General features: G+C 40.4%; 2 protein-coding genes and 1 long non-coding RNA gene across 3 annotated transcripts; 2 read left to right on the top strand and 1 right to left on the bottom strand.

Annotated features, from left to right (window-relative positions):
- Positions 1–286: 286 nt before the first annotated feature.
- On the bottom strand, positions 287–1,616 carry LOC101741305 (synaptobrevin-1). The gene has a single exon (XM_004927805.5). The coding sequence runs from the start codon at positions 1,484–1,486 to the stop codon at positions 1,124–1,126; it is 363 nt and encodes a 120-aa protein (XP_004927862.1). The 5' UTR covers positions 1,487–1,616; the 3' UTR covers positions 287–1,123.
- Positions 1,617–2,441: 825 nt separating this feature from the next.
- On the top strand, positions 2,442–10,417 carry LOC692797 (chaperonin containing t-complex polypeptide 1 beta subunit). Its single transcript, NM_001046644.1, is given in 10 exon segments — positions 2,442–2,538; positions 2,700–2,873; positions 2,958–3,093; positions 3,476–3,695; positions 4,574–4,712; positions 4,844–5,052; positions 5,902–6,076; positions 6,530–6,707; positions 7,377–7,580; positions 9,317–10,417. Coding segments are annotated over 10 exon segments (1,611 nt in total). The 5' UTR covers positions 2,442–2,535; the 3' UTR covers positions 9,490–10,417.
- Positions 10,418–32,640: 22,223 nt separating this feature from the next.
- Positions 32,641–33,773, top strand: LOC134199927 (uncharacterized). The gene is made up of 2 exons (XR_009974599.1): positions 32,641–32,719; positions 33,480–33,773. It is a non-coding gene; the product is annotated as an uncharacterized LOC134199927 (long non-coding RNA).
- The last annotated feature ends 27,175 nt before the right edge of the window (positions 33,774–60,948 follow it).

Raw genomic sequence — 60,948 nt, 5'->3', positions numbered from 1 at the left:
CATTAACCCCGTTAATTGGTCCCAACAAGAGTTACTGTTAGTAGATTACATGGTTATACCAAAGTTTGTGATTGGATAATGTGCAACATAATGAATGTGCAATTTCTTAAAAAGTAGCATAGCAATAATTCAATAAATGTTAAAAGTATACATCTTTATCTTTATCCTTCGAGCACCTGTGTTCTGTGTTATTTAAACCTCTCAGAATTTATTGTGCAACATTGTTCTATGTTAATATTTTTTTGTAAATTTTTATTATAGACAAATGGGACAATTTGCCTATATATTTTATTCCTGAACTTACAAAATGGGACAAAACCTTCTCAACATCAAATATTGATATCATTTATTTTTTGAACAACCACTTTACAGTTATTATAGTTCGTAAGTTTTATTTACCTCCATATTTCTAGGTGAAAATTTTGTATCTCAGTTAATTTGTAAAGAATTTACCATCACAAATTCACAACTTATTGGAACTGACAAGTCTACTAGTGAATTGTTCAGTGTGAAAAGTGCTTTTTATTTTGCTTTGGAGAGAAATATTTAATCGCTTCCGTGCCATATGAATCATGGTAGACACAGTCATATTTATTGCACTGAATATATATAACAAATGTAATTCTGTAAAATGTGATTCTTACATGAACATGTTTACTTAGTATGTTTTGTAAAAATATATCAATCTTTAGTCCAAATATCAAATGGAGTGAATGACAAGTCAGGCAAGGATACTTGGCACGGAATGTGTTAAAGTGAGTTTAAATAATCAATCTGTGTGATACATACACTCTACTCATAATTTATTACTACCTATCACAAGATATTTATAAAAATATTGTTGGCCACTGTTAAATATGAAAGCTAGCTATGAAGAGAAATCACAATTTTTCATAATAATAATCTTAATGTATTAACTTTTATAAAATTGTATAGTATTTTGTTTGGGACTTTTGTAAACAGTATAAATTTTTCAATATTTTTAAGGCTAAATGTAAAACTCATGTAGAAATATAGTGTGCGTCTATTACAAGTTTCCTTTGTCCAGTCGCGCTTGGTCGTTTCTGAACCCCAATCCCAGTCACAATAAATACTTTTTGGAATATATGTTTAAATTGGCTAACTATCGGCCAACATCTTTAGGCGCTTCAGTTACTGGAGGCGCGGCAGGGGATGACGAACCGGACGTTGCCCACACAATAATGATAATAAGCAACACTGCACCAATAGCACCTATAATTAACATCATCTTCAAATTCTGCCACCAATACTTGCGCTTAAGTTTTCCAGCTTGCTGTTCAAACTGTGCAGCCCCATGTTGCAGCGCATCTGCGCGATTATCTAGTTCCGACAATTTTTGGTCTCTTTCCAAAACTTTCTCGACATTGACACGCATAATGCCAACAACTTCATCTACTTTGGCTTGTGTTTGTGCCAAGCGTTTGTCGCTTACTCTTGGTGCGGAACTTCCTCCTTGTTCTTCCATTTTTACTGTATATTATGAACTGTTTTTATTAAATTTCAATGTGAATGTAACTAGATTAATGCAGAATATTATTATTCGGTCACTGGTGACGGGCGTAGAATGTAAATATGGCGTCACCACAGACTAAATAGAAATATTAGGATTAGGGATGGCGGATGGCGCTCTAAGATTGATTGCTTAACCAAAATGAAACGATTTTTAATCGATAAATAGATTTCAAATAGTAAAATTTCGAGATTTTTGTATTTCATTTATAACGTTTCAAAGCTGGTAACTTGATGAAATTTAACGATTTGATGCAGTGGTATTCAACTTTATTTTAAGGCAGTGTATAAGGTATATACGGATGAACTTTAGTACGATTTTGTAACAAAAACCACAGCCATTTATTCAATTTTATTCGCCATCGTTGAAATATGTTTATAACCATCGCTCATGATCATCATCAACAGCACAACCAGGTCAAATAGTATTCAAAAAATGTAATGGAGGAGAGTTTATTCCAAAACTAAATTGTATGTAGCAAGAAATCTTTTTGAAAACGCAGTGGTTTTAGGTTCGGCTATGGCGACAGAAATGTGACGATAAAAAAAAAGAGATCATAAACAACGTTCAGCGATTTTATTGACTTCAATTCTCCCTGTCAAAGCTGCCCTAATTAATAAATTACTATGAACACACGTTTTAATCTGAGGAGACAATTCACTAATAAAATAAATGAATTCGCATAACTTCGGTCAATCAATTTGCATTTCCACCAAAGATTCATTCTTCGATTTCATTTGTAAAATCACTTCCATTTCAATATTCATACGAGGCTTTGATTTTTGTAATACAAGATTTCATTACATGAGTTTCGTTCCCTTTGCTTTTCCAATAGACAAGTTTAGCAAAAAACAGAGAGCAAATACATAGAGCATAGATAATACATGACATAGAGTATACATTATTAGTGATCAAAGTGGTCGTTCGGTCGTTCCCTTTTCTCTTTGTGCATTGTAGCCGATAAAAGCGTAAAGAAAAATAATTAATTAGGTCCTTCATCCAAAATGGTTAGTAAAATCTTTAATTTAATCTAACGTATCTTCATTGTTACTGATACTTATAAGTAAAAACGACGTATTCAGTGAAAACTAAGTGAAAATAGAACCCGATGCCGTATAACCTCACGCACGTGTACATGTAATTCTAAATTAAAATTAATTTAATACAGGTATCATTAAATCCAATTCGTATCCTTAAAAATGAAGCAGAAGAGGAGAAAGCTGAAGTTGCCCGGATGTCCAGTTTCATCGGTGCTATTGCCATAGGAGATTTGGTAAAGAGTACTTTAGGTCCCAAAGGAATGGATAAGATCTTAGTTTCCTGCGGGAGGAACTCTGGTCAGGTAAAATTAACTGTCTTTTTATTAAACATTAATAATGTATGCTGTGTTTTGAAATGTTTTATGCATAAAGAATTTTCGCTTCAGGTCGAAGTAACAAATGATGGTGCTACGATATTGAAATCTATCGGTGTGGATAATCCTGCTGCTAAAATCCTAGTAGATATGTCTAAGGTACAAGATGAAGAAGTCGGAGATGGCACCACATCTGTTACAGTTTTGGGTTAGTTTAAACTTTAGTGACAATAATGTTGTCTTTAATTTAATTTTTTTTTATTGCCCTTGTAAGCAGACGAGCATACGGCCCACCTGATGGTAAGTGGTTACCGTCGCCCATGGACTTCAGCAATGCCAGGGGCAGAGCTAAGCCACTGCCCACTGTTGAGTACTCTCCACAAGCCTCGTTTGAAAAAGAACAAGCAAGCAAGGCGCTAGGGAAACACCTCGGCCAACACATTGACTCTGTACATTGTTATAAATTTAAAAAAACTTACCAAATAGTTGAAATATGTTTGTAAATATACTATTTTTAACATATAATCAGATTTTTTTTTGTAATTCATGTAAACGCATCTCATAATGATAAAAGTTCTATTTAAATTCAGCTGCTGAATTACTTCGAGAGGCTGAAAAATTAATTGAACAAAAACTGCACCCTCAAACAATCATTGCTGGTTGGAGAATTGCTTCTGATGCAGCCAAACAAGCTCTTGCAGAAGCTAGCTTTGATCATCAGAAGAACTTAAATGAGGCTTCATTAAGAGTGGATTTAGAAAACATCGCACGGACCACACTGAGCTCAAAGATCCTTTCAAATCACAAAGAGTGAGTAGTGAAAACCAGTATACTGTGAAATTACATTGTTTTCAATACCAATTGAAAAATATCTTTATTTATTAGCTATATCTGTGACATACTAGTATATTAATTCCAATATTATTAGATATACATATATTTTAATTCATTAGGTCTTTTATTTTCCAAGACTTATTGCTGTATTGCTAATGTTACTATGTGTATTTTTTTTTTGTAGGGCAACTCAATTTTATCTACCAGTGTTTGCAATCAGGGTCTTCATTAGAATGTCTAAGTTCTGATTTTTTTAGAGTTGTGATCACCAAAGATTTAGAGGACAACTTTATATCAATGAGTTGAGCGTAAAAAGAGTATAAGTCATGAGAATCTGCTTTAAAAATAATGTAAATTTACCAGTAATGGCTGAATAATTATAACTTTTGGCTAAGAATCATAATTTCTTTTGTCATTTAGCTGTAGCTTAATAGCAGATATAAAAAAAACTGTAGTTTGTCTATGTGTCAGCTTATCTAGAAAATATTGGCATCAGATTATCTAAGCCCAAAAAGCAGAGGTTAATTAAAGTCATTTCTCATATTTTTTAACACAGAAACTGTACAAATGGGGTGAAATGTTTTATGAGATTTTTATTTATTTATTACACTTCATGTTAAATTTACATTGGCGGAATTAATGCCTAAGGCATTCTCTACCAGTCAACCAAAGGTAGTGCCGAGATTTATATTTTTTATCCAAATTACTAAAGCTTGAGGTATTTTTTTAATTAGCCTCAATAGTGCACTTAGTCTCAAGTGCTATCAGAGCCAATAGGCATTACGATATACATACAACATAGTTGCATAAATATTCAGGCCAAAGACAGTATAAACTGTATAATATTCTTTCAGGCATTTCACAAAATTAGCAGTTGATGCAGTTTTGCGTTTGAAAGGATCTGGTAATTTAAAAGCTATCCAAATTATCAAAATATCTGGAGGTCTTCTTGAAGAGTCATTCTTGGATGAAGGGTTCTTGCTAAACAAAAAAGTAAGTTTTAAAAAAACCTTTGAATGATTGAGTTTTAGTGCTCTTTAGTTTTTCTATTTGATCATTACATTAATAAAGAAAAACAGTACCTATAGATACAAAAATTTTAATGGGCATATTATTTCTTATAGGTTGGTGTACATCAACCAAAGAAAGTAGAAAATGCTAACATCCTTATTGCAAACACACCAATGGACACTGACAAGATTAAAGTGTTTGGTTCCACAATTAAAGTGGATTCAATGGCCAAGATTGCTGAATTGGAAGTAGCTGAGAAAGAGAAAATGAAGGACAAAGTGAACAAGATTTTAGCACACAAATGTAATGTCTTCATTAACAGGTGAGATTGTTTTGCTATAAAGATTTGTATAATTGCTCTATTTTTGGATACTCAGAAAATATTATTATAGATTACTTATTATTATACATTACTTATTCTTATACAAAACTGATTGCTGTTGCAAATATTGGTTCTTAATTATTATTTTTCAGTCAGTGAGTCATAAGTTGTTTTTATTTTGTATTTGCTTAGTTGGTCAAGTTAGCTCCGATCTGATGTTAACCAATTACAAGAGCTTATAGATTTCAAAATGTAAACAGAGGTGCCCAGATTGATATCTTACATCACTGTTTTTATTTTAAATTAGGCTGACCGAACCTAATTTAAGTAATTTATTATTTTTACTCAAGAGTAGAACATAGCATTAAACTTTTTTTTACAAACCTGATTATCTTTCTATTTATGTAGTGTATTAGTGAGGGTAATTGTTCTCCTTTTAATAAAGTAATTGCTAAGTGGGGGTTACATAAAGACACACAATGAATTGATTTGTTACCCAACACATGTGCTAATTCATTATTAAATAACAAATCATAATAATTTATTTCTTTCAAAAAAGATCTCGTGACCCAGAGTATATATTCCAACGTATTTAAATGTTTATTGACTAAACTATAACATGACTTTGCTTGTTTCTTCAATAGGTGAAGTCAAACTAACGACCCCAGCGCTTCGTTGATACATAATGTTAATGCAGATATGATTAAAACAATATTTAAGTAAAATAAAACAAATTAACTGCATAGCATCTGAAATAAGCATAAATATGCTTATATTAAATTAATCTCTTGAAATTTTTGTGTTTGGAAGCCTAAGAGGGTATCTTATTATGGTAATTTTAATTTTCAGACAACTTATATACAACTACCCAGAGCAGTTGTTTGCTGATGCTGGAGTAATGGCAATTGAGCATGCTGATTTCGAAGGTATCGAAAGGCTTGGCTTGGTCACTGGAGGGGAAATTGTGTCAACATTTGACTCACCAGACAAAGTGAAACTTGGTCACTGCAAATTGATCGAAGAGGTAAAATGACATATTTTAAATCATAAGAAAACCTCTTCTCAATAAGAGATTTGCTGTCAATGCAGAAAATTTGTCTTTTGATCTGTTGCTATACCGATGTTCCTCAAGCATGGTTTTTTAACTTTTTTATCAATCTTCTGGTGCATAACTTGCTTATCAATATCAATTGAAGCACATACTCAAAGTAGACATTTTAAATATCTACTAAAAAGTGCATTTGTGGTTTCACTGTTCTGTTTGAGTTTTTTTACAACCTATTCAAGTACATATCCCAATCTTTTAAGGATAAAGTTTTTTTGTTTGGTTCAATTGAGTTTTTGCTGTAGTAACTACTTAATTGGCAATGTTTGTGGTGTGATGTTGTTTTCTGTCACCCAAATATATCAAAAATAAATCATAATATTAGGTAGCTATTTATAAAGTAACATATTTATAATCGGTGACCACTCACAGGTTCTGATTGGTGATGAGAGCTTGATCCGCTTCTCTGGTGTAGCGTTGGGCTCGGCTTGCACGATCGTAATCCGTGGTGCCACGCAACAAGTTATCGACGAAGCTGAGCGTTCACTCCATGATGCGCTTTGCGTGCTTGCTGCTACTGTAAAAGAACCGAAGGTCATATGTGGAGGAGGTATGAATTACTTAATAAAAGACTAAAATAAAACTATGTTTAATATATTTTACTTTTGCATTTTACATGACATTTACACAAAATATATCGCACTTTTAGAATTATACAGACCCATTTTGAAATTTTTTATTTCGACTTTAATTAAAAAATTGACCTAGAACGACCCATCATCAGCTGCTCTTTTTAATCAAATGACCGAAAGTAGCTTATAAAGGGACAAACTTATCCATAGGTCTCTTTCACATCATCCTCCTCTTATGTCTATTCCGTTTGAAAACTTTATTCAACGTTTTACAAAAAACACATTTTTTGGGTTAGGTCTCTATAATTCTAAAGGTGCGATGTGTGATTAATTAAAACACAATAATGTGTACCTAGTGTGATGGTGGGATATGGTGAGGCGCATCAAATTTGCATCCTCCATTGCTATATGTCAAGAGTGTAACGACTAAGAAGACAGTATATAACTGTAATATTTGTTATAGCAAAATGATGCGTTAATCTCTTTTAGTTGGGATAAAGGGTGTCATAAATTTACAAATATATTTTTTTACAAAGACTCGCAGATGGACTGTCGCAGTCACTGATCAACTTCGACTGTCTGGACTGAACACCCTATTATCTATACTGGAAATAAAATCCATATGTCAAAGCATTTTTTGCATGTAGGGGCTGGTGAAATGCTAATGGCAGAAGCAGCTTCCCGCGCCGGCGCTCGCACAGCCGGGAAGGAAGCCGCAGCAGCCGAAGCCTTTGCAGTCGCGCTCCGGAGACTGCCGTCCGCTGTCGCCGACAATGCTGGCTACGACAGTGCTGATCTCATTGCTCGACTCAGAGCTCATCATTCTCGAGGAGAAAACACTATGGGATTAGGTACTCTAATTTCATATTGTACTAGCTGTACCCGTCCGCTTCACTGAGCACTTAAAATTATTATTATTATTATATATTTTTTAATGGCAATCTGCCGATACTTTCAGCAATTTCTGCCAGTGTCGTGTTATGGCTACACATGGAACATTGTCGAGCTATTTAAACACACTTTTTATTATGAAAAGTATCCAATTTTGGCAATAATAATGGTGCCTGGGACTAACACAAAATTAATGTTACTATAAACTTACATATTATAATAAAGATTATGTACAGAGAGTAATGCACTACATATCATTATAATTTTATAGAGTTAGTAGTTAAAAACTTAATAAAAGCACTTATAATACGGGGATCTGGGAACAGTGAGAGGTTGTGGCGGACATTTACCGGCCGTTGAATTTTCAGTTCGCTAATAACTTGGTCTCATATGAATGAGTTGTTCAAGCGACAATTGAGGAAAATGTGATCTATACTGCTGTCGTCCAAACCACATTCACACAACGAATTGTCACGTATTCTAATTTTATATAGAAATACCATTTAAAATTAACAGTATTATTTCTCACCCCCACAAAGATTCTCATCATTAACGCCCCCGCAACTGGTGTAGGGAGTCCAACACTCATATAAATATTAGCCTATCCATTAAGTACATGTATTTTCTACATGGATACCAAGTTTCAAGTCAATCGGATCCATGGTTCAGTAGTTATAACAGAACATCAGTAAAAACCACTACTATTAGTATAGATATTGATTCTAAAGCGATTATTAAAAAAAAAACAATAATTTTTATTCTTCAAAGGTTTTAAAGGTAATTCTACATATAGTATTGATGATCTAATTGTATTATCATACATTTTCATGTGCAGCAGGCTTTTGTGGGTCACAGCTATAGTTAAAACATCAATTATAACAAAAATACATATATTTTTAATATGGTCATCACAAGGAAAAGCTTACAAAACCAAGAGTTGTTCATTTCATTCCATATTATGTTATATCACATTCTGTGTTATATGGAATATTCTATATAACACCACCACTTCATCCTCTAATTGTAGTTCTAACACTCATCACTAACAATCACATGAGAATGGTATGTATGTGGTGCTTTATTCAGTTCTTAGTTAATGAGGAGATTTGTTGCGTTATACTTGTCGTGCAGAGCAGATAATCTACTTGAGACTAATGCCATAGTTTTAAGCATATGGCTATGTCAATACAGGGCAGGGTCAAGTGGAGACAACTTCTGAGGACCCTATGTACCAGCAGGGTACCCTAGAAATACAACAACAACAAGATGTCAGGGAGGGAATCTTTTTAGTTTAATTCAGATTCAGTTCAGAATATTCTTTAGATTTAGATTTTGAAGTCACTTGCAGATCCCCACAAGTGGCGTCCATTAGTCCAGGCGCTTGTATGTAGTGCATAGTTAAATTATAGTTATTGTGACTAAAATGGGGTGGTAAAAAATACATAGAATGCGCGATTTGGATTAAACATTATATAGAAATATACCACAGATAGAAAAGTATCAGATAAAAATGATATAAAAATATAATATTGTGTGATTTTTTTCCTTTAAAAATTACAATATATGTATGTATGTTTGGTCCAGTTTATCTGGATCAGGGTTTTAATTTTCCATTAAAATTAATTATCAAACTGAAAAACATCCCCCGCATTTAAAAATTGTAAGCACAATTTGAATTGTTTTTTTTTGTTCATAGATATGCAAAACGGCACTGTTGGTGATATGAAGAAGTTGGGTGTGACCGAGTCGTATGTCGTAAAGAGACAGGTCCTGTTGTCTGCGGCTGAAGCGGCCGAGATGATTCTTCGTGTCGATAACATTCTGAAGGCAGCACCCAGACGCCGCGGACCCGACCGTCGCCCATGTTAAGCTTTTCTTCACTGAAAACCATCATCCCAAATAAAACAGTAACATTAGGGTAAACCATACAACCGCGGGCACTCCAACATTCTTATACAATTGGCGCCGAAGAATAATATTAGCATTATATATGGGCATTAAAGTACTCTATAGTTTCCTGGTATATTCAGCCTAAAACTTGCTTGCCGAATTCTATAAACATAAAAAAAAAACTCATGTAAAACATTCCACAGAGTGACGTAAATCAATTGGCACTCAATTTTCTTGATGTGCCAATCCGTGAATGAGGAGTACAAAAAATAATATGGTTTACCCTATAACACCAGAGTAATTTCAATCATCTCTAAACTAAACTATGGTTTAAATATTAAGGCCTACAAATTGTGATTACAAATTTAATAGATCCTAAATTTAAACTTTCGGGTTAACATTGAAATAATGTCTTGGGATGTACTCTGGCTGACTAAGAAAAAATATTGAAAACTAATGCTGTTTTAATTAATGAGAAATGGAGTTATATTTTTGTATATTGATGCATTATATAAATTTAAAATCTTATGATGATGGTTATTGATATTCTTGTATTTCAATACTAATATACACTTGATCCATTAATACGTTTACATTGTTTTCAAATTCGAACTCTGATAAAAATGATTCATCACTCAAATGTTTTTGAAATGAAAATGGTTCACAAATTTTATTTTAGTTCATTATGCTTTTGAAAGGGACAAACAAGCTTTATTTAGTAATGTGTTTTATTGAAATGTTCATCTTTTTTTTCTGTTAGTGTTGCTAGCAATTACACGTAATTAATGAGAGTTTCATTTTAGCTTTTAGTTTATTGGTCTATAATGCTAATGCCTTTAGTAATTTTAGCGATGTATTAACGATATTTAATAAAGTATCTAACTGAATAAATTATTCTTCTTTATGTACCTAATTATTTATTTGAATACGATACCAAGGGTGCCTGTCCACTGGATCGGAGCGAGGCAGCAGAGCGGAGAAACTGAGAAATATTAATAAGATTTTGACAAAATCAAAGTTATAAGATTGAGAAATGATTTTGTGCATTTTTATTGGTTATCACTTCGATAAAGCGGCACGACACGAGAACCCTCTCATCGTGGCCGCCGGTAACTACATTCCCGATCCTGCGGACAGAATGGAAAGCAGTCGACCTCGCCCCAAACACGTCATTTCGGATCCTCCCGATCCACTAACGGTGCTTTTAGGTAGCTCAAGCACCAGTCACCGTAAATTAACCCTCAGACACAGCCCACTGAGTTTCTCGCCAGATCTCAGTGGGTCGCGTTTTCGATCCGGTGGTAGATTCTGCGAAGCACGGCTCTTGCTAGGGTTCGTGTTAGCAACTTCGTCAGGTTTGAGCCCTGTGAGCTCACCTACTAGTTAAGGTTCCGCTGGAATAGCCTCTCGAGGACCAGCTTAGGTAGGAAAAAAAAAGGTTAATATTTCTCCGCTCCTGTGGACAGGCAGCCTAACTCAACCCATCGGTGTGTGTATATTGGCGGACTTCATGATTAAGACCTTTCAGCAGACTACCAAGCCTGCAGAAAGGGCACTGCTGGGCTTGCATAAATATCTGAATCCCGTGTTTTTATGGTGTTGATAGTCGCAAAAGAGTATCGTAGACCAACAGAAATATTTTGACAATGTGTCACATCTGAAACTATTAGCTTTGGAACTAGTTTCATTTTGTTCTGGGGATTTATAAGCTTAAAAGTACAGAACTGGTTAATGCAGACAGTGGAACTGTGACTGCTGAGTCATATCACTAACATTCTTGAAGAGAATGTAGTGCTATAATCAGGATAATTCGATCAAGAATTTAACTTAATAGACGATAATGCACGCCCCCACAGTCCGATGTACTCTGGCGATTACTTGCAAGAAGTGGGGATACAGGTTCTCGATTGGCTATCACGAATTCCAGACCATAATCCCATAGACCATTTATGTGACAAGCTCAACGTCTAGTAAGACAGCGGGAATCCGGAGAACATGTAACAGCTGAAAACGGCTTTATTGAAGGAATATGAAAACATACCCCAATCTACCATTAAAAATTTAAAAATAGTCCATGAAGAAAACGATAGTTTGTTAGCGGTAGGCAGCGGCTTGGCTCTGCCCCTGGCATTGCTGAAGTCCATGGGCGACGGTAACCACTCAACATCAGGTGGGCCGTGTGCTCGTCTGCCTACAAGGGCAATAAAGTTTGTGTTATGAAAGCCAGAGGAGGCAATATCTCTTACTAAAGAAAGATTGACATTAGCAAAACTAATTTTAAAATTTTTTTAATCAGAGTGATGTAGTATGGTTTTCTTATTACTTTATTTTACTTGTGTATTGCCAAAAACAAAATTGGTCAATTTAAAAATTCATTATTTCATTTAGGAATGAACATAATGAATAAATAATCAATAATTTTTTTATTGCTTTGATGTGTGAACGAGCTCACAGCCCACCTGGTGTTAAATGGTTACTGGAGCCCATAGACATCTACCATAGATGATACTACATAGATATAAGTTCTACGGTCTCAAGTATAGTTACAACGGCTGCTCCACCCTTCAAATCGAAACGCATTACTGCTTCACGGCAGAAATAGGCAGGGTGGTGGTACCTACCCGTGCGGATTCACAAGACGTCCTGCCACCAGTAATTACGCAAATTATAATTTTGTGGGTTTGATTTTTATTACACGATGTTATTCCTTCACCATGAAAGTCAATCGTAAAAAATTTTTGAGTACGCATTTCATTACAAAAATTGGTACCCGCCTGGGATTCGAACATTGCTGCATCGCTCAACACGAATGCACCTATCCTTTAGGCCACGACGACTTCTAAATATATTATAAAGAGTTAGTTATGAAACAGTCACGACAACCGACTTGGTAGGCGCCCCAATTTTATTGTGCACCAGTATATTTAGTAGTCAATACAATAAAATAAGCGGAAGGAAAAATGGCGTCATCCACTTTGAGGCGTGAGGTCGCAGTCTCAATTGTATTGTCTAACAACCGTTCCTTCCACGCATCACGCCGGCACACCACTGATTCGGAGCAGAAAGCGCTTGGATGATGGTACCACCTCACGCGCGCTGACAACAAGCCTTGCCAATAGTCAAGACAGAAATTGGAGGGAGATCTCTACTGAACTATGTTAAGATAAGAGAATTCTCAGATTTATCTCAGAATTTCCAGATACGCTATTACTACATTACTAGAGGTCCCGCAGTAGTCGAAATTCGACTATAATTAATTGGAATTGTAAGTTTGTACACTATTATGATTGTATTTTATACTTCTATAATCACAATTTTGCCAAGACTACACTATAAAAAATATTAACAAAGACAAACAATATTTAATGTATTCTCAATTTGACAAATACATGGTATGTAGTGTGTGTAATGTTTTCTTTATTTATGTAATGCATCTTTTATGCATTATTTAAAAAAAAATAGTAGCATTGTGCACTTTTTCTCTATATTCTCTATAAGTGTGGAAAATTTCATACTCCTCCGTCCGCGCAATTTTCGTAAAAAGGGATACAAAGTTTTTGCTTCACGTATTAATATATAGATTACATTATTATTATTGTTTTACAAAAAACTATGTGTATTCTTAGAGTTTTAATTGTTATCTTATCCTTCAAATAAACCCTTGGGACCCGGCTCGTTTCTAAAATAAACATCTTTCTAACGCAATATTGCTTTATGGCTTACGATAGCGATTTCAGAAAATGACAAGGTGCGTCGGTGGCAAGGGTTTCGTTCGCCTCTGTCATCTTTAACTGACTTATGAAATCTTCGAAGAATTTCAAACTTTGCAGATTGTAAAAAATCAGGATTTATTCTTTGAATGTTTTCTGGAAGACAATAGAAAAAATAAAAAGACAAATCTTATTTTCGGAGAATTCTTTCACGCGAAAATCGTCAACTACCTTTGAACCGAGAAAAAAGGTAATATAATTTTCCCTTATTATTCGATTTACAAGGATTCGTCCCTTCAATTTTACTGTCGCATAAACGTGTTACTCACTAATAAATGTACGTGTGAGATATCTATTATATGTATTAGTTCTATAACTTAAGAAATCAGTTAATAACGCCTAACAACAGTATTTTGGAACTTAAGTAGGTACGAGTATAAATGTTAAGATTAAGGCTTGGTGTAATTTTATGATAAAGCTCGGTATGTTACCAAAATAAAGTTGAATAGACACCCAAATAATCATTTTGCCGCATACAAATAGTTCCTCAACATGCGATTGTTGTTTATGGAAAAGGCAATTCAAATATTGCTATAATTATGGGCCATTTCGTTTTCACTGAGGCTAATAAAGCTAAAGTTGCAGAGTTTTCAAGAAAACATTAATTTTCCGTCATAGTCATTAACTTGTAAAACATAATTTGATATGGTTGAATGTCAATATTATTTATTTGGAAAACAAATCGGTGTCGTTAAAAATCTGCAAGCGTGGGTACCAATCCTAATTATTTTAGCTGCAAAACATTCGTGCACTCTGGTCTTAACTGTAAATTAGTCGTATTGCAATACTAATGGAAGTTCCACTTCAAGTATAAAAGTCAACCGCACACTTTATGAGTTTAGGGACCTTGGTAACCACTTAATACCAACCAGGCGAGATCTGAGCTGTCCATATCAAAAAGAAAAAAGTATACCTAAACAAAAAACGTAATTAACATGGATGATGAACTTTAAAACTCCTTTTTAAAAATAAATTCTGTGTTTCGATCGGAAGACTCGTAACTAACAGCGCGTTTATTTTAACTCGCTTTCCTATTTTCACATTGTAGGCGACAATTTGGATAAATGGTACATCCTTCGTCGACCGACTAAATTATTCAGTCCCAACTCTTGGTCCCACTTCTTCGCGTGACAAGGAGAGGATTGCACAATAAAGTGGAATATTTAGAGAGTAATCACGTACGCAACTGAGGGACTTTGAGTGGCTTAGTGTGCCTACCCGGCGCCTGTTTTCTACAATGGCATTTCTACTACCGTCATAAGAAGTCCGTAAAACAAGAGCATTCCCTCCGTTTGAATAAAAATGGCAAGTGTACATGAAAAATTAATACAGAACGTTCTCTTTTATCCCCATAGGCATCGGTTTTATATTTGCCGTAAAACCTTTTCCATATTACAATTCTTTTGAATTGCAATAGACGATAACGAACCCGAATAATAAAACACTCGCTTAAATAATTTTCAAAGAATGATCCAACGATAAAATTTCTTCCCATATTATTAGGGATAAAGCCGATTAAACAAGAATGACTACTAATTTTGCGTACCTACCTTTTCCGTATTCTTCAAATAGATCGGTAGTTATAGCATATATAATACCATAATATATAATAGTATACAAACGTGTACTGTACTTCTAATGAATAGCTAATAAATTTCTAAAGTGGCGTTAGTGAATGCAATAAAGCATAAATGTCATTGGAGTAATGGCGAATTCTTTAAGTCGTTTAAGTACTCAGTCGCATTCGTAACTTCCATTCAAATTGTTATGCAGAAAATAAACTGCATCGTAATTATTGTGTATAACGTTTGTAATAAGTTTGTTTTGTTTTACGTTAACGTAGGTACGCTTCTAAACTACCTAAATACAAAAATATTTTGTTGTAAGATATCAGAGGTTCATCAAATAGCATGCGTAATTTCGTATATCATGATATAAATAAATATGAATGAACATCAAATTTTTTTTTGTGATTGAATCATGAATTATAACTTCATGTTCTCATTATTAGATAGATACGAAGTTAAATGCAAGTACCACAGGCATAGTTAAGATACGCTATCCAATTGATATATGAGTCGACTATTATCAAAGCCGGCAATGTGACTTTTGGACAATTGTTGGTAATTCAGAAAAACGAATTATTGACTTTGTATTCCATTGGCAGTCACAAAACTCTTCTGAACAACATCTTAGATAAATAACAGGTTAAGTATTAACCTTTATTTAATGCAGGTTTTGAACCGTATTCTTTGAAGGAGACGATTATATTCAAATCAATCTGTATTGACATATCAATAATTTTTTTTTGTCCAAATGCACAGATTGCCGCCTTTGATAATAGACGACTCATATATGATTATATATTATCCTTATGTTAGGCTAAGCTAGAGGGGTCAGCTCCACCCGAGCCGCGCGCATTCCCTCCGGCCCCCGCTGCCCTTACGGTCAGTTGGGCGACCGTTGCGCGTAGAGGAGCACGGCCGAGAAGGGAAAAGGAGCCAGCACCGACGACCAACGCGGAAGGCCAACGAGACAGAAACCCTGCCCCGCTCAAGCCTAAGAAGAAAGGTAGAAAGAAGAGACTTCGAGCTCCGCGCTCGCAGGCCGTTATTCTGAGGCTGCACCCGGAGGCCATCGAAAAGGGGCTCTCCTACCGGGAGGTGCTCGCCGAGGCGAGGGCCAGCATCGACGCCGGAGCCTTAGGGATCCCCATTGAGAAGGTCCGGTCAGCAATAACCGGAGCCAAAATACTCATAGTGAGCGGCGAGGACCAGATCGCGAAGGCCGACTTGCTGGCCGAGAAGCTTAAGGAGGTTCTCTCTTCTAAGAGAGTAACGGTGACAAGACCGATAGTGACCGCTGCAATCCGCATAAGCGGACTTGACGATTCGCTGACGGAGGAGGAGATATGCACCGAGCTTGCGCGCATCGGCGAATGCTCCGTCGATGCAGTCAAGGCTGGCTCTATCAAGCCCGGATCCGGAGGAATGGGCCAGGTTCTCGTTCGTTGCCCGATAGCAGCGGCGAAGAAAATTGTTACAGTGACGAAGCTGCGCATCGGGTGGAGCGTTGTTCGCGTCCACCTGCTGGAGGCCCGGAGGCTACAATGCTTCCGCTGCCACGCGTTGGGCCATGTGGGTGCGCGGTGCCCGTCGTCGGTCGACCGCAGCCACGACTGCTACCGGTGCGGACAGACCGGCCACGTGGCATCCGGATGCACACTGGCACCGCGATGCGCCGTCTGCGCCTCCGCCGGGAAACCAGCGGACCACACTTCGGGGGGCAAGGCCTGTGCAAGGCCCCCGAGAAAACCAAGGAGAGAGGACGTCGCTGCACCCGCGGCCGCACCCGTTGCTGCAGACCGAAGTCAACTCGGCGAGACGACGACTCCGATGGACGTCCAGCCTCCGTCGGGCACAAGGAAGACCGGGGCTTTATGAAGAACCGGGCATGCCGATGAACCGAGGAGGAAGTCGTGAGGAGGAGGTCGTGGACCTCGGTTCGTAGGCAGTGAAGGCGGAGCGGGTGGTGCGGGCAGAAAGCCCCCACCCGGCTCCTGCAGGGGCCGTCGATTGCTGGGTGCGGGGGCGCCCGGTGCTCGGCACTAAGGTCCTGTGGGGTGGTGGTGCGCTGTGGCTCTGGTGCGCCCCTCACGAGTCGTGGAGATGAGAGGGGGAAGAAGTCCCCGGTGGCAGATCCCGCCCAACGTAACATTGGGGTGGGAGCCGGCGAAGGCGGGCCTATGGCGCGCACATGGCGGTACCTGGGTCCCCGCCCAGCCGGAGTGGAGGAGCTCGTTGGGGTTTAGTCGGTAGTCGTTAAGCTGGGCGGGTTTGGCGAGAGCTGAACTTAGCCCAGCGCGCCTTTCTAAAGGCGTAGTCTCCGTGGACCAATTGGTTGAGGGCGCGGACCTCGGTTCGCGACTTCTTCTTCTTTCTTCCACCGGAGGCGCGGAGTCCGACATAACCCGGTCCGACCCCCGTCGGCAGGGTATCCGTAAAGACTAGGATTCCCCATCGATACCAAAAAAAAAAAAAAAAAGGCTAAGCTAGAGGGTCGTACGTTATTATGATGTAATACGAACAGAATGTTCACGCAGAATGATGAATGATATTGGTCTTCGATAACTTCTCAGGATATTCGTGTGTCCAAGATACGGCGAGCTACTACTGAAACACATAGTTATCTACGAAAATAACATTATCCATCCAATACTTGTTCACGTCGGAAGTTGGGCTTTTATTTTAATTGCTTATCCGGGTGAATAACATTAGATGGCTTACGTCGGCACGGTTAGGTTTTAGCCTGCCTATTTATGATTTGAGACAATAATCGGGTCCCAGTTAACGGTTAAAACAACCGTTATTTTGAACCAATTGAAAATTTTTACATGACGTGCAAGGTAAACAAGGACCACCTTTTCGTTACCCTGAATATATGGACTCTGGTAAACTTTCTTAACAAAGAGGCAATATTGAAAAGTTGTTAATTACTGACAAAGTGGAAGGAAAAAGATCGCGGGGCCTCCGCTCAATTTGTCCAGATTAATTCCAGCGTCTATGATGCTGTCCGAGTAGCTGAAGACAAATCCTCGATATCTTCTACTCTAATGCGGCATTTTAAATTTTGTGTTTCTTTGTTAATATCGTATCTATATGAGACGGTACTATTCACTTATAAGATAAGTATTGCCCCGTAAGTTGGTGGTTGGTGTTTGTGACTACTGTACCACAGAGTTCTCATCCTATTCCCGGTATGGGTATATTTATAAATATTTTTCGTATTCGTAGCCGTATTTCCTTATCTGGTATGTTTCCGTCATTTATAATAAAGAAGAAAATCCTAGTTTGATAAATGTGAAACATATGTGTATTTATACTTTTTTTTTTTTTTTTTTCCACAGGAGAAAATCGCCGGATCCCCACCCGCGCGGCAGGTGGGGTATGTGGGAGTTGAACCTCACTAAAAACTCCTGCCGCTCACAACCGGCGCCCTACCTCGGACCGGGCCGGAGCCCAGTCGGGGCTATTGAAACGGCGGGACAGGGTTGACGCAGAGCACATTACATCCATCCCACCGTCCCACGGACGCCGGACCGGTGGCCGCCAGCGAAACGACCACCGGTTCCCTCGTTCAGCGGGCCGAGAGCCCGCTTTGATGGCGCCGCGTTACACCTTCCCCCAGAGCGGTCGGGGGAACGCGGTCTGCCATCACCCGGCTTCCTATTGCGGGTGAGCGTGCAAGCACGCCACCCTACGTCTGGGTCTCTCCCCGCACAAAACGGGTGGGACCCCTAGCTCTTAGGGGGCCAGGTCACGGATACGACCCCGGTCCCGACCCCCTGCTCGGCGGCGGCGGGTTTCTGCGTAGTGAGGAGAGCTTTCCCTCACTCGCCCCGCCGCCTCCTTCTGCGAGATGGTGCACTCGCAGAAGTCGAGCATAGCCTTCCATGACTCATCGCTGCCAAGCATCGACGCCACGACGCCAGGCAGCGACAAGTCAGGTCCTATCTTTGCGACCAGGACACGGCGCTGCACCTCCCAAGCGGGGCAGACAGCGAGCGTATGCTCCGCCGTGTCCAGGTCGTGTCCACAATGGTGACACCTCGTCGTCGGCTCAGCCCCTATCCGGCGCAGGTACTTCCCGAAGCATCCGTGCCCGGTCAGCACCTGCACCAGACGAAAGGTGAGACGTCCTTCGCCACGATTCACCCAGTCATCAAAGACCGGGTAAACCGCCTCGACGGTCCGTAGCCCCCACGTGGGGTTGGCCAATCGCCTCGACCACGACTCGAGCACGGACCGCCGAGAATGGGCCTTCCGCGCCCTCAGCTCACTCTCGGGGACACGCGCCACGCCCCGAGCACGGAGCTCGCTGCGCCACCGATAGTCGGCAGCGAGCGACTCCGCCTCCAGCTCCCATGGCGGCGTCCCCGCCAAAACACACGCCGCCTCGAAGGAGACGGTGCGATACCCGCGGATGACCCTGATGGCAACGGTGCGCTGCGGCCGGCGCAGAAACCGAGCCATAGTGGCCCGGTTGCGCGGCTCAGCCCACACAGGTGCACCGTACAGGACCATCGATCGCACCACCCCCGCGTAGAGGCGGCGCACAACCTGATCCGGTCCCCCAATATTCGGGAGCAGCCGGCTCAAAGAACCGGCCGTCCCCATCAATCGGGGGACCAGCTCCGCAAAGTGAGCACGAAAAGCCCACCGGCTGTCCAACACGAGGCCGAGGTACTTCAACTGCACCCCGACCCCTATCCGGACGCCTCCAACCACGATGTGGGTGTCAACTGGTGGCGCCCTCCGCGGCCCGTGAAACCACAGAGCCTCGGATTTACTGAGCGCCACGTCGAGACCCAGACTCCTTATCCTTCCGACGACGAGGGCCACTCCCGCTGTGGCGAGACGGGCAGACTCCCTAAAATCATCCCCCCGGGCCACGACCAACGTGTCGTCCGCGTAACAAATAACGCGGAGGCCCGGGAGGAGGGCGCCCCTCAGCACCCAGTCGTACCCGATATTCCACAAGAGGGGGCCGAGAACCGACCCCTGCGGAACACCACGCACGACCGGAAAACGATGAAGGGTCCCACCGTACCCGGTACATACGACCGACCTGGCCCCCAAATAGGACCCAACCAGCCGGCGGAGGTAGAGGGGCACTCCATGCCTCTCCAGTGCCCCCCCTATCACGGTCCAGGGCAGAGTGTTAAATGCGTTGGCGATGTCAAGAGACACCGCCAGCGCCACCCCACCCCGAGAAACGGCCTCGTCCGAGAGGGACCGCATGCGAAGAATTGCATCCACGGTCGAACGGCCCTCCCGGAAGCCGTACTGCTCCGCCGACAGGTCAGGCCCCACCCCGACCAGGTGCCGAACGATGCGGGCAGCCAGAATACGTTCCAGCAATTTTCCCGCCTCGTCCAGCAGCACGATAGGACGATACCCGGCGGCTGTATCCACCGGGCGCCCCTCCTTCCTCAACAACACAAGTCTACCCGTCCGCCAGAGCGACGGAAACCGTCCCGACTCCAAGCAGCCATTATATAGCTCAAGGAGCCGGTCCCCCAGGGCACCGAGGGCCAAGGCCAATACCCGGCCGTGGACTCCGTCCGGGCCGGGGGCCGTGTCTTTCGCAGTCATCTTGACAACGGCCACCCGGAGCTCTGCCTCGGTAATACGGGGCACCTCAGCAGGAGCTTGGCCGTCGACGGTGTCAGACGGCCCGCCCATAGCGGGAGGGACAAAACCCTCCCGCTCCTGCGGGAACAACGCCGAAACGATGTCCCGCAGCTGCTGGGGCTGGAGACGCTCAGTCATAGAGGGGGCCCACGGGCGCAACTTGCCGCGTACCAATTTATATGGGCTCCCCCACGGATCCGCTTCGAGCGCCTCCAAGAGTCTCTCCATGTTCTGCTCCTTGGCCCGCCTGATGGCCAGCCGCAGGGCGTCCTTCGCAGCGCGATATTCGCGGTGCAGCCGAGCTTCCTCCTCCGCGAACGCGACGGGCTCGTCGCGCCGCAGGCGGCGGCGACGGCGGTGTCTAGTGCACCGGCGGCTCGCCCGAATGGAGACCGCACGCAGTCTTGCAATTTCGGGCGACCACCAGGGCGACTGTCGCCGTCCAGAGTGCCGAGAGCCGACCCGGGGCATCGAGGCATCACATATGCGGTGCATCGCGCCCCGGAACCATTCGGCCTCGGTTTCCACATCGACAGGTTGTGGGCGCTTGGGCGCCCACGCCGCCACCATAGAGGCCTCCACCAGGAGCTCCCTGTTCAGGAGCTTCAGTGCCCACCTAGGGAATGACCGGGATGCACTCTGCGGGGGGTCAACCCCGCGGGCACCTGCAGCCAGCGTCGGCGCAGGGGCAGAAAGATCGTACCGGATATACCGGTGATCGGACAACGATTCCGCCCCCACCACCACTCTCCAGCCGAGGATGCGCCGCGCGACGGGCGAGCTCGCGAACGTCAAGTCCACGATAGACTCGCCCGTCCACCGCACGCAAGTCGCGATCGAGCCCCTATTAACGATACAGAGACCGACCGCGACCGCCCACTCCTCCAGCAGCCTACCACGAGCGTCCGTGAATGGGGAACCCCAAGCGACAGACTTCGCATTGAAGTCCCCCGCCAGTATCACTGAACGGGGAGCGAGGTGACGAGCGATCACCTCTAGCCCGTCCAGGAACCGCTCGAACTCGACGGTAGGCCGATTCGGAGAAAAGTACACCCCGATCACGACGATATTTTCTAACTGTACCGCGACGATCCCGGGGCCCCTGGTCACCATCGCCAGGGGGGGGACCATCGCGGTTCTTCTGATATGTATGGCCGCCAAGCCATCAACGTCCCCAAACCAACAGTCATCCGCTGGGGGAACGAAGTATGGCTCGGCGACCACAGCCACGTCAATTGACCACTCCGCCATGGTCTGGAGCAACATGTCCTGAGCCCCAGCGGAGTGGTTCAAGTTTCCCTGCAGGAAGCGATAGGTGTGATCCATTAAGACTGAACCACATCCATCGCTCCCTCCCCTACTCCATTGCCCCCGCTATCGGGCGCGAACGCCTCAGCGGGGGACAAAGTGCCGGCCGGTGCTCCCCCGGCCAACCGCTTCTTTTGACGCCGCTTAGCTTGGCGGCGCCGATTTCGTTCAGCATTCTTGCTGGCCGGAGGGCAGGCCTTGCCCCCGGCCCGGTGGTCAGCCTTGCGCCCGGCCGCCGCACATAATAAGCAGTGCGGCGCAGCCGAGCACACGGCCGCCTTGTGTCCCGGCTGACCACAGCGAAAGCACAATCCGCTGCGGTCAACGGCACTCGCGCATTTAGCAAGGCAGTGCCCAGTGCTGAAGCATCTGAGGCACCGCCAGGCGCGTGGTTCGAGAAGGCGCACGCGGGCCGCTATCCAGCCCACGCGCAACCTGCCCGGTTCCCCCGACGGTCTCCCGGGCGGAGGAGCAGCCAAGGAGGTGGCCGCCTCTACCGGGCAACGCACCCAAACAGAGCCAGCCCCGGTATAACCGAGGCGCAGCTCGCCTACGGTTATATTCTCCAGGGCGCAGTTGCCCCGGGCGGCAATAGCCGCCGCCACCTCATCCTTAGTGGTGCAGTCGTCCAGGCCGGTCACTCTCAATTCAGCCATTTTGACCGGCCTGTGCACTCGAACCTCCTCCTCAGGCAGAACCGTACGGAGCTTCGCCGCCAGACGCTCCGCGATGCCGGAACTATCGGCACCGGGACACTCTAGTAGCTTGGCCCCATTGGCCGTCAGCCTACAGCGGAGGCCCTCCCCCGCCCCGATCTCGTCCAGATCAATAGCCGCGCACGCCCGGGAGACTACATCTCCGTATGACACGCCCTTGGCCTCGGCGGCCGGCAGCAGCGTTAAGACCACTGCCGCCGACCGCGGCGCGCGCGTCGACTTCTTCTTCGTCTTCTTTTTCTTGGCGGCCACAGGCGCTCGACCCTGTTGGGGAGCAGCCTGAGACGCCGCAGTGGCCGGTGCTCCACCCACTTGGGGAGCTGTCGGTACGGCCCTCTTGGCACCCCGCCGGGCCACCACATTCCACCCCTCGTCCATGTTAGACGGGGGCGGGGGCAGCGGACGGGGTTGAGGCGCTTGCGATGTGCACTTCGCGTTAGCGCCGCCCCCCCGCTTGGCTCTGTCTCGCCCCGGGCCCGCCCTAGTAGCTGGAGCCTGTACGGGGGTGGAGCGGGTCACTGCAGCACCCGACACCGCGGCATGTGTAGACGCAGGCCGTTCAGCGTCACCAGCGACAATACGTTTCGCTTCGAGAGCCGCCAGCCCGCCACCCAGCCTTTCCATTACAGCCTGGACGGTGCGATCGATAATCTCGTCCAGGCTGTAGCAATTCGGTTCCGGCAGGCCCAAGATCCGTGGCCCCGCGGATCCCTGCTGCCGCTCGACGGCCGTCGCCTCCCTAGACCGCGGCGACGGGAGACGCGAACGCCGCTGTACCGCGCGCGATGGTGGCAGCACGGGCCACGGGTCGCCAGCCGCCGCTGAGGGACAGGGACCCCGAGGGACCCCGGAGACCAGCGGCGACACCGCCGGCACAGATGCCGGAGGAGTCCGCGACCCAGCGGCTAATAATGTTTCGATTTGGAATTATGAACGAAAATCTAGAAATTTCAAATTAGTAGGGTCTTAAGCTTGCATTAATTTTCGTTTTAACATAATAAAATTAAAGACTAGAATATTAAAATTCAATTTCAATTATTTGAGCTCGAAATAAATTAAGCTATGTATATTTGAAGTATCACCTATCGGCTGATCATGTCAGTGGGACAGGTCTTCAGTTAATAATTATTGAAGTGAAACTTCTTTAGGTGCATGAGGGTAACATTTTTACAGAACGTCACGCAGGTATGCAACGGAACTGACATCAAATTAATATTGAAATTAAGTACTTGTCAAATGTCAGTAGTAGTAGTTGTTGTATTTTTCCAACTGGAAAGGCAAATGTATCATACCATACAGTCTAATATTTTATATTTTTTTTGTGGAAAATGTTAATAGGAATTGAAATGAAATGAAAAGAATTTGGAACATTAATCAAATAGCATGAAATTAAATTAGTCAATTCAATTGGCAAAATATTAGTCATTTACAATTTAGAAATCTTAAACATAATGTGACTGTCAACACTGAGGTTTGAGATTGACATTTGACAGACTTTTGGCGGGAATATATCTTCCTTTTTCCCTTCCTCTAAGTCTCGGAAATCTAAAGTTTTAGATTTGTATAAATATAAGCAAGACTTATAAATTAGTTCGCCAAAAAGTTTCACTTCTGACATGTGTACTTTGTAGGTACGCACTTTTTTAATTTTTAAGTTTTCTTCATGTAAACGGAAACTGACAACATTTCATTGCTCAGTATCGAAATCGTACATAAGAACTGCATGTGACAAAAGTTTTCTTTTTTAATAACGCAAAATAACTACTGCATTTCACACGATTTTAGAGCACGAACAAACTAAGGCTGAACTCACAGCTCTCGATAGACTCGTATACCTACAAATTCGTCTAAGTGCTACACTTTGAAATAGAAAACAATTGTACAAAGTTCCTGTCTCCCAACGATTGAATTCGCTAACTTTAAAGTGTGTTATTTCTTTGAGACTTTGTTGTGGAGCGGAACTGACAGCTAGGTGTATGTATTGACTTCACAATACGTTCGATGTTTACTAAAATCCTTCTTGTTACTTTTCTTGTCTCCAGCTAAAACTAAGCCCATTGCTTGAAGGTTCTTTATTTGATTTGCTTTCGAATATAAACAATTTTATTTACTGTTCATCCTAAGTATGCTTACGCAGTATAGTAAAGACTTTAAATTTAAATTTTGCATAAGAAACAATTCATATTTCATATTCCGAACAAGTTACCAGTTAATTCAATCAAATGGAAACATCCAAAGTAATCATATTTCTCTTTTGACAAACACGTTTCCATATTTTCTGTATTTCCAATGAAGCAGATTTTATCGTTATTATCCAATGACTTTCGCTATAAAGCCTTTTGCTATTATTGCCAAAATCTATTAGACAAAAAGACATTTATTTTGGGACAAAAAGATATGGACGGCGAAATGAAAACTTTTCCTTTATTTTCTGCTGCTTGAGGAAACTTTCTGTGGGCCGAACCGTAACCGCATTGTAATAAACCAGAATACAAAGACTTTATGAACAACATTAACTTAATGGATGCGATCATACGTATGCAGTTAGATTTGAGTCAATGTAATGACTGAATTAAAGTAATACTTGGCTGTGTTGTTTTACAGCCATAATCTTTTAGAGATTTTTTTTTCTTACACGTTATAGTGCTTGTTTGAGTTCGTTTTGTTGGCAGCATTAAGTTCATTTTATTGGTGTTCTACGTGTAGCCGCGGGCATTTATCGTAGCTATCTATGGAGACGTACGGGAAGTCCACTGCCGGGGGCCAGCGCGACAAGCCCTACGTCCGTGAAATTGAATTACCAACTCATTAGTGACGCCAATAAAACCGTCCGACTGCGCGCCACCCTTTGCTGTATAAACGGACGACACATTCGATTCAACTACTAAATGTTACGTTTTTGGATTTGGTTTGAATTCGTTAAATTGATTTGAAATGGTAACCTTTTTTTTAATAGTCAAAAACGTTAGAGATTCAGCTGCAATCGATTTTTTATCTACAATTATTTATGTAGTTTTAATAATTTATTATAATAATATAGATTAATATAATTGAACAATGACGTACTCTTAATACGTTACGAATAGCGTGTGAAAAATGTCAATTAAAAGTAAGCAAGTAAACAAGTTAGAAGTTAATAACGGACTACCAATATCTACAGAATTCGGACGGTACCTTTTTCCAATCCGGCTAAGTGGACGGCGCTATCGCTTTCGTGATGCACGCCATCTCCTCTCGTACCTCATCGAGCTGCTGTCTGAGCTCTAGGATCTTCGTCCCCGCCTCTCGCAAGAACCTGAGACCTTAGATTCTGAAGGCGAGGAGGTCGCCTGCTCTTCGTTCATTTCCCTGATTGCCGTTGTCATTTCCTTAAGGGCGAGAATGTAGATTCCCTTCCTTGGCAGCGATCGTCAGCGCCATTTGAGTGCTCTTCTCCAATCTGGGCACCGGGTCCGATGTTGTATCTCAAGATGTTTTTAGCGAAGCGCTTTTCGTTTCGTGAGATATAGCAAGAAACGATCAATGCTTTACTTATGAATTCCTTTGTGAATCGTAAACATAATCAATTCTATTTTTACTACTTTATTCTCGTGTTCTAATCTTTTCATTTCATACATTACGAAGTTATAAATCTTATAAGTTTGAATTTGAATCTATATTCTTTCACAAAAATCGTGCATAACTAAAAAGCATTTAACAAAGATCTTTAAGAAATTTTGGTAATCATGCTCTATTTCTGAGACAGCCAACGTCGGTTACCAAAATAGGTACGTCAGACATATTTCAAACCGGCAAAGCGCGATTCCCCACGGTTCTAGAGGGTAAACTCTTGCGAATTATAGGCACTTAATTTAAACGATAGCCCGCTGGGATTTCACTTGTTACATTAAACTCACTAATCTACGATTTTAAAATAACTATCCGATGAATTTTACAAATTTTGATATCCTTTTACGCTACACGTAATCAAATATCTGTGATGTAAGCCGCCCAATCAAGGTGTTCCGTGTCAAAAGAGAAAACTGAGTCAAACGTTAATTTTCTTAATGTACCTTGTTAAAGTCGGGCGGGATCGTGTTCCGCTCCTGAATAAATTAGGACAACATTAACTGCAAAGACGCGGTCTTTCTGATATCATCGTGTAACGAATTTACCATGTATTCGAATTTACCATGATGTTACATGCCTTGTGTGTAATTAAGTTGTGTACTTCGTAACTATGAACGACATGTGCCTGCCTTTCACACTTAATATATATAATCCGACGAATTTACGTAAAGCATTACCTAATTTGTCTGTCTTTGATTTCTGTGAAGCAATTATCCATTTGCATATACTCAATCAGCACTTCGCTTAAGCCTTGTTTACATTAATAGAGGAAACCGTCGGGCGTACTGCACTATTTTCGTAGGTGTACGAATATATTTTGACAAAATTCTTGCTTGGGCAGCTACCGTTCTAATTAATCTATACTAATATATAAATCTACAGTGGTTTTTAGGGATGTTCTGTTATCTTATACCTTTAAACGAGCAATTCTTGTATATTAATATATACATATATAATCTGAATCTCGGAAACGGCCCCAACGATTTTCATAAAATTTAGTATACAGGGGATTTCGGGGGCGATAAATCGATCAAGCTATGATTTATTTCAGAAAATGTTGTTTCATTCTTGTTTTCAATAATCAACTCTTCCCGAGATCTATTGGCGAATAATAATATTATTTTTCTTAATTGAGGGCAACTAATCGCTTTAAAGACACAACAAGATGGCGTTATCAAAAAAAAAATATCATCTAGTTACTACTGAACCATGCATCCGATTGACTTGAAACTTGGTATCCATTTAGAAAATACATGTAATTAATGGATAGGCTTACATTTATATGAGTGTTGGACTCCCAAATAACAATGACAATAAATAATAATGTTAATTTTAAATGCCCAGCGATGCGGGCGAGTACGGCTAGTAATGTTTAAGATTCGTTGAAGTTTATCGAATGCGACAACTTTGTTTACACGCTACGTTTATTTCGTTTCCATTGTAGATAATCTAGATTGAAAATGGCAGAGATTATTTAAATTAAGAAATACGGGCACACGCACAATCAATTTTAATCGCGAGACCTTTAAATTGTTACTAAAAATTTACAGCATATTTCTTGACGCAGGTATGTTAGTGTCAGTTTAATGTAGTAGTGTAATACTATATAGTGGTTAAAGCTGTCGTAGCTGTCTACGAGTTCCATACATGATGGTTATATTCGTTCATCTATACTGTTGTTAGGACCTTCCACACATTTTTAAAGTACTCAAAAATTCGATTATTTAGTATCAAAGAATTTTGAAGAATTAAAAATTTCTTAGGATCAGCAATACACTTAAAAATATTATAAGTTTGGTGTGCAAGAAACCATAATTTACTTCGTAATTTTGTAAAACTATATTTACGAATGACGCACTCAAGATCCATAGATCTATAAATGTTCGATGTTACTAGATGTTCCACTGCGTTTTGTGAATTGATAATTATAAGTTAAAACTGTGTGAAAGATTGCATTGCAAAAATATTCTAGTTAGGACCTTAAGACGTATTTAAAGTAAAGATTTGGCAATCGTATTAAAGAATTAACTCACGCACTGTTAGTGCTCCAAATAAGAATACAAAGATATAATCGTAGTACAGTAATAGTAAGTTCGTTCAAATAGGTGATTTCGATTCTAGAGAATCTTTCGCTTTGCTCGATGTAAAGTCATGTCGGAGCTGCGTCCCAAGTTAATGTTGCGTGTTAAGTTATAGCCCAGTTCCTCGACTGCATGCGCTAACTTTCCGCTGCGGCTACACAAGCGGTCCACACATATTCATGACACGCCGCGTTAATTCTACCGGCACCACTTTTAATATTAAAAAATATAAATGAAAAAATAAGTCCCATTAGCGCTTTAACGCAATGTAATGAGACTGCACGTTTATTATCGTTGCCGGAGAGAAAAACATTTCTAACAACAAAATAATCGCTAAGACAACGTTAACTGTTTTTCTTTGCCTCCTTTCTGAGGTTCAAGAGCAACCCTTCAACTTGTTGGAACGTTAATTGCTCCGTGGGAACGGCCTCACCTGTGGGGCCGTACGGTGGCAGTCTAGTAAACAAAATAAGTGAAACAGGATTTTAATAATAAGTTCCTTTTTGTGCCGGAACATGCTTTATATACCTTTTTTTCGGGTAGGTAACCGAACCTCCTTCGAGGTGTTCTCGCCTAGGGGGTTCCACATACTCGCAGCTTATATTATGCAACTCGTTGGTCTGCAGATGACAGGAGCAAACCGCGGAATGCTTTATAAACATGCCATCGTCTAGAATATTCTTGCGATCAGCTTATATTGACGCGGCGACATTAAACTTTTTGATTCTAGATCAATAGACGAATGTAGAATGCTTACTGATTGCTACCGCTGGGCAAGCCCGTGGTCTGTTTTGAAAGGTATGTGGTATCAGGTATCATTGAAAGCAAGATATATGACAGATGCCTGAATCGTAATAAGGACATTTTCAAGAAAAAAAATTGTAAAATAGAATACAAGTTCTGAATGTAGCATTTGGAGCGTCAGTCTACCGAGTAATTTCACCCGCTCGGTGGAAGATCTTCCCCTGGACGGGTACTCCGAAAGTAAGATGTGTTATAACTAATATTGATACTTCCACCTCATCAAAAATGCTACTCAGGCTGATATGAATAGTGACATTTGATTTGATTTGATTTGATTTGATTTATTTTATTATATGCATAGAATCGTATTCGAAATTCCATTTTAATATTGTAATTTCCCGGGAACACATTACTAGAAAACAAATCTATTATTTGAAATTGAAATAAATTACAATTTGAAAATTTATTGGAACATAAATTTCATTCAGATCGTAGTACTTTTGCAGCGACTTTGTAACACTACCTACGGGACGCATAAAACGAAATATTTAATGTGGATATGACAATATTTTAGAAGGAATAGCTTTATTTTAAAAATGAGCGGCGCTATAAATCCCGGAGAGCTGCAATTACGTTGGCGGGGTGTATATGCGAACTGAATACAAAGCACGCATCATAATAATAAAACTTTCGGATTAAGCATTGACAACATTCATGCATTTATTATTAAAATAATCATAAAATATGATGCTTAATTAAACAAAGCTTTCAGAGACTAATAATATTATTTAAACGGATGGAGACGACACTATCGCCTAAAACGAAAGTATAGTTTTTAATAGTATTTTTTTCCATATCTATTCGTTGGTAGGGCTAAGAGTCTACTCCAAATACGCGCGGATCGATAGGCGAGCTCACGGTCTCAACCTGAGAGAATTTCTATCACTGGCCTTAGCAAGAGCACTGGTTCGCTGGATTGCTGAACTGATCGGAATCGCGATTTTCTGGAAGATCTGGCGAGAAACTCAGTGGGTTTTGCCTATGGGCTAAATCGGACGTCGAGCTCTTTGTCCTAATCGATGAGTTCTAAGAGGACGGTGCCACCGCGCTAGAGTGACGGTAGCGTGCTGTGCAGACTCAACCCCCTCAGGTCGCCCCGTGACCATCACCGGGAGGAGACTGCCTCCTCACAGGGGCCGGAGCTGGACGAACGCCATCCTTCGCTCTACGGCTCAGCGGCGGCGGCACGGCGCCGAGAAGAAAGTAGAGCTCTCCCTCTCCCGTTCCACCGCCTCCTACTGCGAGATGGTGGACTCGAAGAAGTCGAGCATCGTAGCAGCGACAAGTCCGGTCCTATTTATGTAACGAATGCTCTGTGAAAGTGGGGCAGTACGCGAGCGTGTGCTCCGCGGTGTCCTCGTCACAGCCACTGCAGTGGTAGCACTTCGCTTCTTCCGAGCGACGAGGTACAGGTAGCGACCGAAATAACCGTGCCCCGTGGCGCTTGAAGAGGTTGTTCTATCCCACCTTATCTAGTTAAAACATACACTATTATTTAATTAAAATTTATCGTTACGTAATGTGTAAAATATTTCATTATAAAAATCCTTTTTTTTTTCTACCTAAGCTGATAGCCTTGTGAGGCTGTGCCAGCGTAACCGAGCGAGTAGGTGAGCTCTCAGGGTTCTAACCTGGGGGCGTTGCTAATACTAGCTCTAGCAAGAACAGTGTTTTGCAGAATCTACCAACGGATCGAAAACGCAGCCGACTGAGAAGATCCGGCGAGAAACTTAGTGGACTGTGTCTGGGTTAGTTTACTCGTCGAACACTTCGTCGCAAACGAAAGGTTTGACGAGAACGGTGACCGATGCTTGAGGTACCTAAAAGCACCGTTAGTGGATCAGGAGGATCCGAAATGACGTATTTAGGGAAATTTTGTTTATTATGATTTATCTAAGCTATTGTTTATATTTTAACTATGATATTTATAATTAATTTGCGTACAACCTTGAAATATTACGTTATGCACGTAGTTCGATACGAACTTTATATCATTACACATTTACTAACCTTTATTTTGTACTAGCTGACCCGGCAGAGTTCGTAGTACCTCAATCGATAAAAAATTGTTGTATAAAATAAAATTAAAACAAACAAAAGGAAAGGTTATTTTTATTTAATTCCAAGCATTTTCATATTTATCTACCTTTTAAACCTTCTCTGGACTTCCACAAATAATTCAAGACAAAAATTATCAAAATGGGTTCAACCGTTCTTGAGTTTGAGCGAGAGTAACGAACAGCAATTCATTTTTATATACAGAAATATAGAATAAGGTTGCATGGGTTGGTGTCATAGGTTTGTTCATGCAAAATACGTTTTCAGGCACCTTTTTTGCTACGTACCATCCAGTCTCTGAAATGAACTCCACTGTATTTCTCCAGCACGTCCTTCTGCAAAGAGGGAGTACTCAGCCTCAATTAATGATGAGCACCGCTCACAATCAGGTGGATCGTTTGCCTACTAATGCAATTAAAAAATCATTATTACAAATCCGAACGTGAGTTTTTATTTTATATTTAGTGCTTAGATGGGTGGACGAGCTTACAGCCCACTTGGTGTTAAGTGGTTACTGGAGCCCATAGACATCTACAACGTAAATGCGCCACCTACCTTGAGATATAAGCTCTAAGGTCTCAAGTATAGTTACAACGGCTGCCCCACCCTTCAAGCCGAAACGCGTTACTGCTTCACGGCAGATATAGGCAGGGCGGTGGTACCTACCCGTGCGGACTCACAAGAGGTCCTACCATCAGTAAAAAACGGGCTAGTTTGCTACTTTGTTATGGTTTCACGTCTTCATGTAACTCAACCGATCATCATTAAATTTCGCACATACGTTTGTAGCGATACAGAATAGAACATATTATCTACCTATCTAGAAAAAAGTACAATTCTCGAAAGATTTTAATTTCAAGATTTTTTTCTGCTATCTTTGAATGAAAAATAAAATTGATTTCTTCCTGTTATTACATAACAGCTTTGGCTATAATGTATTAAAATAAGTTAAACGAAATATTTCTGATGAAAATGAAAATTTTGTATTAAGGTTATGTGGCACAAGAATTTTCATATGAGATCGGGAATTTCCGGGCAAAAAGAACGGATTTGTATTAAGATAGATTTATGTTCTAATTACTCGGTCCGGGAGCATTGCAGACCTGTGTTAAAATAAATTTATGCGACCACGTCTTTGTTTGTACAAATTGTATTGGATGATTTAAATGCTACAGGTAATTTTCGGTTTCAGTTTTGTGTCGCCGAAACATTTTCTGAGTTCTCTTCGAATTCAAATTTTACTTGTTTGTAAAACTTGTTATACTAGAGGTCCCGCAGTAGTCGAAATTCGACTATAATTAATTGGAATTGTAAGTTTGTACACTATCATGATTGTATTTTATACTTCTATAATCACAAATTTCGCCAAGACTACACTATAAAAAATATGAACAAAGACAAATAATATTTAATCTATTCTCAATTTGACAACAGACTTCAAGAACAAAAGTTTGACAATGAATAGTCTGCATGCGTGTGTGCGTCAAATACATAGTATATAGTGTGTGTAATGTTTTCTTTATTGATTTAATGTATCTTTTATGCATTATTTAAAAAATATATTAGCATTCTCTATATTCTCTATAAGTGTGGAAAATTTCATACTCCTCCGTCCGCGCAATTTTCGTAAAAAGGGATACAAAGTTTTTGCTTCACGTATTAATATATAGGTAAGAAATCTCGTTTATACCATATTTTAAATATGAGTTTAACTAATTGCGTGAATTTTGACAATTTTAGTTACTAAGATTTATTATAATGCGTTAATATCAATGCTCACCACTAACTAGCGTTAGGTGGTGGCTACGGGATCTTATGACAGATTATGATACCCGGTAAAATTGTACCGGCAAACGGTGGTCTCAACACTCAAATTCCAAAGCTGGAAATCTATCCTAAGTACCTCTTAAACCAAGTACGGTTTCGCGTAAATTATTGCGGTGGGCATTCCGCATGGGTTAACAATACGTATTCCCACTGATGGGTAATTCTGAAATTTTTTAGCCCGTTTTTTTTATTTAGTAATGGAAAAAAACTATATAGAAATATTGATGTCTGCTCGTATATTGAACAACGGCATTGTGACTGATATTGAATTTTCTATATCCTTGTGCAACGGACTATACAAAACTTTCATCCGTTTTATTGTTAGAATATTTTTGTTCACCGGAAGACAGTCTCTGATATACAATGCCAAAATGTGTATGTAGCACTGACGCAAAACACAGAACGGTGAATGTGAACCACCATACCGCATTATCAGTTAACGCTCGGTGGCTTACAACAAAAGGTCGGACCGCGACACTTGGTTCCCGCGGCTTGTAAACACCAACCTTTCTTTGTTATCATAATATCCAAAGGATACATTTTTATTTCGTTCTTTATAAATCTTTTCACGTTACCGTTTTCAAATTTTTCTATTGTCACCAGGCAAATTATAATAATCTGGACCGAGATAATGTGGAGAAATTAATGATTGCATTATTATTAATGAAAACTCGAGTAGATTTCGTGAGCACTGAAAATGCAGTGTTGTTACAAAATGACCCATTTTAACACGCCGTCTGAAACATGTTTTGAAGTTAAATTACTAAAGTTTGACAAGCAGTCCGAAGCAATAAACCGTGCTATCAATAATTATCCGCAACAATGCACAAAGCGAAGAGAACCTTTGATAGATCTTTGAAATATAGAGTTTGAAAATATACATCATATAGAGAAAAAGTCGTTTCGTATTTTAAGGTGGATGATGGCATTTACTTTGTGATATTTATGAACTCTAGTAATCAATTAAACATCAGATTGCCCTCACTCAGCTACATCAAGAGGGTTTAAAATTAATTTTTGTTTATTACAAGCATTACGTTCATGTTCAATTGTATATAAATATCGAAACATTTTCAAAGCCACCGTGTAGTCCTTTTAATCGAATCCGGATTATATTCTTCGAGTGTCTTTGTGAGGCTTTGTGTATTTCGTTATACTTTATCGACAAGACAAGCAATCGGCTTCCACTAATTGCCTCAAGAGTACCTAATCTTTGAGTTTTCTCGGCGAAAGTTCCGATACGACCTTAACGGCGTGGTGAATGTTTTGTACCCACACCCGTCCTGAGCGGGCCAACCCACATGATATTAATTCCAACCGGAGTTCTGGGCCACCAACAGGCTTATAAGATTAGAATAATTTTCTCATTCCGAGGACTTCCCGCGATCGCAACCAGCAGTTTAATTAAAACTAACAGTTGTCTCACACAGTCTTATCCGGCAATTTGCGAGGTATTACGGGCCGAACTTGGTCCACAAATTATCTTGACTCCATTTAACAAAGCGGTTATGTTAATACAATCTTGGCAGATTTAGAAGAATGTTTTCTTAGAAGGTAAGTAGAGAAGTAGCTATAATGTAAGAACAAAGTATAATGTCCCATTAAAAGTTATTAAATAGTTCGTAGTCTTGCTAATGACACGCGATGCTACTTCGAGTAGCGTCTGGAAGTAATCATTAATGCAAAGCGTAAATGAGCATTTTATTTACCCTATAAAATTTTAAGACTAATGAACTACTGAATTTTATATAGCATAGTTTATACTATCTTTACTTATTTCAAAGTTGTTCCTCATTCCGTCCTTTATGATATTCGTTACATATGTATTTATAGTTTCAAAGAGGTTTTTTTAATATTTAATATTTGTTGCAATATGCGAGGAGTACATGCGTCATTCAAGTATAAAAAACAAACAAACTGCCTCCACATGTCCGAATAAAATCCGGATGTCTTCATGCATATAAAATTTTGTCGCACCCACCATGAAATATTATGTGTCGCAAGTGTTAGAGAATGAATCTCTAGGAGACTGAGATCGAGTCAGTTAACTCCCTCATATTGTAGCTACCCTTTATCTTTACTATCGAATAAAAGGAAAAGCGCTACTTTCACTCTAATATATTATGCGTATGAGTGCTTATGAAATATGAATTCTATCTCGCAAAACATACATATCATTTCGTTATTGCTAAATATATTGCTAACACGTCTGAAGTTATTACAGTATATTTTACGGTTTTAGTGAGTTGTAAACATAATTAAAACTACTTTTAAAGTTTAGTCTTCTGTTTTCTGTTGTCTATATTTCCGACGACTGTCCGTGACCACGAAAACTGTAAAGTTTTCCAAAAGTCCGAAATAATATGATGACAATAAAGAACGCGAGTTAAAAACCGTAAAAATTTATTTCGTAATTACTTTTATATTTTTTACAAAGATTTTAACATTTTACATTTAACAAACAGAACATTTCAATAAAACATATTTGAGTATGCATATACGCATATATTACGAATTAAAAATACAAAAGCTTTTGCGTAGAAAAAAAAACTTATTGTTGAGATTCCTTTTTGGTTGGTCTCTGGCCCGTGACGGGACGCCGAGACGTCTGAATCACTCAATAGACTTGAACAGTTTACTTTATTATTCACAAGAAAATATTTGCTATGCAGTATTTACAAGCGTGTTACTTCGTTATTTAGAGAGAGACAGAGAGAGAGAGAGAGAATATAATTTATTGCACACCAAAACACAATTTACATTAAAAAAATATTCATTCAATAAATTCACTATTTACTTTCTTTTTTTCTATTGTTTTTTTTTCTGGTTAGGCGAGCTGACCGCACGCCGTATTAAGCTTAAGAGGCTATCGAAGGCCATATACATTACAACGTGAATACCTCTATCCACCTTGAGACATGACCTTGAGACATAAGTCTCAAATTTCAAGCCGTAGCACGGGTTTGATTTTTAATACACGCGATTATTCTCCTATCGTGGAAAGCATTCGTGAGAATATATCAAGTAGCTATTCTATTAGAAAAGTTTGTATTTAATTGCAAGATTTTAATACCAGCATAATCGCATCGATCGATATGATTAGGACGCACCTGTTACCCTTCGGCCACGATAACTTTCGACACACTAACCATATTTCCAAAATAATATTTCAACACGACCTAATAATATTTAACTACGAAACAGTACAACAAAATGTATCCTATAAATTTCGTGTAACGCACAAATTTTCTTATGACTTAACGTCATACTTACATGATTTTCTACCACGAAACGAAATAAAGTTATGTGCGGTTTATTTTAAAAATTAATCTTCTACAATTAGTTAAGCCAGAGTTAGATTATATTAATAAATATTTATACTATGCGTCTTTAATCACTTAAAAATGACATAAATCACAACAATTTTTAATAACCAATGATTACGAATTTTTATTTTTGCAAGAGCAAAATAATTAAGGTCATCCTTTTAGACAGAATTTACAACAGAATTTTTGAATAAAATAAATTTAATTTTTTTTTTAACCTTTTTGTTAATTATTTAATGATTTCAGCTTACACGTTTGATATTTCACACAATTAACCAAATGATGGCTCAATCCATCAATTACGATCATTAACGAACTAATGTATCATAACCCCAATAAACACAATTCGGGAAATGGAAAATAAAACAGAAAATTGTTTTTGAGTTAAGATAGAAATCGTGAGCCAATCCTCATTAGCACGTGGGCTGCGTAGCGCTGCTATTGCATCGATCTAAGCCAGAGTTTCTTAAATTCTCTAAGGTAAACGTATTCCATTGAAACAATAGATAGTCAAGCGCGCATTTTATTTCTAGTAAAAATTTGCGGGAGCACGATGCTGATCCTCTGCAATCTGTCCCGAACAATAAGTCGGTCTCTAACAAAAGCCAGCTATTTGAACAAGTCGGTAACTTTTGTAAGTTTAGCTCTTTCTCCGCGGGGTCTTGGCAGCGGTCGTGGAGCGCACAATGGGGAGAATAATCGTTAGGGCCAGTCGTAATAGAAGGCATTACAAAAACAGCACCGCACTTCAACCCGTATTGCACGACGCTTTGTCACTGCTAACATCTTAATTTTGATTCAACACTTTGGATATGCAGTAAAGTTAAGGCAGTAAAGACGCTTTTATTGCATCTGCTTCTTGGACAATTTTCTAATTGCTTTTAGAGCTAACAAATATCAAAGAACGTCAACTTATTGATGATAGAGCGTCTTGTGAGTCCGCACAGATAGGTGCTATCACTCTGCCTGTTTTTGCCATGAAGCAGTAATGCGTTTCGGTTTTAAGGGAAGGGCAGTTGTTGTACTAGATAAATTTAGACCTTAGAAATTATGTTTCAGGGTGGCTGGCGGCATTTACGTTGTAGATGTTTATCTGCTTCGGTAACTACTTAACACCAAATGGGCCGTGAGCTCGTCCACTCATGTAAGCAACAACCAAATAAATAAAAATACAAATTAAATTCTTACTTCAGGACAATAAATACTTATTATCCTAAATAAGCAGATCTCTTGCTGTAGTTATCATACAAGTTATTGAACAAGCTAGTTAGAATCACGATTAAGTTTTTATTTAATTTAGAAACAAACCTATCCACGATTATTGTTAAGAATATACGGGCTACATACAGCAGTTTGCCAATATACTCTGAATAGTGGCTGGTGCCTAATAGTGCCCACTGTCATATCTTCTTCCTTGTCGGTATCAGTCTTGACAGAGTGGTCATCACTTCAGGTGTTGGCGGCAAGCTTCACAACACACTAGCACTCTTCTCTGATGACCGCCTGATGATGCATTAATGTAGTGATGATGAGCCATTTACTGCCGCTTTCATCTAGCGTCAATTTATTCTTTATTCTTATAAGACTTGATAAAATCCAAATACTCGCTAAAAAAATCATGTTAATTCCATATGATGGCATTGATATAAAAACTCCCTGACCCAGTAAGAAACGCATACGTCAACATCAAAATAATATAAAAGTTTGATGATAGTTATCACAATATTAAATTATCGTCGAACAGCACCGTATTCTTTAGTAATTTGGTGTATTTTCTATGTCCGTGGGTACGAAAAATGTAATCGAAACTTATTCAATATCCACGTTAACGAAGTCACAGGTACGGCGAGTAATTGTAATAAAAGAATATCTGCAGCCACGTTAGATGTCTATTTTCTGCGGATAAAACGCTGAGAGAGTGATGGTAAGGCGACATAACGAAGGAACGCGATCGGCGTCACTTCCGGCGTCCGTCACGTGGGAATGACTTCCGGCGCGGCGCCAGTCCGCTCCTTCACTTACAATCACTTAGCTTTCGAACCACCCGATCTCTTGTAAACATGTTCGGAATTTGCTTTTTGCTACCATACATATTCATTCGGTCTCTTATGCCACGTAATAGGGTTTAGCGGTTAAGAATCTAATTATGAAATGCAAGCGTAGACACGGCACAGACAAACACGGCGTCTATGTATCCATTGCTTTTAAATTGGTTTTGATAACTTTTTTTTATTACTCTAAATGGGCTGATGAGCTCCTCAGAGTAAAACGGTAACTAGAGGTCATATACGTCACAAAATAAATGTAGCCCTGCACCTAATTATATGACGTCATTTGGATTGTTTTCCATCTATCCAAACGTATCCCTTCGAATATATGATTGCTTGGCGGCATAAGTAACGATTTTAATATCTGCGGAGCCCGTGTCAATTTAATATTTTTGTTATAAATTAGAATACGTTTAAATAATCTCTGTTATTTTCATATGTCGGATTAATTTCCGTTTCGGCATTGTTTTCAGGCGAAAATTCGATTGGAACCAGAGGCGCGCGACGATACGGCCCCATGTAATTTCCTTTCATATTCAATTTAATTCTTTGAGGGATGCACGTCATCCCGACCATAGGCTGATATACCTCACACATAGGAATGTTTGTTTACTAATCTGTTAATGGAATTTATAACCTAAAAACCGTGCTCCGAAACACAATACCTGTTAAAATGTTCAGTAGGTACTCCCGAACAATTTCGTAATTTATATTAAGGGTTGTTTACGTTCGTAAGCAGTATTAATAATATTTTAATTTATAAAAAGTTTAGTTTAAAAGAAAACCAAATATTTTACATTTTACAAAAAGCTAAGTTTATGAAAAAGACAATTTTTTTGAGTTTTAAAGTAGTTGTTTTTTTTTCTTGATTAGACTGGCGAACAAGCTGAGGCCCTATCTAGTGTTAAATAGTTACCAGAAGCCCATAGACATCGACAACTTAAGCGACGCCACCCACCTTAAGACATGAGTTCTAAGTCAGGGTTCTATAGTTGAAAGGCGGCTTTCAAACCGGAACACATTACTGTTTCGCAGCAGAAATAAGCAAGGTGTTTGTACCTGCCAGGACGGGCTCACAAAACCCCCTATCACCAGTGCAGTGTATTATTAAGGTAAGTTGTTTGTATATGTTATTTATCCTATTGAGCCAAATAGATCGTGCCATCTAATTAAAATAATAATGAACCAAAAATTGTTAAAGAAACCAGTGTATTTGTATTTAAGTGATGTCTAAATCGGCGAGTGCGTGCGTTGTGCGACTCACGGGCCTGCGACACGCGACATCGCCTGTCCCGATATCGACTTACACCCTGTTAAATCTAGCCCAATATTTGTACAGCCTATTCATTACCGTCGCGCCGCTTTATTTTATTGTTTCTTCTTGTATGTTAAGCACTGAAATTATTTTATACTGGCTGCGGTTAGAATGTGTTCAATGAAATTTTATTGCTCATCAAAGATACGAAGGAAAAATAAAAATAGTAAAAGTCGTATATACGAGAAACTGAACAGCCCCGCGTACATTTTCCAATTAAACGTCGCGAGTCGGATGAAGGTTAAGCCAGGTCTGGCACGAAGTAGAGGCACTGAGCTCGGATACGTACGTACGACTCCGGAAACCTGTCAATAGTGAGAAGCAATGAAAGAAAATCTAATTTGGATTTGAGGGATTACACCGGGACTTGTTTCGGCCTAGTGTAGTTGCCGCCGCGCCTCGCCGTCTTCTTGTTCAAATTGAATAAGAAACGAGGGTTTCGTCTGCACGGCCATTTGATTTCATGAAATCCTGTCCTATTCGCAGGCGACGAATTATTTCGCTGCGAAACTCGTGAAGATTTCGTCGGAGCGGAACTCGATTCAGTCGATGTTTATTTAATTCACTTGAAATTTGTTTGAAGTTTTGTATTGCTCACTGAAAACTGTGTGCTATAAATATTTTTATTGTACACTAGCTGACCCGGCAGACTTCGTAGTGCCTCAATCGATAAATAAAAGACCTAAACTTTTGTATCAAAATAAATTTAAAACTAACAAAAGAAATCCGTCCGGCGGGGGACACATCGAAGAAAAACAAAACTGTTATTTTTATTTAATTCCGAGAATTTTCATATTTATCTACCTTTTAAACCTTCTCTGGACTTCCACAAATAATTCAAGACCAAAATTGGCCAAATCGGTCCAGCCGTTCTCGAGTTTTAGCGAGACTAACGAACAGCAATTCATTTTTATATATATATATATATAGATTTACATTATTTATATCTCATTTTTTTCTTCCTCCAAATACCTCGTCATATTAACCGTGGAAAAAAGTGTTTTTTTTGTAAATTAATGAAGATAAATCAGCACGGATTTTTTTAAATCACTGACACTGCCTATTTCATATCTCATACACTTCTATGATTTATAATCTACAGTTATGGGACCCTTGAAACTAAAGTCACAAAAATTGTATTTCATATTCATGTTTATAGTCAATCGCTTTGATGCTTTCATAACATTTTATGGAGATACTATTCATCGCCCAAACAGATCTAAACATCAGAAATTGAGTTTCATTCTACATTCCCGGATATTATTTTTGTCACGTAACATCCAGCTTTGTCATGTACTCCTCTACATGGTGTTTCTTGAGAGACATGAGTTTTTAAAACGCTTTTATAAGTTTTTTAATCGTTGTATCCGGAATTGATTTCAGGTCTCACCCCGAATTGTCCCATTATCCTCTCCTTTATTCTCTCTCTCTTTATGTCTTCTACAGAATGAAAACTGGTGCTACGAAATGATAATTTTAGCTCAGTAAAAAGGAAGAAGTCGGCTGGAGACATGTTTAGTGAATGGAATGGTTGCTCCATGGTACTTGTTGAATTTTTGGACAAATATTCACAATGATGCTCTTGTGCGAATGGGCAATAACGTGGGGCAAAATCAAAAAAAAAAACCACATTTCTTGCCTTTTCCGTCGAAATTGCTCTCTCAAACGCCGCGTTACGCTCAAAAAATATTCTTTATTGACCGTTTGATGTTCTAGCAAGAATTCTGTGTGCAGAACACCGTGACAATCCAAGGAAACAGTCAACATGACTTTGACTTTTGATCGACTTTGGCGTGTTTTTTTCGGTTTCGGTTCAGTTGGAAGATGTCACTCTGAAGCTTGTTGACTAGTTTGTATGTCCCACTCGTACCCACGCCTCGTCACCGGTAACAATGCATTTCATGAACGTTGGGTCGGAATTGACTCGTCGTAGCATGTCCTCAGCGACTCTTATGCGATTGAGTTTTTGGAGAATATCCAGGTCTGTCTGGACTTGCCGAGCTGCAACTGTTTCAAACCCAAATAATTATTTAAAATGATACAGATCGACTCTTGAGACACAGAAAGCTCGGCGGTTATTTCTTTCAAACTTGAATGAGGATTTTTAGTTCTGTTCTATTTCATTCACTTTTGCAATGTTAACTTCAATTGCAGATGTTGATGGCTCTCCAGACCAAAACAAATCTTCCATGACATCTAGACGATCTAGCTTTTGAACGATTTGTACGACTCATAAGCACTTATTTTTGATAACAACAATTCACCTTAAGCCTTCTATGTATAACATTGTCACTGACTCCGAACACGTTTTTCCAGTGACGATGCAAAATTGAAAACAAATTTTTTGTTCGTTTTTTTTTGTCCATTATGAAATGCACTAGATATGATATAACTAAAACTGTACTTATTTAATCTAAATAACAGATGTGCCCCAAGCTCCGCTCCAAAATGGAACATGGTTTACCTAACAAAAAAAAGTAAATTGAGTTTGGAACCACAAACGAATCATCCATTCCTGATATTTGTTTTGCGTAATTACAGATTATTAGTAAGTACCACGTTTCAAGTAAAGTATATTTAAAGTTAAATGTTGCACTACTGTTCTTAACAAATTTAATACAAACCCTAATATTTTGCTAAAGTTAAACGGCCCTAATATTAGTGACATAATTTTGGGGTGCTGCTTCCCGTCTTAACTGTAATAACAATTTATTTTAAGCCTTAACTTAACTGCGACTGGCCGTGAAAATGTTGTAAAAAACTAATTTCGGCGCTCGACTCCGGAAGAATTGGGCTGCTTTGTCCGTTCCACACAAAGAATCATTGAACGCACATTTCAGGCGCGGTTTCATGTACCAAGCGATTGGCAATTAACCACATGACGCGGTGATAACGAAACCTTCCTGTCACGACTTATTGTCACTTTCAATTTGACCACGAACGCCGTTTTTGTTTTAAAAAGAGAATATGACCGAAAAATAAAAATGTTGTTTTTATAATTAATATTTTTTTTAAATTTATAAATTTTTAAAAAACCTGTAACAATGCTCAATGGCACCTAAAGGTAATGATCAAAATGACTTTGACTTTAAAAAAAAAAAGTTTTCAAATTTCATTAAATGAAATTGAAGCCACTACCTACTGCTTTTAATAATAATACTACCACTAGTAATAAAAAAACAGAAATCGGTTAACAAAATCCGAAGAAAATGGCACTTCTTTATCTTATTTTTTGCAATATTATTGCTGCAAACACCAAACCTATAAAATATATATGTAGTTCTCTGTTATATGACAAATTATATGGAATATTTAAACCAGAAGAAATACTATATTAAAAATAACTGTCACGTTGTTGTTCGAAACGGTACTTAATTGTTCTTTTCTTTTATAAAAAAAAACAGTATTAAAAAAACAAAGTCATTCGATCCCAGACGTGAAAATGGTATTCAACCGTTTTGCATCTGCCTATTTATCTATTGATTACATGTCATGGATTATATTATGTCCAAACTAAGAAATAAAAAGGTACAACGCAAAACTACATTCTCATCACTGAACGATTCCTTCTCGGAACATATTGTACTAGCCAGATGACGAGGGGAGCAAAGATTGAATTAAGTTATTGACGAAACTATCCTGACTTGCGTTATTTATGAGAGAGGAATGCTACCATGCTATCTTCTCGCTATTAATTCCGGTAATAATGAAACTGGCATTACATTTGATCTGCCTTACTTTCCTTAGCTAGATCGCCTTTCGAGGTGATAAGTGAATATAGATTACTTGCAATGATTCTTAGAGATGAGCCTTTGTATAATATTAAAGTTGCCCTTCTTGTGAATTTACATTCATCAGTTGGATTAGGTTTTTTTGAATTGATATAATAAATAATTTTCATTAAAATAATAACAAACGGATCGATAAATATTAAATTATAATACATTCAGATTCAGAAAAACAATCAGAAAAATAAAACCAGACCAGTAAACCAAACAAAATAACACGACCTAATAATACCAAACTACATACCTATATTTTTTTACTTTGACAATCTTAAGAAACAGGCTAGTTCCTTATTTTGTATTTAGTATATAGCTGCGATTCTCTTCTGGTAGTAGATTCAGCGAAGCAAGACTCTTGATATGGCTCGTATGAGCAAGTCCTTTCAGCTTGAGCCCGTGAGCTCACCTACCCGACGTCCGCGCGTGGTTGGAAAAATCCCTTAGGCTACCAAAGGGAAAAAGTTTGAACTATAATGTCGCGGATTCTGTTAATAATCTTCTATTAATTTGTATACGATTATTCATATCTTATATAAGGCATATTTTAAACTCGCGCGACTAATGTAGTTTGGTTTTATGGGCGGAACAGTTTTAAATTAAATTCCCAGGGTGACCCAAGGTGGATCTTCTTCGAGGCGGCGTGTGTTTTGGCGGGGACGCCGCCATGAGAGCTGGAGGCGGAGTCGCTCGGTGGCGCAGCGAGCTTCGTGCTCGGGGCGTGGCGCGTGTCCCCGAAAGTGAGCTGCGGGCGCGGAAGGCCCATTCTCGGCGGTCCGTGCTCGAGTCGTGGTCGAGGCGATTGGCCAACCCCACGTGGGGGCTACGGACCGTCGAGGCGGTTTACCCTGTCTTTGATGACTGGGTGAATCGTGGCGAAGGACGTCTCACCTTTCGTCTGGTGCAGGTGCTGACCGGGCACGGATGCTTCGGGAAGTACCTGCGCCGGATAGGGGCTAAGCCGACGACGAGGTGTCAGCATTGTGGACACGACCTGGACACGGCGGAGCATACGCTCGCTGTCTGCCCCGCGTAGGAGGTGCAGCGCCGTGTCCTGGTCGCAAAGATAGGACCTGACTTGTCGCTGCCTGGCGTCGTGGCGTCGATGCTTGACAGCGATGAGTCATGGAAGGCTATGCTCGACTTCTGCGAGTGCACCATCTCGCAGAAGGAGGCGGCGGGGCGAGTGAGGGAAAGCTCTCCTCACTACGCAGAAACCCGCCGCCGCCGAGCAGGGGGTCGGGACCGGGGTCGTATCCGTGACCTGGCCCCCTAAGAGCTAGGGGTCCCACCCGTTTTGTGCGGGGAGAGACCCAGACGTGGGGTGGCGTGCTCTGCACGCTCACCCGCAATAGGAAGCCGGGTGATGGTAGACCGCGTTCCCCCGACCGCTCTGGGGGAAGGTGTAACGCGGCGCCATCAAAGCGGGCTCTCGGCCCGCTGAACGAGGGAACCGGTGGTCGTGTCGCTGGCGGCCACCGGTCCGGCGTCCGTGGGACGGTGGGATGGATGTAATGTGCTCTGCGTCAACCCTGTCCCGCCGTTTCAATAGCCCCGACTGGGCTCCGGCCCGGTCCGAGGTAGGGCGCCGGTTGTGAGCGGCAGGAGTTTTTAGTGAGGTTCAACTCCCACATACCCCACCTGCCGCGCGGGTGGGGATCCGGCGATTTTCTCCTGTGGAAAAAAAAAAAAAAAAAAAAAGGTGGATCTTCGCCTTTGGAACGATATTCTGACCCTCCCAATTTACAATCTTTTCTTTGCTGCTATAATCGTATGGGCACCATGAAAAAACTACTGAACAGATCTAGATTTATTTTTTTAACGCTCAGAGTCTTATATAAAATAGTATGATATCTTTACTTATTGTAAACTGTAGACTGTACTGTCACTAAAGTTTATGATCGCGTCAGTTATTACTCGATGGATGACATTATTAGTTTTCTCAATTACACGATGTATAAGTCCAAGCGAACAAAGTCACGTGTACAGCTAGTCCCTAATGAAATACCCAATTAATAAATGTAGTTTGTCAGTTTCAGCCTGTGACTTAGATCAGAAGCAGAGGGACACAACGAAATTAACATTAAAATTGAGAAATCTTTCTTTCACCATAATTTTCTGTATGTCTTTAAAATTGTGCACTACTTAAATAAAACACAAATAAAGTATGTAATGATATTAAACCTATAATCTAATTTTGATTTACTAAATGCATGTAAACATGTATAATATGTAATGTAAAATTTTCTTCAAATTTCTATCCGGTTAATCGCGTAGAATTCCTTCGAGGATATAATGTGACTTTTTCATATAGACTAATTACAAAATTATTGTCCTTAATGGAATATTAATGAAGGAAGTCGTTTGCGAAATGCCACCATACTTCTCGAATGTCAAATTCACGAAAAGAGACATTTTTACTTCAATAATTAAGTGAATCGTAAAATTAGACCCAAACGTACAAAGCTAATTATTAACATAAAATAAACCTTGCATGAAATTAGGTATCTTCACTAATTATAATACATTTACATTTAACTTGTAGAAAACGATCAAGAAACAGTACGACTAACTGGCGAATGTTACCAAAAGAGAGTCAGAATTAGAAAAAGTGGAAGTCATCGGCACTGCACCATTTAACATCTTATCCCGTGTAATATATTTTCGTGCACATGTTCGCTTTCCGGGCCCGTTGCTAGCGAAGATAGATAACTTCCCGATGATTTAGTTTTATTGTTATCCGCCATCGAAATGTCGCTCCGATCCGCGCCCGGCCCCGCCATGTGTGGCTCCACAATTAGACAACTTTGCTACGCTACCCTTGCTTTACAACTTTTGATTTACTAGAGCGTTAAATCTTTAATACCAATCTATACATAAAAATAAAATTGGAGTGTCTGTATGTAATATTGAAATAGCCTCTTCTTACTACATGCATATGAATATATATACGTTACATACTCCAAAATAACATTTTTTACAATTTTTGTCTGTCTGTCTATTTGTTCCGGGTAATCTCTGGAACGGCTGGACCGATTTTGACGGGACTTTCACTGACAGGTAGCTGATGATATATATTGGGTACATTTTGCTATTATTAACATATTAGGAAAGATTCGTTTGTAGGTTGATGGCATCAACATATAGGAAAAAGGTATAAATAAACTTGGTTATCTCGCAAATCCTATATAACGTATACACCAAAATCAGATATTAATAGCCTATTTCAGCGGCTCATATTTTATAGGGTAGGACAGCAGTTAAACAATATAATAAAGCTTAAACTTCACGTTCTAAAGTGATTGAAGACATTTATGTTGTGATATTTAATTTAATAACATTTAGGCATTGAGCACACTTGGGCATGTAGAATATAAAAAAAAAACTAAGTTGATCAAAATGGTTTGGTTTTTATTAAGCCTGTATAGATTAAAATAACCTAATTGCGATGGCGGTCTGAGCTCGATTAGCTGACGATTGCAGTATTATTGCACAGAATATTTAGATAATGTCTAATGTCTTGGTGTATTCAAGGATTAATGGTGTTTCCAGAATCCATTACACAGGTAAAAATTCTTGCATGCTGCCTTCGAATCTTCCCACATTTATTTGTTATTATTAAAAACAATATTAAATTAAACAAGGAAAACTAAATATTTTATATTATCTCTTTAACACCTTTTAAATATGGATCAACGGAACATCCTTGTCACGTGCGACAATTTTTACAGCGTCGGACACCAGCCAAACCATTTCGGCAAGATTTTATTGGTTCGTTCGGTCACGTTTTCGGCAAAAGATCGTCTTTCCCGACGAAGTGGAGGCCGTTTTGCACGATATAAGTTAACAGCAGCTATTCATCGCCGGGACAGATCACTTTATGATTTTAGTAGAAGAAACAAATCGTAGTACATAGACATAATAATTTTTATTATCACAATTATAATATTAAATAAATTACGTGAATCAGTAATACATTCTGCTGCTTATCTCAACAGAATATTTACGTACGTATACCTACGAAATGATGGCAAAGAAAAATGATACGCAAACATGTAATTCGAGGTGATCGTTAGTTTGGCCCGGTGAGTTGGCGACTGGCTGTCGGGTTTATCCTACCCCTAATAACAGGGGTGGCGTCTATGAAATTGCTATTCAAAGGAGTTGTTGGCCGGCAAGGAGGGCACATTACAATGCGAGGTAAACCGCTCGTACTTACGTGAAGGTTGCCTCATGACCTCTTTATCATCCCTCGTCACGGATGAGTGCCGGGGACACTATTACAAGTTTATTAAATATCACTCTTGTGAATAAGTTTGTAAAGCGGCACGACCCTGTCCTTTCACATATATTTAACCAGTCCGATAGTTTCGAAATTCGGAAATGACGCGGTTTTAATTAATGAAACATTTGATGCAGAGTTTGAGTCCCTTTTATTTATAAACGCGACCGACCGTTGTTCTTTTATTATAGCTTTATAATTTACTTTCAACTGTGGATTAAGAAAACGAAAACGTATCTGAAACATTGATTACTAAATTATTGACTTTAACGTTTTTTAAATCTGTTAAGCAACTGAATTTAAGAGATTATGAAAGATTTATATGCAAATAAAAAGAAGCAATTTATATTATTGTTCCTGTCCTTATTCCGTTGACTGTATTTGGAATGCCATTACTTTCTTATCGCTTTAATGGGTAAATGAACTCACGGCTTACCTGGTGTTAAGTAGTTATCGAAGCCCATAGACATTAACAAAGCAAACGCTACCCACTTTAAGACATCAGTTCTAAGTTTCATTTCTACAGTACATTCACTTTCACGTTAAAACTTAAGCTAACATGTTAACATAGCTTACGCTACGGTTAAATCAGGATAGGAAATCACGAATGTTATGACGATGGGAAATTAAAAAACAATAAAACAATTACGTTGAATTCACGGGCTGTGTAATAAAATAAGTAAAAAACAAATAAATAAGAAATGGCCTGTAGTATCAATATTAGCTCATAAAATTATGCAGATGCTATGATTTCATGAAGAGAGTATACGAATGTTTTCCGTAGTGACTATTTGACTAGATATGAAGCATGTAGATATCTGGAGGGCTCCAGGGGTGCATGACAATAAAACTAAATCACCAAGGCCGCTGTATTGTGCCGCTTCGGCGCCGGCGGAAAGCGGCCTTATGCGGGGCGGGGGCCACTTGTTTCATTGCGGAAATAAACTAAACATTACATTTTGTTTTAAAATATATTTCGCTAAAGGCATTGTTTGAAATGAAAATTCGGTTAGCATTGTTTTTAAAGCAAATCAAAATCAAATTTTAAAGCAAAAAGTATATTTATTTCAGTATATTTACTTCCGTACTGGTGGTAGGACCTCTTGTGAGTCCGCGCGGGTAGGTACCACCGCCCTGCCTATTTCTGCCGTGAAGCAGTAATGACAAATATGACAAAACCCATTGCTTTCTGTATACATGTGAACTTATTTGTTTGTATACTTTATTATATTTTAAATAATGAATTGCTATGAAAAAAACCTAGATTCTTCTTTGTTCATGTATCGATAATTCAAAGTCCTCCGCATCAACTTGCAGTTCCTGTGATGGACGCACGGCATTCGGTTCCAACAAAAAAACCAAACTCCTAACATTTTGTTAAAGCTATTGTTTTGTTACAAAGTTTAATCGTAAATTCTGTTTCTGGTTATATTTATATAGTATAATAAAAAAACCAAACATTGTTTACATTTTAACTCCGATTCTCATATTAAAGGTTTTTTAATTAACAATCTTTTGTTTCCCTTTGTTAAAATAATTCACCGCTAAAATAATCAAACTATACACATACGTTTTTGTACAGAAATACATTTACATTGTATAGACGTACGATTTTTAAGTCTGTTTCATGAACATAAATTATTTTTTTGTGTACTATATCATCTTAGATCTACAGTACAGTACAGGTAAATCTACAGTCATTTAAAGTACAGGTAACTATTTTTTTCGTTGAGATATTCTAAAAAAATATAAAATTAAAAACGTGTGTGTATCACTGAAGTGAAGCCGAATAAGGTAAGATTGTGTCGCGTCTAATTTTATTTTGCAACTCTTAATGCTTGTTTTGCAGCAAGCAGCGACTATCCTCCATTTTTCAGGGTCGCATTCTCACTTTTTATTTTATTTTTTTATTGCTTAGATGGTTGGACGAGCTCACAGCCCACCTTGTGTTAAGTGGTTACTGGAGCCCATAGACATCTACAATGTAAATGCGCCACCCATCTTCAAAAATAAGTTCTAAGGTGTCAGTATAGTTACAACGGTTGCCCCACCCTTCAAACCGAAACGCATTACTGCTTCACGGCAGAAATAGGCGGGGTGGTGGTACCTACCCGTGCGGACTCACAAGAGGTCCTACCGCCAGTAATTACGCAAATAATAATTTTGCGGGTTTCATTTTTATTGCACGATGTTATTCCTTCACGGTGGAAGTTAATCGTGAACATTTGTTGAGTACGTATTTCATTAGAAAAATTGGTACCCGCCAGCGAGATTCGAACACCGGTGCATCGCTCGATACGAATGCACCGGACGTCTTATCCTTTAGGCCACGACGACTTTTAACTAACTTTCTTCGGACATGTGTCGCGATGCAGGGACGCCTCGTGGTGCAGGGCATGATAGAGGGTACAAGATCGCGCGTCATATCACCGTTACGATGGACCGACCAAATAAAGGCAGCTCTAAGCCATCCCATTAACGAGTGTACAAGAAGGGCCGCGATAGGTACGCGAGGAATGGTGACGTCTGATGAAGCGCAACACCACCCAAAATAATGACCACGACCACTTTGCCAAGAGTGCATACGACTGAGAAGAAAAAACGCTTAATTTTATGAAGAAACTTATTATTACTTCGGTATTTCTGAACGCATACAAACAGATATAAAACATTTATACTTAAACCCGAAATTCAAAGAAGAGCTCCAGTCATTGTGACCGGAATATCGAAACAATCAATGGAGTTTGTCGCGGGGCGGGCCAAATTGAATCGTTGGGAGTCCGGGAGGGTTCCCGCCGGAAACCGGACGCGCTGCTCGCGAACCTCTCTATCTATCTATTCGAACGTCCGAAGCTATACAGGTGTTGTTTCCACTAGACTTCACATTAAAAGTAATTTACGCTTTATCCGCGATAACGGTTTTCATTTAAATTTTAGGAAACTATACCTTCTAACTGGTAGTAGGACCCTATGTGAGTCCGTGCGGGTAGGTACCACCACTCTGCCTGTTTCTGCCGTGAAGCAATAATGCGTTTCGGTTTGAAGGGTGGGACAGCTGTTGTAACTATACTTGAGACCTTAGAACTTATATCTTTTTTTTTTTTTTTTTTTTATTGCCCCTGTAGGCAGACGGGCATACGGCCCACCTGATGGTGAGTGGTTACCGTCGCCCATGGACTTCAGCAATGCCAGGGGCAGAGCCAAGCCGCTGCCTACCGCTTAATACTCTCCATAAGCCTCGTTTGAAGAAGGACATGTCATAGCGCTCGGGAAACACCGTGGAGGGGAGCTCATTCCATAGCCGGATGGTACGTGGCAAAAAAGATCTCTAGAAACGCACTGTGGATGACCGCAGTGGCTCCAGGTAGTATGGATGAACTCTACTCCGGTGGCGGGCGGTGCGATGGTAAAAACGAGATGCTGGTATCATCTCGAACAATTCCTCAGAGCACTCCCCATGGAACATACGGTACAAAATACAGAGGGAACCGAAGTCCCTCCGCAGACCCAGAGGCTCCAAACGATCCGAGAGAATGGGATTATCGACAATCCGAACGGCCCTCCTCTGTATGGAGTCAAATGGAAGAAGCTGGTATTTGGGAGCCCCAGCCCAGAGATGGGAGCAGTACTCCATGCGAGGCCGGACTTGTGCTTTATAAAGCAAAAGTCTTTGTCCAGGCGTGAAGTACCGCTTCGCTCTGTTGAGGACTCCCAGCATTTTGGACGCCAACTTGGCTTTGCCTTCCAAATGACTCCGAAACTGGACATCGCTCGAAATGTCGACCCCAAGTATCCCGATACTCTCGGAAGGTTGCAGGGATACTCCTTGGAATTGCGGCGCCATGACAAAGGGGTCCTTCTTCGCAGTGAACGCGCAAACTTGTGTCTTTATCGGGTTGAATTGAACCAAGTTCAATTCACCCCATTCGGAGACTCGCCCCAGAGAGTTCTCCACTTCAGACACAAGTTTTGATCGTCTCTCTTGCACCACGCTCCGAGAGAGACTCTGATGGCCGATATATCGCGCATCCCCCGTGCTATCATCTGCATAGCAATGCATGCCATCAATAGACAGCATGTCATTGATATACAGGATGAAAAGCGTGGGAGAGAGCACCGAACCTTGTGGAACGCCAGCGTTAATGGTCATGGTATCAGAGCAGTCACCGTCTACAACGACCGTGATGCTCCGCCCATCCAAAAAGCTAGCGATCCACTTGCAGAGACCCTCGGGGATTCCGTAAGATGGTAACTTCGATAGAAGTGCCCTATGCCAGACCCTGTCGAAGGCCTTCGCGATATCAAGGCTCACAGCAAGAGCCTCGCCCTTGCTCTCCAAGGCTTCAGCCCACCTGTGAGTAAGGTATACAAGAAGATCGCCAGCTGAGCGACCGTGACGGAAACCGTACTGTCGGTCACTGATCAGCTGGCGATCTTCAAGATACCTTAGGAGTTGTGTATTTATAATTCGCTCCATCACCTTGGAAAGCAAGGAAGTTATCGCGATAGGCCTGTAGCTCGATGGGTCCGACCGGTCACCCTTCTTGGGGATAGGGTGGACGTGGGCGGTCTTCCATGAAGACGGAACCCTATTAGTGCAATAAGAGAGGCGATACAAACGCGTTAGCGCAGGTGTCAGCTCAGGGGCGCACGTTTTCAAAACCACTGCGGGGATGCCGTCTGGCCCACTCGACTTATGGACGTCCAGGAGTCGGAGCTCCCGCCTGACTGCACACTGTGTGAAGCAGATATCTGGCAGGGAGCTATCACACCGGGGGATGTTCGGTGGTGTGGCACCCCCGTCGTCCACAGTCGAGTTCGAGGCGAAGAGTTTGACCAGAAGGTCAGCCTTCTCTTTCGCGCTGTGGGCCAGACTGTCATCGGACTTACGCAGTGGTGGGAGACTAGACCTGCAGAAGTTTCCTTCTGCAGCTTTGGCGAGCGACCAAAAAGCACGGCTCCCGGAGGGATAGCTCTTCAATCGCTCGCCAACTCTAGCGACGTGCTCCGACTTCGCCTTGGCAATTACCTTCTTGTAGGACCTGGAAGCGGCGTTATATTTCCGCCTTTCCCCTGAGATGTTAGGATCCCGACGTCTCCTGGCATTATCCCATGCCACGTATGCGGACCGCTTGAGGTGTGCAGCATCCCTGCTGGCATTGTTATACCAGGGTCTGCTGCGACCCCCAACGGGCACTTCAGAGGAGGGAATAAACAATTCCATCCCTTGGAGCACCACGTCTTTAAGACGGTCCGCACAGACGTCAGGATCAGCAGAGGAAAAGCAGAACCGCCCCCATGGGTAGGATGCGTAAAATTCACGCAATCCATCCCAATCTGCTGACATATACCGCCAAACTCTTCGATACCTGGTCGTCGTTCGACGATCAGGACGAGAGAGTGGTACGGCAGCACGAATAAGGCAGTGATCAGACGATCCAAGCGGAGCGTCGACCACCACACTGTATCCGGCCGGATCTGTGGTCAGCAGAAGGTCCAACAAAGAAGGCTCATGCCCCTCGATATCTGGGACACGGGTGGGCTGTGTCACCAGCTGGGAGAAGCCGTAGGCCAAGGCGAAATCGTAAGCAGTCCGACCCGGGAGGTCAGTGGTTCTGGACCCCAACCACTCTTGGTGGTGAGCGTTAAAATCTCCAAGAACCACCACCTCCGCAGATGGGTACTGCTCAAGCACGCGGTTAGTCCCCTCTTGCACATGCTCAAACAGAGCTGAACCTGCATCACTGCTGTGGGACCTGTACAGGCACGCGTAGATTCGGCTACGGCCCCCGTGGTCTACGCGCAGCCACAAGAGGGACAGGTCCCGTTGTTCGAGGCCCCGAAGACGGCGACAACAGACATCAGCCCGGACGAATACGCACACCCCGGCTTTACGCAGGAAGTTGTGCTCCAATACGTAGCCGGGGTATTCAAGGTATGAGGTATCATCCGGAGCAGATATCTGCGTCTCCGTTAAAAAAAGCAGGGCAGGCTGCGCCGTCTCAAGGTGGTGGTGTACGGCGTCAAGGTTGCTATGAAGGCCCCTGACATTGCTGAAATCCACATTAAATGTGGAATGGGGGACCGCCTGTGATACCCTTTTCTTTTTTTTTGTCGTCTTCATGATTTTTTAGTTTTCGGAGAGTAGGATTAGGAGAGGTAGGATGTTGGAGGTGAGATCGAGGCAACACCTGAATGAAGCGCGGAACATAGTACGTGCTCGACCACGGGTTGCGTGAGAGACTGACGCAGGGCATGGAAGGGCCCCCAGTCCAATCTGCGTGCGATCGCCGGGATCCACTCCGGTCTCCGACTCCGGCACGACGACCGCACGACAGGATTTTACACCGGTTGGCGGGACAGCTTCCCGGGGCGGAGTTTAGTAGAGACACCCGGGTTCAGGTCCCCTACTGACCGGCGGGCGGCAGCGGGTACCGTTTCACTGGGTCTCCCTATACCCCCGTCAAACAATCACGCCCCGTGAGTTCGCACGCACGTCTGCTCCGCAAGTTCCAGGCGTCACCAAGACTCAACCCCAACAAGGAAGGGGAAAGGGAAGGGATAGAACTGGCTCTCCAACCCACACGCCGGAACACAGCTAGGCTATTTGGCGGCGGACTCTAGTTGGAGGGTGGTCGCCAGCCAGTCGGACTAGGTCCTACCACCGGTTATGTTTTCGGCTCCCGTTTAGCACCACCCAGGGGTCACTTGTAGGGAATCGCGGGTTAAACCTACGGAAGCGGGAAGCACCAACCCCCAAATCTCAAGGTGGGTGGCGCACTTACGTTGTAGATGTCTATGGGCTCCAGTAACCACTTAACACCAGGTGGGCTGTGAGCTTGTCCCCCCATCTAAGCAATAAAAAAAAATATATATATATACCAGAAGCCGGCAAATCAAAAAATTATATTTCACCGGGTCATTAAATATACCCCAATTTATAAGGACCCATCATTGCCTCCCACGCACAGTAACTACGAGTATTTATCTACGGGCTTAGTTAGTTAGTAACCCTATGTAAAAATTATCACACGAATGGACCAAAATTAAATTGACCAAAATTCTAGTTAAAACGGTTAGAGCAATAATTAATCGACTCAATGGCAGTAGTTAGTGCCCCTGATTCTTGCGTTGAGGGTCGTGGTTTCGATTCCCAATACATCGAACAAAGATTGTGTCATGAACATATTTGCTTCCTCTTTGTTTGGGTATATGTATGTATCTATTTCAACATATATAACTAAGTTTATCAGTCTTTGATGCCCATTACACAGGGAATCCTAAATTGGGTCCAGGTGGCCCTAGGTGATTTGTTTCCAGCTATTATTATTATTATTAAAATGCTCATTAGGTAAACGAAAATCTAAAATCAGAAACTTTCGCTCACAAAGTGCTGACTACCAAGAAATAGTAGCAGTTACATTAACTTTACCAACAGGTTAAAGTTTTCTTCGTTTTTCCTTGTTAAAGCAGACTTGAAGTACGGTCCAATATTTGAAAGAAATTAAAAAAAAAAACAAATTGTACATATATTCACTTTTGTATTTATTAGTCACCGAAATATATTAGATAACCTTGCTTATCACTACATAGTATAAAGCAAAGTCGCTTACTCTGTCCCTATCTCTATCTGTCCCTATGTATGCTTAAATCTTTAAAACTACGCAACGGATTTTGATGCGGTTTTTTTTAATAGCTAGAGTGATTGAAGAGGAAGATTTATATGTATAATAACATTCATTAAATATTGGAGAAATCAATAATAAATTACAGTTTATAATAAGCCAGCCCTATTAGTTCCTTAAAATTAGTAATAAACGGTGGTTCCTGAAACAAAAAAATATTTTTAAGTGACACAAAGAATATTTCATTTTAATAATCGACAAAAATAAGAGGTAGTATGCATTTTTTTTAATACAATTATATTTGTGTTCTTTTTTTAAGTCTAAGTAGGAATTCATTGACCATGTAAATAAATAAAAAATAGAAACTGATAAATAACTTTAAACGCTGAAATGCTGTTTTAATCAATCTCACCTTTTTTTTTATGATAATGAAATTTTTGATATAAAAGTGATCTTCTGTTGCCAAAGTTGGCTAGTCTACACATACCACTAGCTTTTAGCAGATTTATTGTCAGCGAGTACTGACTATAATTCTTCAATTTTCTAACCAGACATCGGTGATCTATAGGTTTACTTAAAACTTGAGAAAACTTCTGTAAATTTTGTCATCTCTCAGAAATGTAAAGTCTTTTATATATATTAAATGAATGACGATTTCCGACGCTAATTAAAATAACAAATATGATAATGCAATATAAAATTTCTATTTCACAATACTTATAAACTAAATCACTGTTTACTCAGGAATTTGGATTCCTAGACCTCTGCTTGAGATAGACATGAACTCTGCTTCGATGGCTGTTAGACAGGCAGTAAACAAACTTCGAGGAGTCTAAAACTTCTTCTTCAACTATCGTCTTTAAACTTTTCCTTAAAATCATGCCATAGCCTGGGAGTATATTACTACACTAAATACGGAGCGAACTATAGAATAATTAAATACTCATAAATGCAATTGTTTTAAGATCGCTATCTGTGTTTTTAAGACAGTTAATTATCTCTCAGAAAGTTGTAAGTGGCATCGATTTACGTATTCGTTCAGACTACGCATGAACGGCATACTGACATGTTAAATGATTTAAAAAAAAAATAATACAGAGAGAGTCATTATTGCAAATAACAAGTAAGTCTTGCGCACACAAATTTTAATTCCAAGCCATGGATGCTGAGATTAGGTTTGAAGAGAAATTACACTTTAATCTCAAACGGTATGTCATATGGCTTCTTTGGTTGCGGAGTGCGTAATTTATGCATACCGTTTTCTAATTTAAGGCTTTACTATAAACATGTTACGAGCCACATCAAGGGGTTACGACTTCCTCGCCTTAATGACAGTAACACTCGAAAATAAAGTGACTTTTATCGCACACGCATCGCTTTATGTGCGATCCCTCAATTTAATATTCATTTCATTTTTTCACGTGAATTAGCGCGAACCTAAAAGCATTTAAATCTTAATTTAAACTTGAATTTGTATGTTTCGTATTTGCTGTTGTATTACAAGTAAAATTACGTTGTACATCTGGGTTAGTAACATGACATGTTACGTAATCCTTGGACTTATCTTATTGTACAAAATTAAAAACATTTTTATCCTATGAATTCGATGAAACATTATTGATTTTTTAGTAAAGTAAACTCTTATTTTTTTATTGCCCTTGTAGGCAGACGATCATACGATGCCACCCGATAGTGAGTGGTTATCGTCGCCCATGGACTTCAGAAATGCCAGGGGCAGAGTCAAACCGCTGCCTACCGTTAAGTACTCGCCACAAGCCTCGTTTGAAGAAGGATATGTCATAGCGCTCGAGAAACACCGTGGAGGGGAGCTCATTCCAAAGCCGGATAGTATGTGGCAAAAAAATCTCTGGAAACGCACTGTGCATAAACACAGTGGATCCAGGTAGAATGGATGAATTCTACTCCGCTGGCTGGCGGTGCGATGGTAAAAACGATACAAGTTATTTATTTCAAAGACAACAATAGCACGGTAAATACGTTTCATTGGCAACGAAACTTTCTTTCTATATATAAGGAAATAATTTAGTTGAAGAATCTAGTTCGTTTTTTTCTTCTCTTATTTTCTTCGTTCCAATTTCATGATATTTTTTCGTCTGTTCATTTATCTCAAGCCTTTATTGTAGAGCGGTAAAGGTTGCTCTTTAAACACAACATTAATTTTCCCTTCTTGATTAAACAAAATGAGTAAATGAAGACAATTAAACAAGGTCTCGTGGTTACTTCGTGGCGTTGTAAGGAATTTTATGAAATTTTCTGTGTTGTAATATTTTTGAAGTGTTAATTTAATTTGTGAGAATCTACTATAATTAGAGGTGTCTCAGGATTCAGCGAGATTTAATTGGCGCGCAGTCGCGTCTCGGAGCTTGCAGCATAAGTCGTCCTGCAAGGATTTATTGCCTCAATTATCCGCGGTCTGCCCTCGCCGGATTCACCTGGAAGTTACAAGAACCGTCTTTCGTACTTAACTGGATTATACTTGACTAGCCGCTCTAGATGCGACGTATAGCTCTGACTTCCCGTATTTTATGTTTTAATAACGATTTCAAGAAATCATTCGGTTTCTTCATGTACATACATATTTTTTACAAACTACGAATAACTATAAAATATGAAACTTTATTCATGAATTAGTTAATTTGAAAGTCCTTTCGGCTAAACTTTATTATAAGTTTTTTAGAGCTTGGGTTTAATCGTCCTTGTCTCGGGCGTGCATTTCCTACACCCGTAACACTATAGAAAACTCTAGCTTGATGTTACCTGAATCACTCTCACTCCGAATTTTAGGGGGCATTGATCATTTTACTTTCACCTTTTCATTGGTCGGAGGAAAAGTTAATTTTCAGTCAGTTTAAATTTATTTACGACGAGACAAAGCAAGCGATATGTTTTTTAAAAAGGTTTAGTTATTTTTTTAACTGAGACTTCTGAACCAATAACGGTAAACTCTAAAAGCTCCTTTAAAAAATTTTGGAAATTTTTATTTTATTTATTTCTTTCAAAGCTTCTCAGTTAAGCTCATGGTGTATGTTTGTAAGCCTTTCGTATTCTTGAGGATGTTCACGTCTGTCACGTGAATTTGATAAGCGATTAGAAGTTGATTTAATTGTCGTCTGAGGCGTAAATCGGTAGCTATAAGTCGTGATTTTCCCTGCTCGTGGGATTTATTACACCAATTACCTATAGAGGGAGAGCCCTCAGGTGCGTGCTTCCTCCCAACTATTCCCCAGATTGCGTTATGGTATGTCATTTTATGAGATCATGTGTTATTCCCGCAGTAATTACACGTGGTTTGTGCGTCAAAATGATTTGCTGTCTCCAATGTATCTGTGTTGTATTCAGAAAATGTATTTTTGTTTGAATAAGAGCTAGTTTGGTTAGGTCGTTTTAAAACTAATGACACATTTTTTTATTCCATAGATGGGTGGACGAGCTCACAGCCCACCTGGTGTTAAGTGGTTACCGGAGCCCATAGACACCTACAACATAAATGCCGCCACTCATCTTGAGATATGAATTCTAAGGTCTCAGTATAGTTACAACGGCTGCCTCACCCTTCAAACCGAAACGCATAACTGCTTTACGGTAGAAATAGGCAGGGTGGAGGTACCTACCCGTGTGGACTCATAAGAGTTCCTACCACCAGTCAAGAGGTCTTACTACCACACATTAATTCATTGGTAGATTATACTGTAGGTATTTAAACAATTTCGTGGGTTATGTTTATACACATGTATATGTATTTCAAAATTACATTTGCAAATTTAAATCGATTTTGTGAACTCGGCACTGGCTACAAAATAAATAGGTCGTCTTGACAGTAAAGCTACACTGAATATTTTAATGCTTTAACCAAACAAAAGAGACATAAAATCTCTTTGTGAATTCTTGAATTGAAACACATATCGTGGGGCTTACTCTGTGCCAACACATAATCTGTTATGGTGACATTATCTGAACCTCCTGCCAAGAGAGGATCCGGCCAAATCTTAAAATGTCTGCTTTCAATATTGTTCTCGTAATAAAAATTAGCACTATTTTGATTTACAAGCCGGAAACGGGAAAAAATGCGAATTCACAAAAATTTAAATATCTGCTGTATTTTTCTAGTCGTATTAAGTGGCCTAATACCCATACTATGCGTGTGGTAAAGGTCGTATCAGCCATTACAATATTTTCTGTTTTTTTTAGACTTTGTTTCTAATAGTATTTTACCTTTCAAGGCAGGTGAGCATATAGACCGCTTGATGGTAAATTGTTACGGTTCCTTATGTACATCAGCGGTACAGCCAAATGTTAAGGAAACATGCGTAAATAGCATGTTTTTAATGCTGTACATAGTGTGATGAAAGTCCTACTGATCAAGCGGACAGTAGGCCGTCCCAAGCAAGCTTAGTGGCGTACTACGGTAGCGAAGATGAAGACAATCGGGCCCAAAGCCCATCGCGATGCCGAAATACTGTTGAAGCCCTCTGCCTCACATGAAAATTTTAGGGCCTTGTTGGCGCCGCGCCGTTGCGATGAGATGTTGGGTGCAAGGCTTATTCGAATAAGTGGACTGTATTTAAAGCTGGTTTATTAATCGGATCAAAGCTAGTACAATTTTACGGGACCGACAATGATAGTGTTTTTTCGTCGATGCACGTCGTTTTATTTTGTAAGTCCACGCCTCTCCCCCGCTTCCGCCACGGTGAGAAAAATAGGATTGCTATGTTTCGAACATGCTCCCCGGCTTGAAGAACTTCAAATATTGACTGGTAGCGGGCATATGTTGTTGTAAGCGCGTCGTATAAGACCTTTCTTGGTTAAGATATCTGCCACACGTGTAATTCCATCTCGTCCAGGACAAAGACGAATAATGCTATGTTTCGAACAGGCCTTAAACAACAAACGTCAACATAGGTTGAAGATTCCATGATCCAGCTTGTGGTAAGTGGTTATGTTTAATTTACAATCTGTTAATGAATTTAGTGAGCCGTGACAATAAATAAATCACCTCATTAATGATACTTCGCAGCTTCATGTATTACTAACTGATATTTTTTTCATCCACATATTATTTTCATGGAGTGTCTTCTTTATTTTATACTTTTTTCGTAATTATACCATAATTTTTTTAACCTAGCACTACCAATAAGGTCTAAGTAAATTGGCTGTGTCACATTCTGGTCAGTTGAAAAACTTTGTCTTTTACTTACGAAAATGGTGTAGAATATGAATATGTGTATGAATGTTTGGTTTTGACATGACTATCATGTTTGTGCAGCACAATGAAAGTATGTCCATAACGTTATATTATTTCCCTAGAGCGACATTATGGGCAAGCTAATGAAGATGTGTCGTCGGTGAGGTCGCCCAGGTTCTTGTCAAGCCGCCAGCTCTGTCCGAAACTCTGAGTAATCGAAAAAGTTTCGTAACTCCATGTATTACGTCATTTGTTACTAAGATGACGTTTATTAACAAGATTATCGACTGGATTGAATATTCCGGTCGATTTAACAGGCGTCCTACCAGTTTCTTTATTATATCTCTACTTAGGAAGTACTTTATTTTCTGTAATAACTTAGGATTTACTCGTTTGTTTATGTATATTTGAGAAAAATAAGTAAAAAAAATTGATTCACAATATTGATTCAAAAAAGACTAATCATTTATTTATACACAAAAAAAATCATG

Source organism: Bombyx mori, chromosome 13 (assembly GCF_030269925.1).
Source record: "Bombyx mori chromosome 13, ASM3026992v2".
NCBI classification, from domain to species: domain Eukaryota; kingdom Metazoa; phylum Arthropoda; class Insecta; order Lepidoptera; family Bombycidae; genus Bombyx; species Bombyx mori.
This window is presented reverse-complemented; position numbering and strand designations above follow the sequence as displayed.

What these genes read in the sequence shown, in the direction of transcription:
- LOC101741305 (XM_004927805.5), bottom strand. Translation starts at nt 1,486, where the DNA reads ATGGAAGAACAAGGAGGAAGTTCCGCACCAAGAGTAAGCGACAAACGC.